The sequence below is a fragment of the Myotis daubentonii genome, chromosome 4 (assembly GCF_963259705.1).
Source record: "Myotis daubentonii chromosome 4, mMyoDau2.1, whole genome shotgun sequence".
In the NCBI taxonomy this organism is placed as follows: Eukaryota; Metazoa; Chordata; class Mammalia; order Chiroptera; family Vespertilionidae; genus Myotis; species Myotis daubentonii.
Genome location: NC_081843.1, coordinates 90,813,082 through 90,874,029, shown reverse-complemented (window position 1 = coordinate 90,874,029; position 60,948 = coordinate 90,813,082). Strand labels below are relative to the sequence as shown.

Sequence of the window (60,948 nt, the reverse complement as noted above, 5' to 3'; positions counted from 1 at the left end):
TCTCCCTTGGGGTAAGGCAACTCTGGATTTAGTACCCATTCTCTGTTCAACTGCCCCATTCAGTGTGAAGTAGGTCATCAGATCTCAGCGGGGCTCATGAACTCCTTGTGCAACCCCCACCCCCCAGCAATGTTGGCAGAGAAGTGTGGAAGACCCAGCCCTGGGAATACAGGCCTTTGGTGCTTGCCGAGAGCTCTCCGTGGTCCTGCAAGTGCCGCTGTGCACAGCGCAGATTCCAAAGACAGGCCTTCCTCATTGCCCATTTTCTCCTGTTCTATTTATAACATCCTAGCTTTCCTTTCCTCACAATCTACATACACTTCATGGTCCATTTCTGTTTTAAAATTTTTAAAATACATAAAACTACAAAGTATAACATAATCACCCAGCTTAAATATTACTTGAAAAAAAGATTTTATATATTTGCAGACATCTATCATCTATCTATCTATCTATCTATCTATCTATCTATCTATCTATCTATCTATCTAATCATCTATCTATCTATACTAGAGGCCTGGTGCACTAAATTTGTGTATGGGAGGCAGGGAGGGGTCCCTCAGCCCAACCTGCACCCTATCAAATCCGGGAGCCCTCAGGGGATGTCCTACTGATGGCTTAGGCCTGCTCCCCATGGTTCTCTGCTGTCTGTGGGGCCCACTTGACTGCTCCTGGGTTGCTGCTGGTGACGGCCAAGCAGGCCCTGTGTCACCACTGCAACATGGCAGGCATCCCACCCTGCACCCGGCTGCTCAGCACCCGAGTATGTGCATGCTGCCTACAGGTCTGCCATCTTTGCCAGGTTAATTTGCATACTTGCTCCTGATTCGTTGTGGGTGCCGTGGAGGGATGGGCAATTTACATATTTGTCTATTATTAGTATAGGTAAAAAGCCAGCGACCATAATGCCTTAATGACCAGAGACCAGAATACTGTGGCCCCTGGCCCAGGCTGACCCTGCCCCTCATTGGGGACCCCCACCCTGATTGGAGACGTGGCCAGCCTGCAAACTGCCTGCGGCCCCTTGCCCATGCTGGCCCCACCCCCAGCCGGGACCCCCCACCCGGGTCTGGGGCCCCCATCAGGGTAGGCCAGCCAACCCCCATCTGTGCACCAGGCCTCTATCCTATATAATAAAAGGGTAATATGCAAATTGACCCTAAAGGCAGAATGACCAGAACAACCACTGGACCATTCACTATGAGGCGCACTGACCACCTCTTGGTTTCTTTCCCCAGCCGGCAGGCTCCGATCACTTGATGGTGAACAGGGAACTGGGGGTGGATGGATGCGGGCAGCGCCAGGCCAAGGCCCTGCACCACTGGTTGCCCCACACGCAGCGGGGGCGGGGCCAGCAAGTGGGCAGGAACACGCTCAGTCCCTTCCTCCGGCCGTCAGGCACCGATCACCCGATGACGGAAGGGGAACTGGGGGTGGGTGGCAGTGGGGGGTGGGACCAGCTGTGGGCAGCTGAGGATGATAGCCTTGATCACAGGCCAGGCCTAGGGACCATACCTGCACACGAATGTCATGCTCTGGGCCTCTAGTTAATAAATAAGGAAAATACAATAAAAGGTAGTTTAGAGTAGAATAACAATAAGAAATCTTTGAGAACATCTAATGAATAACCTACAAGATTAGAATGTCAACATGGACATGTTCTAGTTTGCTAACTCCTCTACGTCTGTTGGCAAACCCTCTTTCTCATTTCTGATCTGTATGAAACACATTTGAAAATCTCAAAAAAGAGAATTTTTTTTAAAAAGTAAAGAAATAATCCCAATGGCTAAAGTAGAAATAACCATGTAGAAAAAGAAGGCTTAAAATAGTAATCTCAAAAAAAAAAGGCATTCCTGTTAAAATGACATGAGAATCCTGACAATCATCTCTGTTATCAAAATTGTTCTTAAATTTCTTGCTAATTTAATCAAACAAAAACAAAAGGAATAGATTCAAATGATGCCCTGGACAGTGTGGATCAGTTGGTTGGGCATTATCCCATGCACCAAAAAGTTGTGGGTTTGATTCCACTGACACGGCACATGCTCAGTTTATCAGCCAATCCCTGGTAGGGGGCATGGAGGAGGCAGCCAATCGATGTTTCATTGTCACATCAATGTTTCTCTCTTTCTCTAAAAATCAATAAAAGGTATTTTAAAAATATTTATAAAAAGATATTTGCAAATGTTATGACTGCAAAGCTGGAGAACCTAAGAATAACAATAACAACAAAAAAGTTGAGAACTTATCAAGTAATTTCAGAAGCATGGCTAGATACGACAAATTAACAAACTAGTTATAAAAAACATTTAGGGACACATTGTCATTCACAATAAGCAAAATATCAATTATCTAAAAATAACCTTAACAGAAATGCATAACATTTATAGGAAGAGTGTTACATGGCCCTATTAATATAAATAAGAATATTGATGTTATGAAATGCTAATGTAGGTGGGAAGTTTTCAGGGCTAAAAATTAACAAAAACGATGAGACTTTTGACAGAAATTTTATTAATCTCCTTAATTAGTATAATTAACAGAAAGACTGAAGATGATTTCCTAAGCTGCAAGGAAATGAAGGGCAAAGCAACATGATAGAACAGGATTTCTTTCCATGTTAGTCATCCATCCAGTGTGTGCCAGGAAAGCAGAAATTCTGATCAGATCTTGAGTTAAGCCAAACTTCTGCACACGTGGACCATTCCAATCAAATAGCAGCACTTAGAAGTAATCCTCACAAGGAGCTTCTCTGGCTCTGAACACATCTTCTGCCCAGCTGCGCCTTCCAAAACACAGGGGCCCGAATCCATCGAGATTGGCTCAGCTAGTGGGGTTTTCCTGAGATCCCAAATATTTATTGCTTATAGTTTCAAGTAATTATTTGGTCTGAAAAGGAGCCAAAGTTCATTTAATGTCTGTGTAATTCTAAACCCCTAAGGGACTCCAAAAGCCCATGGAGAACAGAGTTTCTACATGAAAACTAATGAGGGAGGGAGGCCCTACTTGGTAGGTGAGCGAGGGGAAAGGTGGGGGAGCTGATGGGGTACCAGGGTCTGGAGAGATGGGGGGCAGCAGTGAGTAAACTGACAGGACACCACTTCAGGTGTGTCCTGGAGGACTCCGGAACCTAGCACTGTAAGCAGATCAGAAGTGGATCTCTTTTCCACTTCTCTTTTGGTTTTCACCTCTGCAAATGTGGCAGCAACTGAGGCAGCACTGCCCCAAGGGACAAGGGAGGGGACCTTTACCAGTTCATTAGATTTTCACAGACAGTGAACAGCTTTCTAGTTGGAGATTCCTTTTAAATATCTGGCCCAGTAGTACATTTAAAAATATATATATTTTTTATTGATTTCAGAGATTAAGAGAGAGGGAGAGGGAGAGAGAGAAAGACCAATGATGAGAATCATTGATAGGCTGCCTCTTGCACGCCCCACACTGGGGATTGAGCTCCTAACCTGGCATATACCCTCACTGGGAATCCAAACATAACCTCCTGGTTCACAGGTCTACGCTCAACCACTGAGCCATGCTGGCTGGTAGGTAGTACATCTTTTTGTTCACTGCCATTTATATTAGTGAACCTTCAAATGCATCTTAAACAAGAAATTCTGCTTCAAGATATCATTTTGCAATGTTGAGAGGTACTTTAAAAAAAGTGTCTTCAAAATTTCTAGTTCTAGCCCTGGTCAGTGTGGCTCAGTTGGTTGAGTGTGGCTCCATGCATCAAAAGATCACTGGTTTGATTCCATTGGGGCACATGCCCTGGTTGTGGGCTTGATACCAGGTCAGGGTACGTGTAGGAGGCAGCTGATCAGTTTCTCTTCCATCAATGTTTTTCTATCTCCCTCTCAAAAAAAAAAATAATAAAAGAATTTCTAGATCTATCTGGAACTTAGAAAAAACATCTCAGGCCAGGGAATAATGATGGTTTACGGCGAGTGACCCGAGACGGGAATGTGCAGAAGGTGGCGACTGCCCTGCTGCACCTGCCTACTCCCACCCTCACACCTCCACAAAGTCCTTTTGTGGGGGACAGAGTAGCTTGCTCCTTATAAATATCTCTGCATCCTGCCCTGCCAGCGCAGTCACCTGGTGGGCCAGGCTGGAACAGTGGCAGGTGCCTTTTGTCCAGGCCTCAGCTGGGCCTCAGACATCTCCTTTCTCCATTCCCAAGTTCTCTGCCTGCACAGCACCCAGCAGGGAGAGGCCGTGCATTTCCCTGAGTCCCTGACTATACTGTGGGTACCCAGTGGGATGAGAGGAAGCCAGAAGACAGATCATGCCTCTATGGGAGAAGGGACAACATTGCCTTTGATCTTGTCAGAACTGTTCTATGGGATTGTACAAGGGCTAATGGAAGGTTTTGGTCCATAAAGGTCTTCAAAGATGGTGTGTACATTCTGGTCTTGTGCACATTCAGCTGGACGTAACCAAAAGTCCAAAATCAGAGAAATGGTCAGCAGTCATTACCCAGAGCTCCAGAGTCCTACCCTGGTATGCAGTAGAATACTTCAACCTGCATTTCAGTTTGACTGGTAAGTTATTAGGTAGCTTACAAATTTACTAGGAAAACAATTCCTAGGGTAAATCTTGGAAAAGATGAAGTAGCAGGAAAATGACAAAGAAATAATTCATTTATATAATCCCTAGAGAAACATTATAAAAAAAACATCAAGTTGAAGATAATTCCACTGATAATGGACTTAAATCAAAAATGGAATTAGAGTTTTCCTGGATTTTGGATAATCTTCAAATTTCTCAAGGTACCACCTACAATAAAAAAAAGACATTAAAAAAGGAAATAATTTTGTCTCTTAAACATGTAATAAATGCTAGCAAAAGGAACAATTTTTTTATCCTCAAGGCATACAGTTTTTTTAAAAAAAATATATTTTATTGATTTTTTACAGAGAGGAAGGTAGAGGGATAGAAAGTTAGAAACATCGATGAGAGAGAAACATCGATCAGCTGCCTCCTGCACACCTCCCACTGGGGATGTGCTTGCAACCAAGGTACATGCCCTTGACCGGAATCGAACCTGAGACCTTTCAGTCCGCAGGCCGATGCTCTATCCACGGAGCCAAATCGGCTAGGGCAAGGCATACAGTTTTTAATAGTAATAAAAACTTTGGCAATTCAGATACATAGGTTGATTTTGTCTATATCATGGATAATTAGATATATGTGATTAGAAAGTATGTCACAAGAAGTGACTCATATAACCCACCCTTATATTGGCAAGAAAAACTACTGATTTGTGATAAAGATGCAGATTAGCATATGGAGGAGACATCTTTCCAGACCTAGGAAGCGTGTAGACTGGGGAAGAGAGGAACCCAGTAGGTGTATCTTAATTATTTTCTGGTGACTCTGTTAGTTTTTTCCAATCCCCAGAAGAGAACTACTACTTCATACCCAGAGTCTGTGGAATGGGCACCCAAGCTGGTAACTCTCAAACAGATCTGGGAAAATGCAACATGGGCTCATTCATCATTGAGCCCTGCACTCAGAACAAACAGGTCTTTTCCGTCCTGATATAAATTATGTCAACAAAGGCACATTCATTCATTTTGGGGTAACAGCTAGTTGGGAAGGGTGGAAATTAAGTAGACAGAGTAAAAATTTAAAATAATTTGACACGATGAAGAAATAGAAAAATGGAGTTTCCATGAGCTCAAAAGAATGCTAAACAGATTAAAACTCATGATGGAAAACAATTAGTTATTTGTTAATGTGACAGCAATATATGACAACAGTAAACAAAGTGAGTGAGTGAAGTCCTATGGAATTTAGATTTTGGTGAGGTTTAGCACTGTAACCCACAAATAGAGAATTATGGGAGACTACCATGTTTACTTTCAGATGCTGTTCTGTATACCCAAAAGGACATGTAATGAGAAAAGTCCTGAGGAGCCTAGCAGTGGACCTGTGGATCAACAGCCTGTCCCAGCTCAGTGATGTGCTGCAGACAAGAGTGCCTATGGCAGATATGGCCACAGACAACAGCAGTGCAAAGTGTGTAAAAGTGCATTATACATATATTTACTCATAAATCACTGACATTTTTTAGAGGCCTATGCAACTGTCTGAATGTGTATCCCCCAAAATTCGTACGTTAAAAAACCTAAGGTGATGGTATTTGGAGATGAAGCTTTTGGGAAGTGAGACTAGAGCCACATGATAGGATTAGTGTCCTGATAAAAGCCCCCCCCCACCCCCCCCAAAGCTCCTTGTTCCTTCTGCCATGTGAGGACACAGTCAGAAGGTACTGTCTGTAACCCAGAAGAGGGCCTTTGCTAGAGCCTGACTGTACTGGCACCCTGATCTCAGACTTTCAGCCTCTAGAATTATGAGAAAGAAATGTTTGTTATTTATAAGGCACCCTGTTTATGGCATTTTGTTATAGCAGCCTGAACAGACTAAGACAGCCTGTTTGGGACTTAAAACATGAACCATGGACTAGTTTCTAAGAGCTTCCCCATGAATCAGCAGCGTTGGGCACTGTGTTAGGAGAGGCAGGAGGTGAGCTCCTCTCCTAGAAATGTCCATTGAAGAGGGACACACTAGCCTAAAAAGAACAAGAATGGAAACAAAGGACAGCCTAAAATTAGAAAAAGCAGGCCAATACGCCCACATGCCTGCAGGATGTTAGAGGGCTGTGACAGCCCTGCTGTGAAGTGCTATGCAGCAGGCTAAATTCTACCCACTGTCACAAAGAACCTTTATCAGAGCAGAATTTTCTCACCCAACAAGAAATACGTTAAATGAACTTCATAGAAACCATTCCATAGGAATAAAATATAACTTGTTAAATGATTAGAGAAAAAAATTTCTCCATTATTTCATCACTAGGATCACAAATCCATCTCAAAAAATTATATTTAAAGATTTATGATTAAAGGTATCCTATAGCCCTAGCTGGTTTGGCTCAGTGTATAGAGCATCAGCCTGTGGATGCAAGGGTCCCGGGCTTGATTCTGGTCAAGGGCACATGCCCAGGTTGTAGGCTCAGTGCCCAGTAAGGGGTGTGCAGGATGCAGCCAATCAATGATTCCCTCTCATCATTGATGTTTCTATCTCTCTCTTCCTCTCTGAAATCAATAAAAAAATATTTTAAAAAAAGTATCCTATATAATAAAGAGGTAATATGCAAATTGACCCTCACACCCCCACAAGATGGCTGCCGGCAGTGGAGGTTAGTGAGGTATGACCAAACAACCGAACAGCAGGCTGCGTGGGGCGACCAGGCCGGCAGGGAGGTTAGTAAGGGATGACTAAATGACTGAACAAGCAGGCTGGGTTGGACGACAAGGCTGGTGGGGGGGTGGTGCAGTTGGGGGCAACCAGGCCGGCGGGGGAGGGGGGGCAGTTAGGGGCGACCAGGTTGGCAGAGGGGGGCAGTGGGGGCAACCAGGCCGGCAGGGGGGCAGTATGGGGTGACCAGGCCAGCAGTGGGGGGCAGTTAGGAGCAACCAGGCCAACAGGGAGGGGGCAGTTGGGTGCGACCTGGCCAGCAGCGGGGGGCATTTAGGGGCAACCAGGCTGGCAGGGGGGGCAGTTAGGGGCAATCAGGCCAGTAGACAGGTGAGCGATTAGAAGCCAGCAGTCCAGGATTGTGAGAGGGATGTCCGACTGCCTAAACCAGCAGTCAGACATCCCCCAAGGGGTCCCGGATTGGAGAGGGTGCAGGCTGGACTGAGGGGACCCCCCACCTCTGTGCATGAATTTCGTGCACCAGGCCTCTAGTATGCATAAATATTTTTAAAAGTGTAATAAGCAGCATGATTTCTATTATATTTTTCACTCATATTTCTATCTCTAGATCAAAAAGCTCTCACTCATGTAAACAGACCAGGGTTGGATGCCACTTTTTTTGCATTGATTTTGTGGCTATGGGGCCTGAACTAATGCACCCTTGCCTTCTGGTTGAAAGTGAAATGACCTCCAGCTGAGAACTACCCACTTCATCTAATTCAGGTTATGCTAAATCTGAGGTAATTCTTAAAAGCTATTACTGTTTTTCTGGCTCACAGTTTCATGATCCTACATTTCTCTTATGGAAGTCTTTCTCTAGCAGAGACAAGTCAGTGACAGCTGAATAAACACTTTGCAAGTGCTCACAAGTCATGCTCTTTGTATCGAGTCTGATGAATGGGGCTGTGAGACCAAGGCAGCATTCATCAACATACTGTGTGTCCTTATTTTGTAATCATTACACTATCAGTCAGTGTCTTAAAGACACACTGAATTTACACTGAATTCACTTTTTAAGTGACATTAAACTTAACAAATGGTAAGCCTGTTATTGCAACAGAGCCCCTCCTTAAAGGCTATCCTCCCTGTCTGGGGTCCAAGGTGCAGCTTTGAGACATGACAAGTCTACATCTGTACTCTATCACCTCACAGCTGCAGAAGCGTGGGCGGCCTGTGCTCTGGTCCAGTGCATAAGCATGATTGCCCAAGGCAGATGGAAGGAAGCCATGTGAAAACATGCCTCCTTAAAATTCCTTGAAATGTTGCTCTCAAACCAGAATATCTGTTAGCACTTGGCACAGCTGACCCGTCCGACCTAGCCCTTAATGATCAAGATAATCATTTATGAATTAAATACTTCCATTACAGACAGAAATTTGTTGTAACAAAATGATGCTTTGACGCAGGAATAGCCCTGTGGACTGTTTTCTTTTGGAATCAGTTTAGCTGATGGGCTAATTAGTTGGGTTCACTGGATTACTAGGAAAAAAAATAGCTTTCATTTTGTACTCAGTTTGTAAATCCAACATTTGTAAACATACACTAAACTGAATTGATTCATTGTTCAGCAATTAAATTTGGTTTGCACCAACATTAATTTAAACATCAAACAAATGGCAAAGAGCCCTTTCAATTCATGAATCTTTGTGCAAAGGATACCTCAGAAAATGAAATTATGTATTTTCTATTTCTTTATTATGTTACATATTCCAATGCTAAGAGGGATTCTCCTATTTCATTTTCATTTGAGGAGTAAGCCTGACAACTGGCCTGGCATGCTCTTGTTCAATCCTCCCCTGATCCAGTTTCTTAAAATATCAGCATAATCTTATTTGTTTTTATTATTAGAAACCAGCCAATATTCGCTTCTTAAATCCTAACATAACAAATATCTGGGAGTAGCATCTTCCCCCAGAGGTGATGGTAGTTAGAAAGGTAGAGGAGGTGGAGAGGGACGGGGGAGAGCACAGATTCCCTGTACACAGGACCTCAAGTTGGGCTGAGATTAGCTGGCTGTTGTCATTATTGATGCATGAATTCTAGCTATTTTATTCATTTTCTAGGACTTGGTAATGTATATTTAGTCTAAAGTACTGACATATTATTTCAGTCAAGCCTGTTTAGAGTATGAATCCTTCTGGTTCTAAAGGAAGCATTTGAACATGATGCGGGGAAGGGTGGGGAGGAGTGCATGGAGTCCATAGTCCATCAGGAACCTAGGTGTGAATGGGCTCTGTGGGGGAGGATGCTGTGCCCTGCCTCCAGCTGCAGGCCTTCTGTGCTCTCATTACTGCACAGTCAGCATTCCTCCTTTTAATCAGCGGGTTCCAGGTCAGATCCCAAATGCCCTGCTTGACATTTAACTTGACCATCAAGTCCAGAGTCCAGCAGTGTAAATTCAGAGCCTCAGAACAGGTGGACAAAATGATAATGCTGATGTGTATCCACTGGTTTCTTATAGCTGGATTGGTCTTCAGATATTTGCATGGTTTTGTGCTTTTTAGACACAGCATGGTATAAACTGGGATTTGGCAATTCAAATTAATATTAACATTTCAAAAGTCTAACCTAAAAGCTGGTATAGTAAGGTCAGAGAACAAATTAAACATGTTAATGTTTTAAACTTACTGATGATGCTGTTGTGCTCTCGTGAATAAAACACAAAATGTAAACAGAGCGAAAGCCCCGCCTTGAACAGACCAGGTGGCCAGGCCATAGCCACACCACTCAACCACTTCTCCAAAGTAGTTGGCTGCACTTACGTATTCAAATAAGCCTCCTAGAAGAAAGCACAGACCCAGTGGTGCATTGACTACAAAGTGATGCCTCAGGAAATACTGACTTAAGAGATAACAGTAAATAACTACTTTGGAGAACATAAATTCAACTATGGGAAAATATATCTTATACTGAATTTTAATCAATGAAACACTTCCAACATTACTAGTTTTACTATTTCATATCATAAATTCTGGTAGTAACTATCTACCTGTATCAATACCCGTCGTTTTAGCTGAGAAAAAAATGCTACAGTTTTCATATACTTTAATATATATCACTTCATTAATTAATGGATCAAACTGACAAAAGCTGAGCAAGGACAGAGAATACAGAACAATTAATGAACCAGCTTAATAAAATGGATCTGTATAGAACTCTAGACTAAAAATTGAAGAAAATATTAATTTTCAAGGACAGATTCATTCATTCATTCATTTATTCATTCATTCATTCATTCACTCACTCAGTCACTGGTTTACTCACTCATCAAAACTTTACCGATTCATCAAGTCTACATTATGGCCAGACCCTGGTCTAGACACTTAAAGTGAACTGTGGATAAGATCCCCACCCCCCACATCTGGAACGTTAAACTTCAGTGTACTAAACAAGGAAAGCACAGTTTGGCAGAGGGTGTGGAGTTCTGTGGGGGGCAGAGCAGGGCAAGAGGGCTCAGAAGTTGAGTTGGGGGAAGAGGGAGGTCATGGTAACAGACAGTGGCTGGGAACAGGCCTCCCTGGGTAGGTGAATTTTGATCCCAGACTTCCTGGGAGGGTTGGGCTGCAGTTATTAGGGTGGAAGCCCTCTGGGCAGGAGAAGCAAAGGCTCTGGGGCCAGAGCTGCACACACTGCAGGGCCCCAGTTGAAGTAATTTGAAATGTAGGATTTTTTTGTCATTTGTTCCTTACGTTGCTATTCTCCTTGTATAGTTTCCAGGTATGTAAGTGTGCTTTCCAGGTCCAATGAAGTTTGACTCTTACCTACTTGATTCCTGTTCTAGAAGCTCTATTGATTTCTAACTTATATTTGCTAGTCCTTTTTATAGTGCCTGTGTGTATGTATGTGTGTGTGTGTGTATATATATATCCTATCTAATAAAAGAGAAAAATGGTAATTGGTGTACGACGATACCCTTTTCATTGGCTAATCAGGGCTATATGCAAATTAACTGCCAACTAAGATTGGCAGTTAACTGCCAACAAGATGGCGGTTAATTTGCATATGTAGGCACAATGCAGGGAGGCGAAAGGGAAAGCAGGAAGAAGCCCCCTGCCACTGACAGTGATTGGAAACCCAGGGGGGAGCTAAGAGCTGGGGGGCAGGGCAAAGGCGGCCCCGGGGCCGCCTTTGCCCTGCCCCCCAGCCATGATCAGAGAATCAGGTGCCTTTGCTGCCCTGGCCAGTGATAGCAGGAAGTAGGGGTGGAGCCAGCGATGGGAGCTGGGCACGGTCGAAGCTGGCAGTCCCGGGAGCTAGGGGTCCCTTGCCTGGGCCTAAAGCGAAGCCCACAATCGCGGGGCCGCTGCAGCTGCGGGTCCCCGCTGCCCGAGCCGGATGCCTAGGCCAGAGGTGTTCGGCCTGGGCAGGGGTGGAGCCTGCAACCACGGGGAGCTGGGGGTCCCCTGCCCAGGTCTGACACCTCTGCCGGAGGCCTCAGGCCTGGTCAAGGGGCCGATCCGGTGATTGGTGATCAGAGGGTGATGAGGGTCAACTCCTCTGGCCGAGGCATCAGGCCTGGGCCGGGGGCTGAGCCGGGGATTGGGGGGATATGATGGTCCCCTTGCCCATGCCTGAAGCCTGGGTCAGAGGTGTCAGGCTTGGGCGGGGGGGTGGAGCAAGCGATCAGAGGGAGATGGGGATCCCCTGCCCAGGCATGATTCCTGGGCCAGAGGCCTCAGGCCTGGGCGGGGGCCAGAGCCAGTGATCAGGGGGAGATGGGGGTCCCCTGTCCAAGCCTGACACCTCTGTCAGAGGCGTCAGACCTGGGCAAGGGGCCGATCCTGCGATTGGAGGGTGATGGGGGTCAACGCCTGAGGGCTCCCAGTATGTGAGAGGGTGCAGGCTGGGCTGAGGGACACTCCCCCCCCCCCACCCAGTGCACGAATTTCGTGCACCGGGCCCCTAGTGTGTGTGTGTGTGTGTGTGTATATATATATATATATATATTTGTCATTAACTTAAATCCTTTTTTATTTTTTTAAACATTTAAGTATTCACTGTATAATCTGTTTCTATTAATTCTAAGATCTGAGGTGACTCACGTTTAATTGTGCTGTCACTCTGGGCGCCAGATTTCTTCATTGGCTCTGTAACCTTGGAGTATGGTCTGTGGTCTGTGGGGCTCTCTGAGGCCTGAGCTGACAGCAGGTCCCTTCTGTGTGCCCTGGCCCATGTATGAGGGCACCACCCACCAGGATGACATGGCTTGAGGTTTCTCAGACCCTCCAGGTGGCGCTTATGTGGGCTGCAAAGCAGCATGAGGGGAGCAATGGCCACAGATTCTGATGGGTGTACTTTGGACACTAGGACTCAGGTTTTGGCCTCTGATGATGACTTCCTTCCCTGACACCACATTCATACATTTAAAATGACTTTTTAAAAATTTCATCCAGTGAAAGCAAAGCATGGAGAAAAGAAGTACAAAGCCAATTTGAGGAGAATATGGACTAAGGTAATTTGATATACAGTGGGGCCTTGACTTATGAGTGTCCCGACTAACGAGTTTTTTGAGATACGAGCCGTCTCTCAGCCGATTTTTTGCTTTGAGTTGCTAAAATTTGGGTTACGAGCCAGCTTCAGATACCCCACCACTAGTTGGCGCAGTGAACGTCACAGTGAATGCCACAACATCAGCCCAGCATCATGTGTCTCACTCGTTCACTTTTTGATTTGACATATGAGTAATTTGAGTTACGAGCTCCGTCACAGAACGAATTAAACTCTAAGTCAAGGCCCCACTGTATTTAAATTGTACCAGGAAGTAGTGGAAAATAAGATGAAAAAGGGTAGATAGGTTTTTATTGGTGTTGAGCATCTAGTGGTTTGGTTGACTTTTTCTTATTAATTTAATTAACCCTTTATATGTTATGAGCAATAATAATAGCTCTCAGTTAAACCAAGAAAGTAGATTTTATTATCTCCATTTCATAGGTGAAGAAACTTGAGCTCTCCCCACCTCCCACTGCAAATTTCACCCAACATTTTTAATTGTTTTCAAAGGGAGGGTCAGTCAAGGTTATCTATTATGTAATATTTTTTTAAATGAAGTTTTAGACACCCTTTGTAAACCATAAATTCTTTCTCATATTCTCTCTTTCCAAACAGAGATAACTAGAGTTTTTTTTTGGTTAATAACCATTCAGTTGGCCAGAATTTATCATTTTAATAAAACAATATTCATAGTGACTGCTATGAATAATAGTGATTCACATTAAAAACTACAGCTAATACATATTACACATTAGTTACTAGATCTGACAATATTAGAATAGCAAGGCATCATAGAATAGCAATGCAATTTTAGAATGAATTCTCCACTTTCACTACATACCCCTTGGAATTTTGTATCCAGTCTCCCCTGGCTGCCTGAGATTCCTCAGGATGTGATCAGAGTGAATGTTTATCAGCATGCCTACCAGCCACAAGACAAAACCTGAAGGAAAAAACACACGAAAGTATTACAGTTCATAAACTATAAAATTTATAAACCAAGGCCTGAAAGGAGTGTATCACTATACTTCTTTAATATTATCATCCTATCTAATAAAAGACAAAAGGGGTAATTAACCATAACTCCGCTACGTTTCCCATTGGCTAATCAGCAAGATATGCAAATTAACTGCCAACAAAGATGGCGGTCGGTAGCTACGCAGCTGAAGTGAGCAGGAGGCTTGCTTGCTCCAGTGATGGAGGAAGTCAAGGTTCCCTGCCTGCTGCGACCTGCTCTAAGCTCCGAAAGCAACATCTCCAAAAGCAACAAAATTTCAATTATAGAAACTAAACCCCAGATACCTGCTCTCAGCCAGTGATGGCAACAGAGTTTCAATTATAGAAGGTAAATAAATCCCAGAATAAAGAAAAAGAAAAAAAGGAGAGGCTTGGAGCTTCAGTTGCAGGCCAGCCTGAAAACTGAAGGGCCCTTAGCCCTTCACCCAGACTGGCCAGGCACCCCAGTGGGGACCCCCACTCTGAAGGGGGTGTGACAAGCTGCAAACAGCCATCAGCCCCTCACCCAGGCTGGCCAGGCACCCAAGCGGGACCCCCACCCTGATCCGGGACAACTTTCAGGGCAAACCAGCAGACCCCCATCCATACACCAGGTCTCTATCCTATATAGTAAAAGGGTAATATGCAAACTGACCCTAAGAGCAGAAAGACTGGGAATGACTGGTCACTATGACACACACTGACCACCAGGGGGCAGATGCTCAATGCAGGAGCTGCTCTCTGGTGGTCAGTGCACTCCCACATGGGGGAGCTCTGCTCAGCCACAAGCCAGGCTGATGGCTGCTAGTACAGTGGTGGTGGTGGGAGCCTCTCCTGCCTCCTCAGCAGCGCTAAGGATGTCCGACTGCAGTTTAGGCCTGCTCCCCGCTGGCAAGTGGACATCCCTCGAGGGCTGCCGGGCTGCCAGAGGGATGTCTGATTGCCATCTTAGGCCCAATCCCCCCGGGGAGCGGGCCTAAGCCAGCAAGTGGTCATCCCCTGAGGGATCCCAGACTGCGAGAGGGCACAGGCTGGGCCAGCCATGGGCAAACTACGGCCCGTGGGCTGGATCCGGCCCGTTTGAAATGAATAAAACTAAAAAAAAAAAGACCGTACCCTTTTATGTAATGATGTTTACTTTGAATTTATATTAGTTCACACAAACACTCCATCCATGCTTTTGTTCCGGCCCTCCAGTCCAGTTTAAGAACCCATTGTGGCCCTCGAGTCAAAAAGTTTGCCCACCCCTGGGCTGGGCTGAGGAACCCCCCCCCCCCACCGAGTGCACAGATTTTTGTGCACCGGGCCTCTAGTTATTAGTATAACATATCAGCCATAATTGATAGTAAAAATCATAATATTGTCCTTTATTTAGAAAGATAATTACTGTTCTCAGGTATGCTCAATAGGGCTGTTTTTCTAATAAGATTAATTATCTGATCTAGTCAAAATACTTTGTCATGATGGCCACAATCCATGTTTTTAGAATGACTGGCAGGATTAGAAGTATTACTGATGGTTATAACAGCTGTGTGAGGCATGGCTTCCCCCTCCATTTGGCAGAGGAGAAGACTGATATCTCAGGGTGTGCCTCATCATGATGCACACGGGTCCCCGGAGGGGTGCTGGTTTCCAGGAGCTAATCTCTGGTCCTTCTCTTTTCCTTCTTTATAACCTCATTTGAACATTTTCATACATATACATGGCTTCCAACACTGCTGATTTCCTGCTCACTTTATCAGTCAGTATTCCTAGGTCTGCTCACCTGCCTCAGCTCCCAACAAAATCTTCCACTGCCACTGCATGCACGTGGACACTCCATAGCTTCCAGAATGCTTTCCCTCCCATTCTTAAAAGTCTTCAGAGAGCTATCCTCACTTTTACAGGAGACTTATTAGCATCACATCAATTAATGCCAACAAGAAAATGCAAAATGCCAAAGTAGTGTTTTATGAAAGAAATAACTTGATTTGATTAAAAAAAAAGAGTTAACTTGATTGTTCTGAGATACTTCAAAAATGTGAAAGGCAGATGTGGCTTTTATGGTGTCATTTCATTCAGTATGAAAAAAATATGTATGCTTGAAGTAACATTATGAATTACTCATCAGTCATCCTGATGGTATTAGTTTTTTGCAATTAGAACAGGGACTTTAAAGCACTCTGGTCTGTGGTAAGGGTCTCAAATTGTCCTGATTTCGCCACTGTAGGCTGCTTTCTTCCAAGCATGTTAAACTTGTGGCCCACCAACTACAAGTTTGACATGCTTGTAACAGTTCCTACCAGATTTTGTAATATAAGTCACTTATGGAATCCGTGAATTTATAGCTGATTCACATTTTTTTTTTTTCATTTCAGTATGTCACTGCTAGGTGATGTGGTCCCCAATTTGAGGTCCCAGAAAGTATCATGTTCTCAAAATTCCATCCTTACTTTATTCTTCTTCTAAGAGACAAGCTCCCTTTATTGTCTAGGTTAGGGTTCATCTAAGCTAAATATTTAATTCCATTTCTGGGGATCTTAAAAATTTTTGTATAAATTCTTTTAGATCAACAACTTTTACTGTTCTGGAAAATCTTCCGTTAGAATATTATCATTATTATTTGCTTATCTTTTCATGGTAAGTATCGTAAATGTAATCAATTAATTATTCATGTAATTTCTTGTTAGTCTGTTATAAAACCGACCTCTGTGAAATAAATATAATGCAAAAAGAGTAACTTAGTTTGTTTTCCTATTGTTTTTTTTTCTTTTCATTTTCGATTCCTTCTCTTCAATTGTAAAGAAGCCAAGAGATCTGTGTACAATTTATTGGTGTCTTAAATTTTACAATGGCTTCCAAGGCATCTGCAGGTGATGTGGTCTGTCTGCATAGCTCCTTTAAATGACATCCACAGACCAAAATGATTCTTTTGTTTTGTTATTATTCATTGAAATTATTCAAATACTTCATCTAAGGAATGATTCCTGTGAGAATCACAAATAAGCATTAAAATCCTTATCTTTTAGATTAAAAACAAAAACCCTTTCCTCTTGCCCCTCCCTTGCTACTTTTGGGAAACCAGTGTGGTGAGCAGGTTTAATCCCCTGCTGTGCTACTTACTCAATTTAGATGGTGGGCCATCTGCTTATCCCACCGATTATCCCTTTCTTCTGTGAAAGGACCCAATTTCTACTCTTCTATAGTGTACAAACCATATTGTAATTTAGTGTTTTCTGGAGGCACGGATTTGTGGAGTTAGAAAAGGATCCTGAAACACTTTTTCATCCATTCTTCCTTTGAAAGATAAAGAGGCAACTCCCTCCTATTAAGAATTCAGGTATGACTAGGGCACTGCCCTGGGAATAAAATTTTAATTCACAGAAAAACCATGACTGAAAAATGTAAAAGTACTTTGTCAACAATAAAGTACATCAAATGTTAGTTTTCTCTATCATTACAAATTTATATAGGGAAAAAGCCAAATGACAGGAAAGGTAACTTTATGGAGCTTTAGGATAAAGGACTGTGGGGAAGCTTGAAAATTTGAGGTTTAATTTCATATCTCTTAGGAGGGGCTATAGGGGCAAGTTACATCTGAATGTGTTAGAAGTAACTGTAGGAGGTGCTCGGCTGTCTTAGATAAGATGGACAATTAGTGCCTAAGTTTCCTCAGTGTTCTGGCTGCTCAAGCTGCTGAACCTTATTGCTATATTTAGTTTTGCCTTAAAGAACAGATATTTGTGCCCTGGCCGGTATGGCTCAGGAGGCTGGAATGTTGTCTGATTTGTGCACCAAACAGTGTCGGGTTCAATTCTGGGTCAGGGCACATACCCAGGTTGTGGGTTTGATTCATGGGAGGCAGCCAATCTCTCACATCAATGTTTCTATCTCTCTTTCCTTTCCTTGATCAAAAAAGCACAGGTATTTGCACTTTCAGTGTCTGAGTGGGCACAGGTGCTGTACACCTGCATCATCTTCTGGCTTCTGGGACACTAGGATAGCCTGATTCTGCTCCCAGCACCCCACCGCCGGGCAGCTAGGTCATGAACCATTTCAGACTTTTTGCTCTCTCAAGAAGTGTGGGCTTTCTCACTGCAAACAACTGGAACATGAACACTGAAGTGATGACTGACATGGTGGAGTGCATCACTAAGGTCACTCACCTGTTAGGAATCGGGGGTCAGTGACCCAGTCAACAGCATACACTGCATATTCGCTTAAGTATCTGCTTTGTAAGTAGCCATTAAAGGTACAGAATATGAATGCAATTACACATGAGTACAATGGTGTAGGCTTCCCTCCTCGGATCAGAAATGGGAAAATCAAGGACCTGAGAAAACAAGAAACAGAAACAAGTTAAAAAGAACAATATAGTATTTCTACAATTCTATTTTAAGTGTCTTGGGGTTTCAATCTCACTTCCTTGTACAAAAATTATTCTCATAACACATACTGATTTACTCTATCTGTTAAAGGCACAACCTATAGATAAAAAATTAACCGTCTTTCAATAATGTACACCACAGTGCACAAACTCAGGATTCTCATTATAGAGAAAGTGAAACCAATACAGAGTTACAGAAAACCAAGGGTTTCAAGAGGCTCTCAAAACCTCCACTATCTGAAAACCCATAGCTCTTTCTAGTCTGAGCATTTTATCACCCATCACCATCACCATCACAAATGGCTCGCTGTCATTTACTAAGCACCATCAGCTATAAGGCCTCCCAGCTACCTGCATAGCAGAGACTTTATACACATTCCACAGAAGATGAGATCAAGTCTTGGAGTGATTAAATAATCTGTTCCAGATCACAGGGCTAGTGACTGGCCAAGGGTGTCAATCTGGGTAATTCAAAGATCGTGTTTTTCTGTTATACCATGCTGGCTTAGGTGCATTCTAAGTTTAAAGAGAGAGAGAGAGAGAATAAGGACAAGAAATTACAAACTTATGAAGAAAAGAGGATGCATGTTTCAAAATTATAGATGAATGAAGTGTTAAAGAAGCGACTCTGAGGAAATATTCTGCAAAGGGGGTAGTGTTTCCCTCCAGGACGTGAGAATCATGTACAGGGCGGCTAACATTTGATAGTTCTCCCAATTCAGTTTCCAGTGCAGGGCTGAATTCTGAATGCAGCAAACACTGGCTGGCACCTTGTAAAGGTGAAACCCAAACCTCTGTTTTTCCCTCACACCCCTTTCCTCCTCTGTCACTCATGTCCTGTGCTGCGTAGTAACCTGAGTCTAGATTTGGTGTCAGCACTACCACCTGTTTTTAGACAGCCTGTGAGCTAAGAATGACTTTTACATTTTTAAGTAGTAGGGAGAAAAATCAAAAGAATATTTTATGACACATGAAATTCAAGTTTCAGTGTCCATAAATAAAGTGGTATTAGAACAGGCCTGGTCACCTGTTTACATACTTTCTGTGGCTGCTCTGCAGTTACACTCGCAGACTTGAGTGGCTGTGATAGAGCCTGTTTCAATCCTCTGCATGGCTGCTTGGTGCACTGTAAATTACTATGACACAGTGTTTCGAGTGCTACGGGTATCCTTGTTTGACACATTTATTTTAGTATCAGTGATATCCTTGCCAAGACAAGTGAAGTGTTCATGCTTTGAAGGCACAGTGGAATGCGGATATTACTAGAGGTAGCGAAGCAATCTTTGTTATGCAATGACATGCCAGTTTTGCCAAAAGCATAGAGGTTGGCACTACCAGACTACACGCTCATCAGAGTATCCCCAACTCACAGGAAAGATCAGAAAAACGAAGAAAATTTAAAACAGAATCTCATCACAGACTTTCTTTACAAAAGAAATGAAAATGAGGCCACAACCACAGGAAGTTCAAGTTAGGCAAGCAAGTGAAGCCATGCCCCCATGGGGAATTAATCAGCTACAGCTGCAGCAGCAGCCAAAGGAACGTGCCAGACAATACAAACTTGCAGGACTAGCCTTTCCTTGAGAGCAGCTGCTTGAGGAGTCAGGACACCAGGAGCAATGCCAATAGTCAGTTAAAAAACAAGGCACAAGATCGAGTGAGCGGTCTTCCTTGGCTCTTGTTGGGTCCATCGATGTCACTGATACTGCTCAGTTGTTTCTTTTTTTTTAAATTTTTTAAATTAAATCTTCAGTTGTTTATTTAAGGAATCAATGCCAAGGTTGACCTGACTGAGGAACAAGGCTCTTAAAATAGTCTGCGTGGAACAATTGGAAATAAGAGTATTTCCAAAGAAGTTGAGAAAACACGAATTCTATACAACCCAAAGTAGAATATACTGTTACAGCTGATGATAGTAAAAATTTGTGGAACAGAAAAATGGACCCATTACAAATTTATAAAACTTGTGAAGATGTGTTTAATGCTACTCCCTGTATCATCAGGTACTTTCCAGAACAATCTATGTCATGTGATTGAACCAATAGGGTCAACAGAGAATTTTACATTCTCTTCAGGGTTTTTACAGAAAAATTGCCCTCACTATTATTGAGTTTTGAAGGGCTTTGGAAATTAGCTTTTGCTGCAGATCTGATAATGTTTCTTAGTGAATTCAACGCTAAACTATAAGACAAACAATCACTTAAGTGCAAAACTTACACTGTGTTAAAGGCATTTCAATGCTACTTGACATTGTTTGAATGGCAAGTCATGTCAAACTGCTTTATATACTTTTTATGCTGTTAAATTAAAAGAAGAGTGATGTCTCCATTCTTACAGAAACTTGCAGTGGATATAATTTCTAGAATCAAACTAGCTTTTTGAACCTTGATTTCTATATTTCAAAAATCATTTAATTGTGTAATTGAGGAGTTGTCACCTAATATTCAATTGGAAAATACTCATCTACAAAGTAATGACACACTAAAAGGCAAATACCGAGAAAATCTAATAGAATTTGATAAATGGCTCTCAAGGAATGAACATGCTCAATTAAAATCATAAACTCATGGACTGATATAAATATTTGGCAATGCCTCTGTGGAAAGACATTCTCTAAGATAAAATTTCACTGCAGATCAGCACTAAGAGGTGAACACTTACAACAGACTTTGGGAATAGGAAATACCAACGCTGAAGCCCAAGGATGTGAAATGTCATCACCCACCAAAGGAATAATTCCATCCTTCTCATTACAGCTGCATGACAAAAACTGCACTGAGATATTGTTATATTTTAAATTGTGTCAATAAAATTTCTGTGAAAATTTGTTTTCTCTGTTATAAATGCCTATACAATATCCCCTATTTTGTCTGTTGGCCCACAAAGTTTCAATATACACTATTTGGCCCCTTTCTAAAAAAAAGTTGTCAATCCTTAGTCTAGATCAGGGGTCCTCAAACTTTTTAAACAGGGGGCCAGTTCACTGTCCCTCAGACCATTGGAGGGCCGGACTATAGTTTTAAAAAACAACAACTATGAACAAGTTCCTATGCACACTGCATATACCTTATTTTGAAGTAAAAAAACCAAAACAGGAACAAATACAATATTTGTATTTGCATGTGGCCTGTGGGCCGTAGTTTGAGAACCCCTGGTCTAGATTAACACATTGCGGACCAATAGTTTTATTGCTAGCTTTACCCAGTGGCCAGATAAGTTTCTATTGAATGAGTACAAAAAACGTTTTACATAAATATTAAAGGCATGCTTTAAAATTAAATAACCATTGCATTTTGAAGTTATTTATTACATGTTTTTACAAGCTAATATCCTTTTAAAATATGATCTTTGTAAAACACTGTATAATATGAAGCGAGAATTCTCATGATCTGTCCACAATGTGTTAAAACAGTTATAGTCTGAAAACATCACTTAGACTTCCTTAGAAAAATGTTCTTGCTCAAGACCCCGCACTTGGCTTTCATGCAGATGCTGCAGTCTGGGACATTTGTGCTTGAGGTGGAGACCATGCTTCTATGTCCTCAGTTATGCAGAGTCACACTGACTTCTGCCTCAGCATGTGCCCTGGGGAACTTGGAAAAGACATTCATGAAGGACCCTGGTAGAAGAATTACTTCTCTTTGGTCTCATGTGAATGTCAGAAAAGTGGCCATGGCCCAAAATGGCCTTAAAAAGAAACACACACACACACATACAAGAATGACACAGGTCTATTCTATTGCTCTCTAATTTCTGCCCTTGAAGAGAACAGCAGTGACCCTAATGCCACAGCCAACGTCAGGAGAAGAGGCAGGCTCGGGCAATGATGCCTATGCCTTCAGAACTCCAGGAGGGAGAGAAGGTCCTCCTCTCCATCCTGTCCTTCCCCCAGCCTGAGCATCCTCACCTGGACCGAGTACTCCTGGCTCTGAAGACACAAGAGCCCGGTCTTTAGTAGCCAGACTTCTAGATGCAGACGCCTTCCAGAAGGGAACACTCTGCTTCCTCTCAGCAGTTTTCAGACTTTCTCCTTTTATGTTATTCCTTTAGTTTTACTTTTCTTTGGAAACCCATGCAGTTGTTGTCAGAAAGTTTTCCTCTGACTTAGACCAATTAGGAGCCAGAATGGGTGGAGAGAGTGGCTTCCAGGCATGGCTTTTATCTGACCTTTTATCTAGTTAGACAGCAGCAGTTCAAGGATCCAAGTGGCCCTGGGCAGTTTCTCACAGTGAAGAGTCACTTAGGGACTGGAGTCAGGCTGAGATAGTAAAAAAAGGCAGCACACCTGCTACCAGAGGTTCTCAACTTGTGGGTCGCGACCCCTTTGGCGGTCGAACGACCCTTTCACAGGGGTCGCCTCAGACCATCCTGCATATCAGATATTTACATTACGATTCATAACAGTAGCAACATTACAGTTATGAAGTAGCAACAAAAATAATTTTATGGTTGGGTCACAACATGAGGAACTGTATTTAAAGGGCCAGAAGGTGGAGAACCATTGTTAGACTGACATAACTTAACACCTGTCAAGACCCAGGGTCCAAGGTCCATAGTGCCTGTTACAGCAGGTCTGGGTATTCAAAAACCTTTTCTCATCTAAGAACTGCAGGGAATGAGCATTCCTCCTCTTTGAGAAAAGGAATTAAGTCAGACTGAAGTTGAAAATCCTTTACAATGGAAATTATCTTTAAGAGTAACTATGAAGTACTTGGACTTAAAGGTAGTTTATTTAGGTAATGTGTTATATAAATCCATTTTCTGTTGATAATGAGCTGAAGGCTCACAATAGCCAGGTTCCATGGAGCTACAAAGCATTTCAATTTTCTCACTCATCAGGCTGGCTGTGGACAGAAATCAGCATTTGTTCTCCATCATGTTACAATTTTTTCATTTTACTTTCTGTTCCATGTAAGCAGACTCCCTTTCACCAAATTGTTTTAATTACTTGTGGAAATTTGCACATTTTTGTGTCTGCAAGGCAACAAGGAATGTGGGGCACATCTGATGATGGGGATCTGCTGAGCACAGACCTAGGGTGTCTGTCAGGAAGAAGAGACCCTGTGGGTATATGAAAGTCTGCAATCTGGGGGCCATTCAATACTCTCCCCCTGTGGATCCCAACCTGTCATAGCAAAATAGTGACACCACATGCTTGAGTGGGACTTTCTTGTTGTCATGGATTAAAATGTTCCCACAGATGACCTTTGCCACCTATCAGGAAAGAGATCAGGTCCCTGGCACATTCCTTCCCACAGCTGTTCCCTCTTCCCATTCCAGACAAGACTTTCCTTCCCTCCCTGGCTCTTCAGCCAAAAAGATCTCCCAGATTCTCTACAATCTGTCTTCCATTCCTTAACCCCTTGAGTGCTGGGGAGCGCGATTGTGCTCCTCCTGTCTTTCGCCAAAAGTGCCAGGGAGCGCTATCAAAGCTTTGAAATGGCATCCAGTTCTAAGTCTGCTTTTATTAGTGATGATGATATTGCTAAACATGTCAATGTAGTAAAGGTTTCCTTAAGTTTTTGAATATGTAACTTCATTTACTTGCGATTCATAATTTTTTTCCTAAACCTCTGCAAAATCAGCAAAAATGCCTTGGCAATTTTAGCATAGTTCTTAGGATATTGGTTGGCACTCAAAGGGTTAAGGGCCAATCTTGTCTCTATATCCCCAATAATGTGTACAGTGACGGATACACAGCTCAATCCTCAGTAAATATTTGCCAGATGAAGAAAAATGTCCAAGTTTCCCCTCTCCTGTAAGCAAATACCCTTCCCCATTTACCTTAGGGAACCCCTCCATCTGGCTTCAGTTCTCCCCACCCCCTCGAGAGGCTAAAACTCACCTAGAACAGGGCCTAGCCTCCCTCCTCAGAGCTCACACTGGGCCCCCACAGAGAGCTGCCCTCTGTAAGTTGCTACCACTTGGGCATGGTCAGTCTCTCTCTGGAGCACATCCCGATTAATGCTTCTCTTGCCATCAGCCAGACTCTGGCTTCATTCATACAATCTCCTCTCTTATTTAGGCCAGTATCACTTGCATTGCTCTGTGCAAATGAGGAACTCCATTAAGTGTTTCCGAGCTCGGCTGCATGGCTTGTAACAAGTGCTAAATGCAGCTGGTGCTTCTGTTCTCTTCCAAGTACTCACTGACTTAGGTCAGATGACTGTTTAATAAATTAGTTGCTTGGGTAGAATGGAAAATGTTTATCTTTTCTATTTGGAAAAATTCAATGTCCCGAAAGCACACAGGCTATGTGTAAAGTGACATTGTACAACTTAGATTAGGGAGGCGGCTGAATTAGGGAAGGGGATTTCAGAACTATACCTGACCTGGCAAATCCTCAGGGCAGAGTTTCTAGAGCTACTGGTCTAGGCACCAGGGGTTGCAGTCCCAGCAATCTCTAGTCCGATGGCCTTACATAAAATTCTAGAAACGATGTCGGCCTTTTGGGAGGCTGCATTCATTACTTTCCTAAAGTGAGCATAGAATGTATTAAACATCATAACTTAAGTTCAAAAGCTTAGCCAGGCTTTCAAACAAAGCTCTGTAAAGTGCGCTCTTCTTTTCCAATGCCATGTCTTCAAAAATTTTTTATTGGCACTCAAAGCTGGCAGCAGCATACATGAAAGACACACAGAAATATATGCATGGATCTGCCCACTTGCATGACCATCTAAAATGGTATTATTTATTATGTATTCAGCATTCAGATTTGGCAACACTATGAAAGCATTTTATGGAGTTGCCTTTGTTTAATGCCAATCCCACAGGTTGGCATCATCACTGTGTGTGTTTCATAGATGGGGAAACTCACTGGAAAGCAATTTCGTAATTCATCTCGGGTCCCAAATGAAGGGAATTAGGTAACACCTGGCAAACTGACTCCAGAGACTTCTTTTAGCCACTAGAGAAACGGACATATGGACAAACACAGGTCTGGTATATGTATGGCAAAGTATATATAGACACGAGAGTTCTACTGATATTCAAATTGCATCCACAAATTTGGTAATGTTCAACCACATTATCAAAAAATCCAGCAGTCTGATAGAAACTTTGTTTAATGAAATACTCTTGGAGTGTTGGGGTACAGCACTCAGACAGGCTTTGTTGAATATGAACTCTGCCTGCATAAAAGCAGATGACAACACATTGCACCAGGCAGGACTCCTGTGTCCTTATAACCATACAGAAGAGAAGTTCCTAGGTAGACACACACAGAGACACAAGCATGCTTACTTCTCCTACCTCTATGCAGTGGGTGTTGTAAGGTAGGACTCCAAATCAGAGAGGTTCAATAACCTGCCCACATTCACAGAATAAGGGAGCCCAGCTTTCTTGATGTAGAAAACACTATTTTTAACTGTGCAGCCTTCTGAAGTCTGAATCAAAATTTTTAAATTTTGATTTCCAGCTTTTGTTCTGCCTTTTGGTTTCGCTGTGTAAAAGCCAAAGCCTAAGAGCTGGAGAGCCCAGCTTATCAGAAGAACCTGAAGATCTCTCAGACACAGCCATTAAAATTCTTCACAAAAACCAAGATTTGGAAGTCCTCTATCTGTGTCTAAAGTCATTTCTTGGAAAGCTACTCCCTCTATCCTTGGTCCTGTGCATAATGTGGAGGTGAAAGTCTCAGAAGGGACCAATTTCTGCCCGAGTACTATACAGGGGATTTACAAAGTCCTTCAGGAAAGCAGCTTTCCAGGCAATCACCTACCTAGGAGAAAACAGCCCCACTGACAAGGATACCAAATGGAAAAGGCAGAAAAGGAGCCAGAAACGTTGCTGGGGGTGGGGGGGGGGGGCGGGGGGAGAGGAGGGGGTCACCTTTGGCCAGACGCTCTGGTCTTCAATAAAGCCCAGGATTATTGTATAGCTAACACTTTTCTAGGTTGAAATTTTACAAACAAGTGTTAATGTAAGACACATTCAAACCTGTCAAGAATTTTTGTGAGTTTATTTGAACCCAACGGATTGTGATAATGTTCCAGCTTTATACATGACCATCAAAGGAGGAGATGTAAGTGGGTTACGTGAAATCCACTGGTCATGGATTAGGGAGGCGCGTGAAAGGGGATTGGACAAGTGAAATGACAGACACATGCTTCTTTCACACAGGTGGGTTACAGGACAGTGAAGCCAAGAATTAACTGGATAACAACAATGAGGAACTTCGTGGTCTCTGTCCCTCCCGGTGCATTAGCTGTGCCCAGCAGGGTCTCGATAAAGGGAAGTGACCTGGACACTCCAAAGGCATGTCATGATAGATGCAAAAAGACAGTACGCTAGTTAAGGTTAAAGTTGGTCTTTGTCGGGGAAGATACCAGCCTAGGGCTGCTTTTAAAGTTTTAATTTCAGGCCATCCTCTGTGGTTACTGTAGGTCTCTGAGTTTGCAGGACCTCCACCTAGGCCTTCCCTGAGCTGGTCAGGTTAGCACGTGGCCCCTTTTCATCCACACAAGTCTCTTCTAATGCCCCCCGCCCCCTTAAAGTCCTTTCTAATGTTTCACCCACTTTTCCAGACTAATATTTCTAAGCTAACTCCCTGTGCCAGGCACAGAAGTGGGGCCAAGAGGTGTAGGGAGAGGACACCGGGCACTGGGGAGTGGGGGTCCCTCAGGGAGGGGTTTGCAGGGGGAGGGAGGGTGCCTGGGGGCTGGTGGGAGCCCAGTGTGTTGGCGCCAAGGACGATGGGGGAGGAGGGGCAGGTAAGAATGGAGGGGACTGTCTCAGAGGGAGCCTGGGGCACACACAAGGAAAGAGCAGCAAACAAGGGTGTGTGTGTGTGTGTGTGTGTGTATGTGTGTGTGCAGAAACAGGCGGAGGGAGCCGGCTGGGGGGCCCGGGACAGGGGGAGGAAGGCGGGCCAGGGGCGCAGGAACAAAGGAGAGCCGGGCGCAAGCAGAGGGAACCGGGTCGGGGGCGCAGGGAAGGGCGCGGGACCGCGGGCCGTTACCGTTGTACGTAGTGGACGAGGAACATGGCCAGGAGGACGCGGTTGGGCCAGTGGCGGAGGCGCTCGGCAGCCGTGCAGAAGCACACGAAGAGCGGCACGACCAACGAGGGCAGCTCCTGCACCAACCAGGCGGTAGGCGCCGCCAGCCGCCAGGCCGAGCGCTGGGACGCGTAGCGCCCATAGGGCGAGCCCACCAGCGTGAGCAGCACGAAGGCCACGAAGCCAAAGGCGCACTCAAAGTAGGCGAGCGCGTCGAGCAGGAACCGCTCCGCCAGCTCCATCACGGAGGACGGCAGGCTCGCTCCATTGCTGGGCGACCGTGGCGGGCCACATATAGGCGGTGGCAGGGCGGTGAGTGGTTGGGAGGCGCGGTTACCTGAGGCTGGGGTGGGCCGCCGCGCCCGGGACGCAAGCCGCTCTTCCCGGGCAGGTTTGAGGCGGCGGGGTGCGCCCCTGGGGCCAGTCCCACCAGTCACCCGCGCGCGGGGTGCGCCGGGGGCGGGACGGGAGGCGGGCCTGCAGGCCTTCCCGCCCCGCCCACGCGACGGAACCCCGCCTCCGGGGCGCCGCGCTCTCGCCGCTCTACGCATGCGCGACCTCGGGCTGTCCGCGGAGCTGCCTGAGGCAACGCGGAGAACCTTAGCGCCCGACTCAGAGACTCTCTGGGGCTGCTCTCTTTTGCCACTGTCACACTCAGGCTGACAACGGATCCCTTCGCTCGTTGTTTTCTGGGAGTAGGGGTCGCAGTGCTTATCACTTGCGTCTTGAAGTTTCCTGCAGGCCCGGGAGAGGCGGAGCGCACCTGCGGGGGGCCTTGAGCTGCAACCCGGAAGTACGCGCTGCCGACGGTGGCGGGTCGGTGGGTGCGGGCAGCGTGCGCGACCGCGTGGGCCATGGGGCGGCGGGCGCGGTGCAGGCGGCTCCAGCAGCAGCAGCAGCAACGGCGGCCCGAGGGAACGGAGGACGGCGCCGAGGGCGCCGGAAAGCACCATGACGCGGTAGGAGCCGGGGCCAGGCGGGCCGCGCCCACGTGGGCCTCCCAGACCCCGAGACCTGTGGGGCGGCTCCCCGAAGCCTGAGTAATTCCCCCTTTTTTTTTCCCTCAGGGCTGGGAAGGCGGGTACCCCGAGATCGTCAAGGAGAACAAGCTCTTCGAGCACTACTACCAGGAGCTCAAGATCGTACCAGAGGGCGAGTGGGACCAGTTCATGGAAGCGCTCAGGGAGCCCCTCCCGGCCACCTTAAGAATTACTGGTTACAAGAGGTAAAAGGGGCCGTGCATTTATTTCTTCAAGGGTTGGGATGCCTAAGGTTGAATTTTAAAAACGGGTGTTTTCCTGAGAAGAGTTAAAGGGCTGGATAACCGCTGCAAGTCAGCGGTGTGGATCCTAGAGTCTTGAAGCGTGGAGGAGGGAGCGCAGGGTCCAGCGGGGTCGGTCAAGGAGGCCAGGAGGCCTGTGCGGTGGGAGGCTGGAATAGGAAATGAAAAAGCGAACTGAGAAAGGGTGGACCCCTGGGGGTTCGTGAGCCAAGGACGCTTACCCTTTGGAACTCATGAAAATTTCTGACATTATCGAGTTTGGATAAAGCTTCTGTCTCTCTCATCCATCCATCCACCTATCCACCTATCTATCTATCTATCTATCTATCTATCTATCTATCTATCCATCCTAGAGGACCAGTGCACGAAATTTGTGAATTTCTGAATAAGGGGCATTAGTACCCACACATATATCAACCGTGCATATATCCATGCATAAATCTACACATATAACCATGTATACATATGTGATGCTCAACTTGGAAATAAACCTTAACAGAGAATTTTAAAAAACAAGCTGATAGGTTTCCATGGGTACTAGTTATCATATGTTATTTTGGTGACAACTACTTTAATGTGGAACAAGACTTTGTGAATCAACAAATATAACACATTTTTAAATGTATGGAGAAATACTCTTGATGCCTCAGCATGATGTTAGATAAATGAATTTGTCAGAAAATTACCAATATATACTGTGTACCAATATTATTTATTTGCCTTCTTCTAAAGTCATATGGATATTGTATTATGAAAGCCAGATAAACCAAACCTCTGTCTTTAAGTTACCTCATTCTCTAGGGCTTTCTCTGTAAATAGCAAATTTTAAATGAATAGTCTCAGTCCCAACCCTTAAATAGAAAAACACAAACAAAAATCTAAAGAAGTGGTTTGTTTAAGTCCTTGTGCATTATGAAGGGAGTTTGTTCTTTTGCAAGCTACATTCGGAGCCACACAGAAGTAGGAAACTGGGATAGTGTTGCATTCTGGTTTTATGTATAGCTAAAATCATTGTATAGCCCAGGGGTGGGCAAACTTTTTGACTCGAGGGCCACAATGGGTTCTTAAACTGGACCGGAGGGCCGGAACAAAAGCATGGATGGAGTGTTTGTGTGAACTAATAAAAATTCAAAGTAAACATCATTACATAAAAGGGTACGGTCTTTTTTTTTTTTTTTTTAGTTTTATTCATTTCAAACAGGCCGGATCCAGCCCGCGGGCCGTAGTTTGCCCACGGCTGGTATAGCCTCAACTAGTATCTCAACTGTAGGTGTTTTGTCAATAATGATACCAAGACAGACTGAGTTGCGGTTTTGTAAATAAACTATTGTCCTGAAAAAAAAAAAAGAATTTGTGCACTAGGGCAGAGAGCAATTCCTCAGCCCAGCATGCGCCCTCTCACAGTCCAGGAGCCCTCGAGGGATGTCTGACTGCCAGCTTAGGCCCGCTCCTGGGGGACATCCTTAGTGCTGCTGTGGAGGCGGGAGAGGCTCCTGATACCGCAGCTGTGCTTGCCAGCTGTGAGCCTGGCTCAGGGCTTCTGGCTGAGCCACGCCCCCTGTAGGAGTGCACTGACCACCAGGGGGCAGCTCCTGTATTGAGCAACTGCCCCTGGTGGTCAGTGCATAGCGACCAGTCATTCCGCTGTTCAGTTGCTTTGCATATTAGCCTTTTATTATATAGGATACATAGGGTGTCGTTCCCCCCCAAAGGTGTATATGCACATGTTGAAAATGAAATTATTTTAATAAACACTGCTTTTATGATTACTCAAAGTGTATACATTTTTTGTAGTTAATCTCCTTCCAAGATGAGTTGCAAGCAAAAATGGAACTGTAGGATTATTTAGGAGGGAAGGAATGCAGTAGTAGTATATTTAGTTTGTCATCCTTTAGTGATTAAACAGTGAGTATTGTTTAGCTTTGAAGGAATAAAGAGGCAGCGATAAAAGAATGTCTTCTCTCCATGCAAAGGTGGTTTTAGCCTTTCAGGTTGGTTTGAAACTTGCTTTTTTTTTTTTTTTTTTTTTTTAATAGCCATGCAAAAGAGATTCTACATTGCTTAAAGAACAAGTATTTTAAGGAATTGGAGGACCTGGAAGTGGATGGTCAGAAAGTTGAAGTTCCACAACCCCTGAGTTGGTAGGTACAATAAGGCTCCATGCTGTTGCATGTGTGTCTTTGTCACTTGAATATATGTCTTGGTAATACATTTGCTCTTAGCACAAAAGAACTTGAACATACGTCTGAGATATCCTCATGTTTTTCACCCAATGCTTTTTATCATTATTACTTTACACTGGTGTGCATGTTTTCATGTATGATTTGCAGCTGTCTGTATTTGAGTCATTGAGTTCAGTTAATTTTTTTCCAGTCAATCCAACCCTTTTGCTTTTGTGACATTACCACTTCTACCATTTCCATTTAAGCTCCTTGTTTTCTCATGTCAAACTGTTGCTGAGTGTTTACTTTCAGAAAAATGACAGCCTTAACCTGGCAAAGGTGCACAAGACTGCTCCAGCTGACTGTCTTACTGTCTCTGGTGCCCCGGCATGCTCCTGATCTTTGTGCTAATTTTTTTTTTTTTTTTTTGCCCTATTCTGTAGGTTACTTATTTCTCATGGCCCATGTCAAGCCTGAGCTGTCTGAAGACATCTCTTTGTCGACAGCATAGTCTGTCTTGTAAAATGCCTGGCATCAAGTCCTGGGGAGTCATTAAATTGTTATAGTTCCACATTTCATATTATCCACTTTGAGGTGTTGAAGATTCTTACAAAATAAGTGTGTGTGTGTGTGTGTGTGTGTGTGTGTGTGTATTTAGATATTTAAATAATTGCTGTAAAACCGTGAATTTAACCAGCATTTTCTGATAACTTTTGGAGGTTTTGACTATTCAAGTGTATGATATTATCTTTCTTTTTTACATATCCTTTAGTGATTGTAAACCAGGGTCAGGTTTTCATTAATCATGGGCTGTAGATTTGCTTGCTTTTCTTTCTTTCATTGGCCATTTGGATTTTTAGTGTCCATATCACAGATGTGTGCAGGGTACACATTTTGAATGAATGACAAATGCCAATGCTAAAATCAGTATTCAGCTGAAGTTCTCTGTGGTTGAAGAATAGAAGTGAATCACTGTCTAATAATGGCCAGTCATTCTCTTCATGTTATTGATTGTTTTAATTTTCTGAACACAACTGAAGCATGTGAACAACATATTATATGATTTGGGTTTCCAATACTTAGGTTTTGTTTGTTTTTCCTCATTATCAGTGATAACTGCATGGCAGTTTTATTGTATTAACATTTACTCAATTAAATTCACTTTTCAGGTGTGGACTACCCATACATCTCTCAGCAAGCAAGTAAAGCAGACACTTTCCAAGATGCCTGATGGTTTTCTGTATTGCTCAAAATGCAGAAATATATAATACTAGAGGCCCAGTGCATGAAAATTTGTGCACTGTGGTGGGGGTGGGGCGGGGTCCCTCAGCCACAGGGAACAGGCCTAAGCCGCAGTCTGACCTCCCTCTGCGGAGGTGACCAGGGTGATCAGGGGAAGGCGCCGCCCCCATCACCCTGCTGCTGCTGCCTGAGCCCATGGCTGCCTGAGCCCTGGGCCTCACAGCCGCTATGGCTTTGTCCAGATGGACATCCAGAAGACATCTGCTCTAATTAGCATATTACCCTTTTATTAGTATAGATTCTTCTTAACCTTTTGGTATATAATGAAATAAAATTTAGGAAAGTTTGTGGGAACTCTGTTTCCTGGATTTTTTTTTTCCCTTTACTACTCATAGACTCAGAAATATAGTAAATAAAATTGTAATCAAATGCTTGTCAAACATTCTGATACTTGCTCTACCACATTTTGATTGTGTGATCTATACTTCTTTAAATTTAAGAAATTTGTTATGTGTTTTTTATTTTTCTGATGACCTTTATGCCATTGTTAACCATACATAGTGAAGAACAGAGGATTCTGCACTTTTTTTTTATCAGATCCCAAACATTTATCATCATGGTTTTACTGTGATGTCAGTGTGTGTCTCCTGTGACCCCCTAGGCCAGGGGTGGGCAAACTTTTTGACTCGAGGGCCACAATGGGTTCTTAAACTGGACCGGAGGGCCAGAACAAAAGCATGGATGGAGTGTTTGTATGAACTAACATAAATTCAAAGTAAACATGATTACATAAAAGGGTACGGTCTTTTTTTTTTTTTTTTTTTTTTTTTTTTTAGTTCATTTCAAACAGGCCGGATCCGGCCCGCAGGCCGTAGTTTGCCCACGGCTGCCCTAGGCTCTTCTGTTTCTGCCTGGGCTATGGTACTTTTAGAACCATGCTCCTGTGTCCCAGGGGACATCATGCAGTGTTGGCTGACTGTACTGGAGTGGATCCTGGATGAGCAAGCAGAACAAAATTGTGTGTCTCGTTGGCTATATGACCTGGATAAGCAAGAAGTCATTAAGAGAGCACTTTAATATATACAGTCCATAAACATTTTACTTCCTTTTTGGTCAGGTATCCTGAAGAACTTGCCTGGCACACAAATTTGAGTCGAAAAATTTTGAGAAAGTCTCCACAATTGGAAAAGTTTCACCAGTTTCTGGTTAGCGAAACCGAATCTGTGAGTAGAGTTCTTTAGACTTGTTGGTTTCCTTAAAGTTTTAAATGCATATTAGTGTCATATTTTTAGCCCTATTTGTCAATGGGAGTGATCAAGTAGGTAAAGTATGCAGGAAAGACACCTGCAACGGTATTTTTCACCTGTAATCTGATTATGAAGCTGTTACCTTGTTTGGTTAAACTAACCATGAACTTTGATAGGGAATATTATCACAGTTGTCAGCTTGATTGTGTCTTGCTACTCCTGGGTTTGGGTAGCTGCAAAATTGGGGTGTGCACAGGACTGTGCTGGATAGCATGCCATTTAGGAGACAACCACTTACTCCACTCTCCTCCTTAGGTGTGTCTGCCAGGTGCTTATAACAAGAAAGTAGTATGTTTTTATGGCTGTTACTTATTTTACTACAAGTGAGACTTTTAAACTCACTTTTTATCACTCCTGTTTTTTCTGGTCCTGTCTATACTCCATCTTTGCCATAACAAGCGTACCCATATACAAAAAAATACCTAAGCCTTAGCTGGTTTGGCTCAGTGGAAAGAGTGTTGGCCTGTGGACCGAAGGGTCCTGGGTTTGATTCTGATCAAGGGCACGTACCTTGGTTGCAGGCTCCTTCCCGGCCTGGGTCCTGGTCAGGGCTCATGCAGGAGGCAACCAATTGATGTGTTTCTGTCACATCCATATTTCTCTTTGTCTTTCCCTCTCTTTCCCACTCTCTCTAAAATCAATGAAAAAATATCCTCAGGTGAGAGTTTAAAAAAATAATAATACCTAAATAGGACAACTTCGGTTCTCCTAAAATGTCACCATCTTCACCGTCTTGGTTTCTTTGCCATCCCAGATTCCTGATTACAGTGAATATTTACCATCATGGTTATTCAACTTTTCACCTTTAACATCAAATTTTTCCCAAGAAAATAGCTATTTTCTGACACAGTACGTATTAAATGCCCATAAAGTTTGGATATTGTAAGCTTTTCCATTCCCTTTTTTTCCTTTTGGTATTCTTAACATGTTAAGCGCCCAGTCAGTCACCGGTGACTGACACTATACTTTCCGTCGGAAGACAAAATAGGGCGGGCGATTAACGTGTTAATACTCTAGTATTTTCAATCAGGAGTTCCCCCTTCCTATTTTCTAATCTAGTCAAGGAAACCTCTCTTTTGTCAACAGATAATGTTATTTCTTTTTCCCTCTTCTATATCCTCTTAACAGTTAATATGATCCCCAGGTTTTTTCCCCTGAAGTCACAATAAATTTAGAAACCCTCCACCTCACCCGGTTCTAACTTCTAGTTGACCCACAGTTGTTTCCTATCATTGTGGCTTTTTGCTCATTTAGGTAACCTGGTAAACTGGGCTCCTGTTTGCCTGGCTTTCCACCCCACTTCCCTATAGTTAGGAATATACTGGACTGAGTACTGCCTCATTCCTGATTCTGTACTTGAGGGGCCAGTACTAGGAAGGGTTCTCTGACTCTGCTTTGATTGAGATGCAAGGTCAGATAAAGATTAAGCTGGTTAGAGAGGAAGTTACAACAGAGCAGAGGGCTTGTGGGGAGTGGAGTGGTACCCAGTTGAGTAGGTTGTAAAAAGCCAGATTTGGGAATCTGAGAGGTGGAGGAGATGGGAGTTTTGTGTCAGATATACGTATCATAGGGAAATGGTCCAGTTTTTATCAGAAGTCAGCAGGATGAGGTACTCTTAGTTATTTAAAGCTGGCTGTGAGACCTCTTCAGGATGTGTTTATGAATCCGGCCTAATTGCCAGGATGTCTATAGTCAAGGGCCCGCAGTTCCCACCCCCACTTTAATGCTTGGAGTCAGTGTGCCTTAGTCAAATTAAGATTCAGTCTTCACAGACTCATTGCTGGTCCAAAATCCATATGGTGAAAATTAGCAGGTCTGAATGAATGTTCAAGTCTGTATTTAGATTCAAACAGGCTGATGGGTAAGTATAAGAGCAGTGATAGCTATACAAAAGGCCCTTGTTGTAATGGAGCAGAAGCTTCCTGGTAGCTGATGTTTTATAGCTTTCTCCCCTGTTTTTATATTGATTTCAGAGAGAGTAAGGGAGAAGGGAAGATAGAAACATCAATGATGAAGAGAATAATTGATCCTGCATGCCCCCTACTGGGGATTAGCCCTCAACCCGGCCATGTGCTCTGAGCAGGAATCAAACCATGATCTGGTCCATGGTTGGACTCTGAGCCACACCAGCCGGGCTCCTCCCCCTTTTTAAGCATTCATTCTTAAGGTTGTTAAAATAGAGTTGTGATTGAGGCAAGTGCTGGACTTCATCAAGAAAATTTTGTCTGATTCTGAACTGTTGTACATCTTAACAGATGCTGGCCCCCTAGCGAAGATCTTTAGAACAGACGATTTAGTGAGGAATTTTAAATCATTTATCTTGGGGAAGGAAAGAGAGGAACAATGGTTGATGCTTTCACCTTTCTGAGAGACAGTTCTCAGGAGTAGAAAGCAGACATGGACTGTTCCTGAAAAGGGACTGACATATAGAAGTTACAGTTTTAGCTGAGAGGGAAAAACTTGTAACAGTGACTTTGTCCTGTGCCTCCTTTGACTGCTCCTCTTGCTGAAGGTATTTCATTGGCATTGTCTGCCTTTGAGACATGTTCATCCAACTTCCAGATCTTCTCAAGGTAGGAAGTGAGGACTACATAAGCTTAAAATTCCCTTTGTTTTAATGAAATTTCAAAATGCAGTGTTTTTTTAAAGGTAAGTTTTGGTAAATGGTCATCCTTACTTGACCTTTAGGTAGCAACCATGTATCCACTAGTATGAAAATCTGTCCTACCTCTTCAAGGTTTGTGTGATAGTACTAACTCTTGTTCTATGTATGATTGATTCTATGGTCTTTTTCTGTTGCATTTAAAATTTTGAATTTCCAATATTGAAATTTTCTGCCCTTTTTAATGTCATTGCTGACTTTTTAAACATTTTATTTTCTAAGGGAAATATCAGTCGTCAAGAAGCTGTTAGTATGATTCCGCCACTGCTGCTTAATGCTCACCCTCACCATAAGGTATTGTGTATTATATAGAAAATCGTGGTGGGCAGGCTGCTGTCTGTGTTTGTACCGCTCTGTTGTTGAGACCTTTTTTTCTTAATATAATGAGGTTTTTTTCCCCTTTAGATAAATAGAAAGTCATAAATTTTTCTTCAGGTATTTCACATTTTTGTCTTATTTGATTTTTATAAATTATTTAACTATTTTCTTCCTTAAAAAATTTTTTTTAATATATATTTTTTTATTGATTTCAGAGAATGGAAGGGAGAGGGAGAAAGAAATAGAAATATCAATGAGAGAAAAACATTGATCCATTGATTGGCTGCTTCCTCCACATTCCCTACTGGGATCGAGCTGTGACCTCCAGGTGCACAGGACAACGCTCAATCCGCTGAGCCCACTGGCCAGGCAAAATTTTTTTCTTAATTTGTTTATTTACTATACAGATTATCTTTAGTGGTCTTGATTGACTAAATCAGATTAAAAGTCATATTGAACATGTGTTGAGACGTTGTTACGTACACTCTTTGCCTGAATTCATTTTATTATCCACACATCCCTGTGGGGGTAGATGCTACCACTATCCCCATTTTTCCAGATGAGGAAAAGGAGATAAAGAAAAGTTGAAGTAACTGGCCCAAGGTCACAGGACTAGTCAGTCGTTGGTTGCGCTGAGATTTGAGGCCAAGTAGCTCTCTTCTTAGCAATGTGTTATAGTGCTTCTTGCATTTAGTATGTTGACTCATTTATCCTTAATTGTATTGCTTTTATTGGCTTGTTTTGTAGTGCTGTCTGTTACCGTCCCCTCTGGAGAGTATCTTTGTCACTGTGACTTGAAGGCATTCTATATTACGAGATCCCTATCAGTTAAATATATCACATTGTAGATTCATTCTATAAAGAAATATATTTCGGTATTGGAATAGAAATAAAAATACTAGAGTGACTCAGATTGTTTTAAATTAAATGTAGAATGTTTGATTTCTTAAAATAAAAGTCTCAAGTATTTCCTTGCTTTTTAATAGATCTTAGATATGTGTGCAGCACCTGGATCAAAGACTACACAGTTAATTGAAATGCTGCATGCTGACATGAATGTCCCTTTTCCAGGTATGCATTGGACTGGGGGTTTGGAGGTAGCTATGCTACTTTGGTGGGATGTAGACAGGGAAAAATTAGAACATTGCCTGAAGCCTCCCTGAAAGTAGGCCTGGACTATGTTAAGAGCTGCTGTCTGACTCCCCAGGTTCAAATCCTACCACCATTTACGAGGTGAGTTCGGTGATATTACTAGGCATCACTTATGAAATGAGCCATCAGTCCTGAACTTGGGGTGTGTGACACAAGATTACAAAGTGCTCAGAAAATGGTAGCTATTTCTGTAGTATCAGTGATGCTCCTTTATAGAGATTTTATAAAGATGCGAAAATACTGTGTATAGTGCTAGTTAGTCTCCTAATATTTTTATGTACCTTTATCTCCTACTTCCTTTAAGAGGGAGCATTATTGATTATAAAATGTTACTAGACATATTTGCCTTTTTGCTGGAGATGAGAGAGGAGCCAGAGGGAGAGAAGGTGGCACCCAAGAAACATTCTACCCGGTACTTAGCCGTGGTACAGCTCAGACTCTCCCAGGGAACAGCTTTTAAATGTTCAGGAGTGTGAGACCCCACCCCAAGAATCTGATCCAGAGTCTACAGTGGTGCTTCAGCACACACGCAGTATTTAAACACTTGTCAGGTGATTCTGTTGGTTTGTACACCTTTCTCTCATCCTCCTAATTAATTGTTACTAATAGAAAAAGACATTTTTGGCACAATAACTGGTACAAAGTGAGAAATTAGTTGAACAAATGAATTTTGAAGTTTTGAAATTTTAAGGGATTATGAAATCCATGCTGAGCCGCTGGGTTTCTGTTTTTGGACCACTTCTGTAGTCCTAGCCAATGTTTTACACTCGGGACTCAAGTTTGGTGGATCCTCACCTCTCACATGCCAGCCTACAAGTTATGTATTTCAGGAAATTACTTGTGCTGCATATCACCCAACACTAAATTTTATATTCCCAGAGGGATTTGTCATTGCAAATGATGTGGACAACAAGCGCTGCTATCTGCTTGTTCATCAGGCCAAAAGGTTGAGCAGTCCCTGCATCATGGTGGTCAACCACGATGCGTCCAGCATACCAAGACTCATGATAGACGTGAACGGAAAGAAAGAGGTTCTCTTCTACGATCGCATCCTATGTGACGTCCCATGCAGGTATTTATATTGTCAAGAGTCCAGAAAGCCCAGGATCCGTTAAGGAAATAAATCACTTAAAGACTAAAGTGAAACTGCACATGAACAGTTGTCTGTATGATTCTTGTGGTAGCTGGTATGAAGAAAGGCATCGTGACCTAAATTAGAAGACAGACACAGAGTTTTAGTAATAATGGAGACTGAGCACGTGGGACACAGTTTAAAAAAAAGGGTGGTTTTGATATTCTAAAAGAGAGAAAATACCTGAGAGGAAAAAGGCATCATAAACTCATGCATTTCAGGATGTAGTCACTTGGAGTGATTTGTTGATCTGAGTGTATATGCTTGTACTTCAGTGAGGATGTAAAACAGTCAATAAATAAAAACACATTGGGTTTTTATTTGTGACTTTTATATTGTTTAGCACAATGAAATTGGGAGTTCAAACTTTTGATAAACTGATTTTACCTGTTACCTGTTCACATTTCTTCACATTTTACATGTAAATTTTAGGTTTTTAGAGTTTACCTTTACTAAAGTTTTATGCCATAACTGAATGAGTTTTTCCAAAAAGAAATGAGTGAAACTAAAGATGGCTGTTAAGTTCTCTGAGGCAGTGACATAGGCAATGATCACAAGGGTTTAATAGCTTTTGAACACATGGTTTGATGAGGCTAGAGTTCAAAAACTGCCACAAAACTTTGTTAGCACTAAGTAGTGTTTAACTGTAATGCATCAGCATTAACTTCACCTTGTTCAAACAAGTGGCAGATTTACTGCCAGTAACAGAACTGAGTTTGAAAATTATAGCTGGTAGCACCGAATATGGCTGAGTTTTTAAATACCTGGAAAAATTTCCCTTTAAAGTAAAATTTAAAATTGGTCATGAAATGAATTTTTTTCTAGGTTGCAATTTTCTAATTTTCCTCTGGATCAGATGTTTTCCTAACCGTGTTCATTTGATTGGGAGCCTAACTCATTTCTTAATAACAATATTGTGAGAGTAAAATGACCTTATGAGCATTAAGTTGTGAGCTGAAAAAAATTCCTAAAATTACAGATTTTTAACCCATTGCAGTACAAGTGAGGGATGTCATATGAAAGCCATCATATCTCAAGACATTTCCATCCTGCAGACTCTGCACCTCAAGGACATGTGACTAGGCCATCAAGGAAAATTAAACTTTACAGAGAAAGCAACAGATGCAGGAATTACCTTAGAAAAACTGGGTAGATAAAATTAGACATGTTCAGAGAGATTAATGAATCAAGTCTATTACAAAATTTATGTGGAAATAGTTTCCATTTAATAAAGGTGGAGAATCAAAAATGTTTAAATGATATATAGAAAAATCTTGGTCAAGAAATTAACTTGGTTTAATTGAATCTGCTATGGAAAGTTCTTTATGAATCTGAGTTTATCATTGTTTGTGTAATCCAAATTTCTAAGTAGCAGGATCAAAATAAGCTCATATGTATTCCTGGCTCTGTCTGTCTTAGGACTGAAAATAGTTTTGCTAGGACTGTATTTCTCCTAAATGGAAGTAAATTACTATCTCTTTAAGTGTTCAAAGAGGTTTCATTTTCAAATCTTTTATTTCCTTATTGAATTGAAAACTGAAGTATAATGAAAGATTTTAATATACTAGAGTAACCCCAAAACAGAAATGGAAAGTTGATTGTAGTTTGCAAGGATTTAGGTTGTTTTCTAATTGGTATTTATAATAATAATAATGCCTGTTTTATAATTTAGCTTGAATGTGACATATTTGTTAAACTCTAATCATCTACCTGTAGTGAGTTTTAAGTTCTCAAATATCTTTCCAGTGGAGATGGCACAATGAGAAAAAACATTGACGTCTGGAAAAAGTGGACCACCTTAAATAGCTTGCAGCTGCATGGGTAAGTAAACTTTATAGCTGGCAGCATTGTTTGACAAATCAGTTGGTCAAAATTTATTGTTTACTCACCTAATTGGGCTTCCAGATCTTTGACCCCAAGTAAGCATCAGAGTGTTAATGATGTAACTCACTCCATGGGAATTTGCTTGTATATCAGAAATAGTTGCTTTTAAAATCTTTAAGAGTAGTAAACTAAGGATTGTACACATTTATTAAAAACACATAAGAATTTTTTATAACATTTCGAATTTTTTTAAATGAAATGACTATTTACTTACTGTCTTATCAGTTGTTTTCCTGTTTTCTATTCTTTTTATGTTTAATTATTTTGTTTAACATTTTTATTTCAGATATTTATTGTCCCTAAAATTTTTTTGAGAATTCTTAAAAGGGAAAAGAATCTCATACCTTAAAAATAACTTCTGTCATGTCTAGTGTATTACAGTTTTCTGTGCCTATGGATTTTTTAAGTTCCTGTTTAGAACAGTTTTGATTTTTTTTTCATTTAATATTAAAATTATACATTCTTAAATGTACAACAGTGGATGGTCTAAGTATGTTAAGGAATGTTCATCATTAATAACTTCAACACCAGATTTTGTTTCTGTTAAATAAATACCACTGTTTTATGAAACAGGCGTTAAAATTAGAATGTACTGAAGGCTACAAGTTGTTCATAGTAAGGAAAATCAAATATTTGTACAACTATGGAGGCTTTTTAATAGTGAAATTCATCTAATATGTTGAATTTAGTCATTAATCACTTTATGCTTTGCTTGTCAACATGCTGGGGAAAGTCCACAAACCAGTGTTTATATAAATAGGTGCTTTTTTATATTTACACTAGAGGCCCGGCGCACCAAATTTGTGCACGGGTAGGGTCCCTAGGCCTGGCCTGCGATGAGGGCCAATATTCCCCAGCTGCAGGCTGCTGCCCAGCGCCTCCCTTGCCCGGCTGCCAGCTGGGGCCTTCCTTCATTCCACGTCGCCCCATGGTGGTCAGAGCACATCATAGCAAGCGATCAGTCTCCCTGTCAAACTCCCTGGGGACAATCAATTCACTTAGAATTTAAGGGTTTTTTTTCTTAAATTGAAGTTATTTATTTTACTTATAGTACTTTGTATTTTATTGTAAGTCTGTCATAAAAACTTATAATAAATACGTGACATAAAGGGTGCCCATAAAGAATGTGCTGTCGGCTGTGTTTGGTCTCGGTGACTTAGTGTATCTAACCCTTAGCTTACAGCTGCGGATTGCTACACGGGGTGCTGAACAGCTAGTGGAAGGTGGCAGGATGGTGTATTCTACATGTTCACTGAACCCCATTGAAGATGAAGCAGTCATAGCATCTTTACTAGAAAAAAGTGAAGGTAAGCACGCTGTATTAATACAAGTGTAGACTTTTCAAAACTATTGCTATGGTGTAGCGATTTTCAGTCCGTGTGCCGCAGAATTTTCATAATTACTTTATGTGTACCATGAGATGAAAAGGGTTGAAAATTGCTGCTATACTATAGACTTCTGTAGTCCTTTTCCTGGGGCATTTTAACTATATTTAAGTATACAGTTCAGTAGTGTTAAGTACATTCATATTGTGGTGTAGCCAGTTTCCAGAGTTCTTCCTCTTATAAAAATGAAATTCTGAATTCATTAAACAACTCCCCATTATCCTCTCCCCTTTGTTGTAGTCTCTCTGTCTCTGAGTTGGAACAGACTAGGTATCTCATGAGTGGAATCATACAGTATTTGTCTTTTTGGGACTTGCCTACTTAGCATACCACCCTCAAGGTTTATCTGTGTTGTAGCATGTGTCAGTCTCCTTCCCTTTTTCCAGCTGAATGATATTCCGTTGTATGTATACCATCCATGGACGCTTGGGTTGCTTCCTCATTATAATGCTGCTATGACCATGGTGGACAATAAATTTGAGGCTCTGCTTTTGGTTTTTTGGGGTGTAATAATACCCAGAAGTGGAATTACTGGGTCGTGATAATTCTGTTTCAGGACCCACCCCCATACTGTTTTCCATAGTGACTGCACCATTTTACAGGTCCACCAGCAGTACACAGGGTTCTTGTCTATATCCTCGCCAGCACTTGTTGTTTTCTGTGTTTTTGATAGTATCTGTTCTAATGGGTGTGAGGTCTTATAGCACTGTTTTATGAAATGTTCTGAAACAGCAATTTCCATAACATTTTGATGTAAAATATTATTTCTCCTTTTGTTTTCAATAAAATGATAACCTTTCCTGTCATATTCTTCTTAAAGCAAATAATGAGAAATTTCAAATAGAAGGAAATTGCAAATTTCATTCCAGAATAGAATACTATCAAATTTACAACATGCATTTTTGTGAAGTAAGTTAAGACAAGAGTGCATTTCCTGTGGTGGTATCTATAACAGTCGGGGCTTCCAGTTAAGTTTTCAGAGGCTGGTTGATCTATGTGTAGTGAGCCCTCTTGTCCTTCGGCCTGCATTTACTGTGTTTTGTTTTTGCTGAACTTATGTTGGTCTACAGAAAGATGTGATATCTGAGTGATTTTTTTTACATGGTCATAATCTCCACAGTTTTGTTGGTGCTTTATCGCAGAAGGCATATGAAGAGAAAGACTGTGGGTCATGTAATTTTATAGTAAACTAGATGCCCAGTGCATGAATCGTGCACCATTGGGGTCCCTCAGCCTGGCCTGTGGGGATTGGGCCAAAACCAGCTCTCTGACATCTCCCAAGGGGTCCGGATTGCGAGAGGGCAGTTCTCGTGAGATGCACCCCAGAATTGGGCTCCCTCCTCTCTGGTTCCGGGTGTGTCACTGAGAACCGCAGCTGTCAAGTCACCGCAGCTTGGCAGCTCCTGCATTGAGCGTCTGCCCACTGGTGATCAGGGCATGTCATTGCTACCGGTTGAATGGTCTGCCAGTTGCTTAGGCTTTTATATATATAGAATAGTTGAACTGGGCATCCTACTCAGTGATTAGGCACATGGGTTTCCAGTCTAGATCTTGATCTCTCAGCCACCATTATACATGTGATTGTTTCAGGCTTGTAGACTCTTTTCAGTCCTCAGTGACAGGCGTCCTGTGTAGACATGGCTTCATGGGAGCATATAGACCTTTGCTGAGCTTAGTACTTGGCAATTGCTGTGACTGGACTTGAAAGCACTCAGAGACTTAGCTGGAGGAGGGGCAGTCCATAGAACATTCAGCTACAAACACTGAGCCAGCATTGGCAGCTTCTGACCCAAATGCTGGCAGGAGGGCATACTGAGCAGTGGACAATGTTTGAAGAAACCAGTTTCTGGAAACCTCCACTATTAGTATTCACTTTTTAAAGTAAGATTGTTCAGATATACTAGTGGAAGTCAATACAATGTTTTGGTCAAAGGTGTCTGTCTCACTGTTAGATGCCCGTTGGGGATTCTCTTGCTTTGTTGTATATAATTCTTGTCTGAATTTTCATAGCTTATGTGGGTCTTTGTTGGTGTTTGCTATTCTGTGAGACTGTCAAATCAGTGTGTGTGGCCTGTGAGTGGTAGTTCATGTGAAAGGTTTCCTTCCCATCTCACAGCTTCTTGTAATACTGCTACTGTAGACATGGTGTTTTTAAAATTAGACTGTTGTCCTGATGGGCAGTTTTAGAAAACTTAATTTGGACTTAAAACTGAATGTTTAAAAATTGCCACAGTTCACTTTAAAATGTTACTTTTTTGGTTCTGAGATGTTTGTTAGCCATAAAGGCATAAAGGAGAGATCCAAATCATCTGACTGCCATGGTCTAAAAACCAAGAGTGGAACCTTAGCTGGATTCTAGCCTGGTGATGCCTTTAAGGTGATTTTGGCCATGGAATCAGTCAACCTTGAATGCGTCCTGCAGCTCTTCTCTAGTTCAAGAGCTTTATTGAGCTCCAACTGACATACCATAACATTCACTGGTTTCAGCTGTACAATTCTATGATCTTTAGTAAATTTACTAAATTGTTGCATAGCCCTCACCACAGCCCGATTTTACTAGTAGTTCATTCCCATCGCCCCAAGCAGAGCCGTCCTGCCCATTTGCAGTCACACCCTGTTCCCATTAGGAACCACGAATGTACGTTCTGTCAGTTTTGCCCCACCCAGACATTTTCTAAATAGAGAATCATGCAGTATGTGATCTGCATCTCATTCACTGGGCGTCATGTGGAAAAAATTTATTTTATTTTACTTTTTGATACATAGGTGCTTTGGAGCTTGCTGATGTGTCTTCTGAATTGCCAGGACTGAAATGGATGCCTGGCCTCACACAATGGAAGGTAATGTTTCTGTGAGGACTCTGGCTCAACAGAGCAGGTACAACCTAGCCATGGTCTCTATAAGTACAGCTTTGCTTTCTTTTATTGGCTGAGATTTAAGCTTTGTTTGTAATATGCAAGAATTCATTTTTCAGTTTTAAGCGAAACAATATGAGCCTTGTGTTTTTTCTTTTTTAAATTCCACATGGAAAATGCTTTATAAAATAATTGTCCTGTTTTATGGAATAAAAAATTATTTCCTTTTTTTTTAAATCTTCACCCAAGGATAGGATATTTTTTCCATTGATTTTCAGAGAAAGTTGAAGTGAGGGAGAAATAAAGAGAGGAACATTAATATGAGAGAGACATTGATTGGTTGCCTGATGCATGCACACCTGTGGGCGAGGATCAAACCTGCATCCCAGGAACTTGCCCTTGACTGGGAATTGAACCCGAGATCCTTCAGTGCGCAGGTTGACATTCTAACCACTGAGAAAAACAGGCCTGGGCTATTTATAGCCTTCCTAGCTTTAGAGAGAGATGAAAATAACCATTTATCATTTTTGAGAGCATGTACACTGGCCCCTCTTTATTAGGGAATGCTAGTGATTTAGAATCTTCCCCTCTCATTTTTCAGGTAATGACGAAAGATGGGCAGTGGTTTGCAGAGTGGGATGAGGTTCCTCACAGCAGACATACCCAGATTCGGCCGACCATGTTCCCACCAAAGGACCCAGAGAAGTTGCAGGCGATGCATCTAGAGCGGTGGTGAGTTTGTGGGGCTCTCAGAGTTTGGGGACATTGGGGAGGTTGGGCCCTCCGGCATTCCTGTGAGGCCTGGGCTACGCCTATGGCTGGCCTCAGGTATATAAACTTTTCAACACCTGAGAACTCCATACCTGTTAGCTGCTGGCATTGAGCCTTTGTGAATAATGAAGGTAGTTAGAACCTAATGGTAATACATTAGATACTGCATTAATTTTCTGCATATTACACATTGGCCATTCCTTGAGTGAGGGCTGTGTGAAATATTAAGACATGACTTCTCTATCACAGGTCATCTTTATAGTACTTGTCTTAATATTTAATACTAAATGAACGTATTTTGGATCAGTTAAAAAGTGAGAATTGTGTTTTGGTTTTTTTTAGTCTTAGAATATTACCACATCATCAAAATACTGGAGGGTTCTTTGTGGCAGTATTAGTGAAGAAGTCTTCAATGCCATGGAATAAACGTCCACCAAAGGTAAATGTCTTCCAAAATACCACAGCATACCATGTGATCTCTTTGTGCAATCAAGGCAGGAGCTGACAGGGGTCAGTTGGAATGTGTTTTGTGGGGTGGAGGGTGGCTGGGCCCGATGGTGTGTGGAGGGATTCATTTAAATGTTGAGTTTTCCAAACAAAAAGCAATTTCTTATAAGGGATATGTAAGTGGAAAAGGCAGACTTTGGGAAGTGCATTTCTTCTGCACCTTAAATCTAAATATTTTTAAGATTCTTTTACTGATTTTTTTTTTTTAAGGACGAGAGAGAGAGAGAGAGAGAGAGAGAGAGAGAGAGAGAGAGAGATATTGAGGCTGTCTCCTGTATGTCCCCCCCACTGGGGATTGAGCCTGCAACCCAGGCGTGTGCCCTGACTAGGAATTGAATCAGCAAACCTTTCAGTGTGCAGGACGCCCCCCAACCAACTGAGCCACACTAGCCAGGGCTTAAATCTAATTCTTTAATAAAAATTGAAAACATGTAAAGACTACTCTGTGGCTCAAAATCAGAGTATCCCCCCACCCTACCCCCAAACCAAACTGGCTCTGAGCTCTAATTCCCTACTGTAGGTTGGTTCCGTTTAGCCCAGTTCAGTTTGATGGAACTCTGCTAATCTCAAGCCTGTCTTCACCTTGGCTGTGAATAATTACAGTTTGTCCAGGCCTAGCTGAAAAGGAATGGATTGGCCCTGACCTGTAGCAACAGATCTAAATTGCCTCCTGGGTCATTGTACGGGCGACTGTGAAGCAGAGTGGCTGAGAAAGGACTGCTTTTCGAGATTTGACATAAAGTTGTGGTTTAACATGTACTCTCCTCCTTGTCAGCTTGGCATTATTTTGTTAGTTTGTATGTCAGCCTTCATAGAACTTAGCCTGGAGTCACAGTCTGAAGGTCTGCATTTCTTTCAGATCCATGCTTAAAAATTAGGATAAATAATGCTTAGATTGTGGAGAAATAGCAAGTAAACAGTTTTCTGGGGTATGGCTAATCCAGATTAATATAGGAGTGAGTAGACAGCCTCAAACTGGCCCAGGATTGGAACTGGCACTTTGGGGCAGTCACCATGGCATTGGTGTTAGGCTAGAGAGCGTTTCCCTTAGAGAGTGAAGGTCTCTGTGCCGTGGTCTTAACTCTAATCGGTCCCTAACTCCCTGGTCGAGAGAAGAGCTGGCCGATCAAAGCACTGCTAACAGAAACGGAGCCCCAGCCACATGTGTAGTTTCGGTTTTCTCGCAGCCTCTTTTCCCAAGAAAAGTGAAATTAAAAGTTTTCTTGTTTACCCCGGTATATTTAAGATGTTATTTTCATGTAATCAAAATAAGTTATTAATGAGTTATTTTTATATGCTTTTATACTAAGTTTCTAAAAAAAGTATAGATATTACACTCTAAGATACACCTTTACACTAGTCACCCCTGCAGGGGTCAGTCACCAGCACATGGCTGGTGACTACTGTACCACACACAGGTTGAAGGTCTGTTCACATAAACATACTTTATTTTTTTTTATTTTTTTTAAAAATATATTTTATTGATTTTTTACAGAGAGGAAGGGAGAGAGATAGAGAGTTAGAAACATCGATGAGAGAGAAACATCGATCAGCCGCCTCCTGCACATCTCCTACTGGGGATGTGCCCGCAACCCAGGTACATGCCCTTGACCAGAATCGAACCTGGGACCTTTCAGTCAGCAGGCCGACGCTCTATCCACTGAGCCAAACCGGTTTTGGCAACATACTTTAGATTCACTTGGATTTGTTCACGTTTTGTTTTATAATCAACTATATAAATGGGTTTTGAAGTATTTGTTAGTCTGCCTCCTCTGCTGTGGCTTCACACTTTTTAGAACAACTTAGGGTCATTTAAATATTCTCCTCTTTTCTATCATATTAGTTTCTTACTTACTTTGTTGTGTAAATAAATTTTGGTTGTCTGTGCTACTGGGGATTTTCTGAGATTCTTTGTATTCAGGATGCTGGGATCTAGTGGAAGTGAAGCCGTGTAGACATTAATCCAGAGTTTGAGTCAGGGAAAGCCACACTGGCACAGTGCTGCTGGTATTCCGGGGAGGGCGAGATTAGATCGCTGGGATGGAGCAGAGAAAGCTTCCTGGAGAAAAGGGCATTAGTGATGGGCTCTGAAAAAGAGGCAGCATTTCAAGAAGCGGAGATGGGGATAGAAAGGATGTGGGCCACTGCTGGCCTTGCCAAGCCGTTTCAGGTGGTGGTTTTGTTTTTTGCCTTTTTCTACATCTAAATAAACTATTCTCTGGGAGGCAGTGTTGTATAATGTTAATAGCTTTAGAATCTCACCAGCTAGTCCACTTTACAGCTTTGTGAATTGGGGAACTTTTCTGTGCTTAGGTGTCTAATTTGTAAGCTCACTTCATAGGAACTAGGAATTACTTTTACCAATCTTGGGACTTACTAGAAAGGACATGTAGTTTTAAATAATTTTTCATTTAAGACTTTATATAAAAAGTATATGAACATTTAACATAAGTAAAACATTTTGCTCCTTCTCAAAACCACATTTATAGCTTTGCCCCCGCTCAGACAGTTATTATTCAACAGGTATTTCCTTGGTCCCTGGAGGTACATTCTTCTGATTTTCACCGGAGTTTCTCCAGGTGCCCTGAAACAGTATCACTATCCTTTCCTACGTTGTGATTATTCCCATACTTGTCTTTTCCGCCCTGCCTACATTTAGGGATTGCGTTGACTCCTTTGCATCTCTCAGTGTGCCTTATACAGAGTGGATGCCAGCAGCATTTTAAATGAAGACAAGCTGGGATTATCTGCCAGCTGTTTATGCTTTTTGTGGGGTTATGGTAAAGTGATTTTAACCTCAAAGAAACAATGTCCATGAGTTCTGTTTATAATAGCAAGATGTTATATTTTCTATAAAATGTTATAGGAAAATAGTTAAGATTGATTTTGTGAGCTCCATTTTATTAATTTTTTGTAGCAGTGCAAAGTGGATTTGAGTGTAAATAGACTTACTATTCCCTCTGACAGCTGCAGGGGGAGTCTGCGAAGCCAAGAGACCCTGTGCAGTCCAGCCCTGCAGGTCCCACGGGAGAGAAGGCTGTGGGCCCCTCGGAGCTGGAAAGGAAACTGGACACTGGAATTGGTGATGCAGAAATAATACAAAGGACTGAGGATTTAGAGAATAATGGAAATAAGAAAGATGGCGTGTGTGGGTAAGAAACATGGTTCTGTCTTGAGCCTAACATTCTAGTGTCTTCCCAGCCATGTAGATTGACTGGGATCCCAGAGCCTTTCCTGTGGTGGTTTTTCAGCAGGCAGTGTGAGAATATTTTGGCTGGCAAAGTACTCAGTTCAGTGTTAAGGACCTTTTGGTGTGGGTGCTGCTGTCTGTTGTCTGGGGGAAGAGATTTAAGGCCTGAGGAGGCATGTGTATAAAGCCCCGTGATGCACAGAGCTGGGGGTGAGGGTTGAGGGCAGGGAAGAGTGTGCTGTTTCAGATTTCAGATGACTGATTTCATCCCACTTCCTTTAGTCCCCCTCCATCGAAGAAAATGAAGTTATTTGGATTTAAAGAAGATCCATTTGTGTTTATTCCTGAAGACGACCCATTATTTCCACCAATCCAGTAAGGATTAATTCAACCTTTTTAATTCTTTAAAGAAATTTACTGTGGGGTTACAAATGCATAACTGGTAATATTTAACCATAGTTTTATTTTTATCTAGTTCTGTATAATAGCTGTATTTTTACTTTCTAATTGCATGTTACAGCTGGATGAAACTTTAGGGTGTGTTTACTGAACCCTTCAATTTAAAGTGAGCAGTAATCAGAGAAAATAGACTGCCCAAAGGTAAAGACAGTGGAGAGATGGAAGAACTCTGGACTCAGATCCTGAATGTAAATTACTCAGTTGAGTTACGAAATCAGTGGCCAAGGCTGCCTTACTCAGTTCCAATTTAGGAGATGAGGAATACTGGGGCTGGGTAGGGCCTTAATTGGGAATCTCCAGGCAGAACAGAGAAAAAAGATGCTTAGGATAACAGTCTCAGGTTATCTCTTCCTTATTCATTAAGTTTTTGTATATATTTACCAGAGTGGTCACTTACGTTGTCTTGTTGGGGAGAATAGAGGGTGCTTAAAGACCGTCTATTAAATTTTTAATTACATTCATCAGCACCTCTGCTTTATTTGTAGGAAATTTTATGCTCTGGATCCTTCATTCCCAAGGATGAATTTGTTAACTCGAACTACAGAAGGGAAGAAAAGACAACTCTACATGGTTTCCAAGGAGCTGAGAAACGTGCTGCTGAACAATAGTGAGAGGATGAAGGTACAGGTCACAGATGGGGACTGATGCATAATTGAGGACTCCTGCTCAGGTTTCCTTGGGAGGAGCAGATCCTGGCACTGGCTCTCCCATGTCCAGTATGGGCCGAGGTCCCCAGAGCCCTTAGCAGGCCCAGGCTGCGTGGCCTGCGTCCCTTCTGCCCCACTGTCCGTCTCACTGTTTGTGTCATGGGAGGTAGGTGTCATGGGTTTGGGGGGTCTGGCTGCTGCTGCTGTGGTATGGTGTTGTCATTTCCATTTTCTACAGAGTGTTTCTATTTTTAGTTCCCTGTTTTCATTTGCTTTACTGTTTTCCTAAGTTGTTTTTTCCTTTGCCTATTTATTTAAGGTGTTGTGTGAAGGTCCATGACGTCAAAGTAGTTTATAACCTTGACTAGGACTTGGTGTCCACAGGGGTTCCCAGGGGGACAGGATCCTTGCTCCTGACAGCCCATAGAATGTGCTGACATAGTCTTGCATTTTTAAAGTTTCCTGGTCTTCAGAGGTTCTTTATTTCTCTTTTCCTTCTTTCATAAGGTACTTACAGTTCTGCCTCCTCAGGGTAGAAGGGATTATTTTAATTGATTATCCTGACTTTTATTTATGTGTGTTTCATCATATTTTTTAACTTATAGGTTATTAATACTGGGATAAAAGTCTGGTGTCGAAATAGCAGTGGAGAAGAGTTTGATTGTGCTTTCCGGTTAGCACAGGAGGTAATTTGGGGAACAGATTTGGACAGCACTAGCCATGAATAAATGGGAAGCAGTTGGGCACAAATAGGAGCTTCTAAGCCAGCCCGACAGGTCTGGATGGCTCAGAGCTGGGCTGGCACTACCAGCCATTTGAGTCTCTTGCGCTTTCTGAGGCTGGGTTTCCTGCTCTGGGAGGGTGTTTGCTTACAGATTATTACAGGTTCTGGGCAGGTGAGGCCTGGACATAGTCCTTGGAAAGGCCCTGAGGACAGTGGGTGCTCACTTTATGAGGTAGAGGGTGATTGATTGTTTCCATTCATAAAGTGACCTCTCTTTTCCCCACAGGGAATCTATACATTATATCCATTTATTAATTCAAGAATTATCACTGTATCATTGGAAGATGTTAAAATTCTATTAACCCAGGAAAATCCATTTCTTAGAAAACTTAGCAGTGAGACATACATCCAAGCCAAGGACCTGGGTAAGCAGTTTGACTTGCATGGAGGCCTCACTAGTCCTTACAAAGACAGTACAGCTGTGGGTATTTCCTCTTGTTGGCTCTTTCTCAGTCTTAATATTCAATGCATTGTGGCTGTCTTTTACTGACTGTCAGTTTCCAGAGGGCTTTGTGGAAACATAATTGGCCTCTTAGTGTATTGAGAGTCAAGGGCATCCCTAGGGTTGCCCTACTTCCCCAGACCCTGGGAGACCCTGCATCTCCCAGCTTCCATTGATGGTGTGCAGTTATTAGGGCCTGGCCAGCCCACCAGCCGGAGCTCCATGTCACCTGCCCACCAGGAAAGGTACCCGTGTGGAAGCCAAGAATGCGTTTTTATCAATCCCATTAAAGCAGAATATGCAGTCGTTTTTTTAAAAAATATATTTTTACTGATTTCAGAGAGGAAGGAAGAGGGAGAGAGAGTTAGAAACATCAACGATGAGAGAAAATCATTGATCAGCTGCCTCTTGCACGCCCCACACTGGGGATCGAGCCCGCAACGGGGGCATGTGCCCTTGACTGGAATCGAACCTGGGACCCTTCAGTCCGCAGGCCAACACTCTATCCAATGAGCCAAACCGGCTAGGGCAGAATATGCAGTCTTGCTATGGCATTGCTAGCTAGCCAAAATAGATTCTCACCAAAACAGATTTTTGTTGGTTTTATATTTCATAAACCTCCACTTAGATCACTTGAGTGATGTTTTTACTTAAGAATAAAAATAATTCTATTCTTATTAATTTGTAGTTGAATTTATTGGGGTGATATTGGTGAATAAAATTATATAGGTTTCAGGTATACAATTCTATACATCTGTGTATTGTGTGTTCATCATCCCCAAGTCAAGTTTCCTTCCATCACTATTTATTGGCCCCTTTACCCTCTTCTACCTCCCCCCACACTCCTTCCTGTGGTAATCACCATACTGTTGTTGTCTATGAGCTGGTTTTTTTGGGGGGCGGGCAGGGGATTCTTAATCCCTTCACCTTCCCTCTTGTTAACTTTTATCTGTTCAATATTTCTGGCTCAATTTGATGAAAACTGAATAAATCGGTTATTGAGGTCATATAATCGTTTGTTTTACATTTAAAACTGGAGGCCTAAAGAACATAGCCCATGTGTTGAGTCTGCATCCTCTTGTCTCCTCAGGCATAACCTCAATTTAGAGGAGAGATTATTTTAAAGGATAAAGGAGCCATTTGTACTTTTTAAATCCTGTAGATGATTACAGTATAATTTTTGATATTTTTTATGTGTTTCATGCTGTTTCTGGAAGTTGGAGCTGTTATCTAACCTTGAACTTTGAGAATTAATCAGTAGTTAGTCCCACCTCCCTGCATCTGAGACTTGCTGAGTAGCTTCACCTAAATCCGGGATGGTCTGGCTTGGTCCTCTCTCACATTGTCCTGACGGCCCTACTTGGTGCTTAGTTGGCTGATGCCTTCATGTTTTTAGAAGAAAAGTCCCTTCTTCATTAAGATCCTGGGGACCCCAGAGTGTAGATTATTTCTTGTTCTCTTTTCACATAAACAGAGGTGTCCACTGACTAGGAAGCTTGGCCAATGCTTGTCTGTTTCTCTTCCAGCCAAGGGGAGTGTCGTCTTGAAGTACGAGCCGGATCCTACGTAAGTTAGGATATTCTTGCCATCGGGCTTTGGTGTTATTGTTGGGGGACTGTGGGTGTGCTTAGAAGCCTTTTATGAATGTTCCTGAAGACAATATAGGGAAAATTTAGTACTAAAATACTACATTCTTGAAAATATTTTTTATAGAATGTTCAGCTCAGGCCAAACATATTTTTATTTAGATAATAAAATGCATAGTGTGTGTTCTGTGTGCTTTAGAAACCTAATCCTAATTCCTGTCTTAAACAGAATAAGTGGAAAGATTGAACAGGTAAGAGAGATTGCGTTCTGCCTTCTCTTCGTTGGTTCAGTGCCTGGATTACCTGTTAAGCATCAGTGCTGTTCTAGGGTGGGGCATGAGGGTCGGGTCCTCTGTGGCTTACAGGGGTCCAGCCCTGCTTTCATGTAACCACCGGCACCTGACAAATGCTTGGAGGAGTAGATTGTCAGCCCTTTCCAGGAACGGGACAGAGCTCGGGTGGCTTCCCAGAGCACCCCAGCTAGTGAAAAACAACTGACCAATTTGAGGGTGTTGATATTCAGGGTATGAAGGAGGAAGCTGATCTTTGAGAAAATCCATAGGATCACAGACTGAAATGCCTTCCCAGTGGTTTAGTGGTATAATTTTTGGAGAGACTGCATATTGAACCTCTTTAGAGGCAGTGATGAAAGACTTAATACTTACACGAAGCCACTTTGTTTGTAGGAAACCAGATACCCTGCAATGTCCCATTGTGTTGTGTGGATGGCGGGGAAAGGCCTCAATGCGAACTTTTGTGCCCAAGAATGAAAGGCTGCATTATCTCAGGATGATGGGGCTGGAGGTATTGGCAGAAAAGAGGAAAGAGGGGACTGCTCTGACGGACGAGAGTGCAGCCACCTCTGGACCTCTTGAAGATGACGAGGTGAGTGCCGACCAGAGAGCAGAACAGGCTGCCAGTCCAGACGCCACCAGCACAGGCAGTGACTCGGCTGGGGGCGCCACTGTGCCCCGGTGAGGAGACTGCGGGGCCTCCACCTTGGTGTCTACCACCAAATCCAGAATTTCTGACCTGCAAAGTACATATTTTTAAAGACTGGAAACTGATGGAATGATGGAAGCATCTATGAATGATCTCAGTACTGCTTTCATATGGAGTTTACTAAAAAGTATTTTTTTTAGTTTGTTAGAAGTTGCTCATTTTACTTCGGCAAAGCTGGGTCCAGTGTACCTGTTGCAGGTAGTAAGAGTTTCACAGTAAAGTCTTAACTTCCATCGAGAAATATAACTGCTCTTACAGAAATTTTCAGGTTCCCTTTGTTATGCCTATATTGCTCCTAAGTCCAGTATTTCTTTTAATTATTTATAGAAAGAATCTATATCTCCTGATGAGTTATTGGAAAACTGCATTATGAGCTTTATAATAATTATGTTAAGTTGCATCATAGCAGTGCGACATTAACATGCAGTGAGGTAAATATCTGAGGTCTCAGATGACTTCTGTGCCTTTGTAATAATGGATAAAATAAACCTTGGGGTAAAAGCTGTATCGTGAATTGTGATACTCATGAGGGTTTTATGTGCTTTTATTGATGGACTGCTTTGCACTTTTAGTTTTTAAATGGTGTTTTGGGATCCTTGGAACATTAAAATAAAGAGTTAATGAGAAATGTGTATGTGTGTATGGCTTGTTTTAATCTTCATGAAGCAGAAGGAACAAACTTGAAGGACTTCCCTGTGGTTTGTCTTTTATCCTCTAGAGGGCAGTATTAGTGCTGCAGCTACAGTGAGACAGATCTGGGTAGATCAAGGTTCACTTGTAGCAATTTGAGAAGTTTGCCCAGAACTGAATGGGATCCTTCGGGCACTGTGGTTAGAGAGCCTGTAGGCGATGTTATTCAGGCTGCATGACTATTTCAGTTTATCACTTACTACATTCCTGCTGTGTGTCAGGCAGGGTTCCGGGGGCTGGGACACGGCTGATGATGACAGATAGTTTCAGACTTTCAAAACAGAATAGTAGTATGGTGAACCTTTATGTCCCTTTCACCTAGCTGTCACATTTATTAACACAATCTTGCTTCATTAATACCTCTCATTTCCCCATCCATTCTACTTACTTATACTATTTTAGAGTAAATTGCAGTAGATAATGACCTTTTTAAAAAAATAATCTCACTGCCCGACCAGCATGGCTCAGTGGTTGAGTATCAACCTATGAACCAGGAGGTCAGGGTTCGATTCCCGGTCAGGGCACATGCCTGGGTTGCAGGCTCGATCCCCAGTGTGGAGCGTGCAGGAGGCAGCCTATCAATGATTCTTATCATTAATGTTTCTATCTCCCTCTCCCTTCCTCTCTGAAATCAATAAAAATATATGAAAAAAAATAACTTCACTAACTTTACACCTAAAATAGTAACAATTCCTTAATATTAAATAGCTTATATGAAATGTCTATATACTGAAAATTATAAGACATGGAAGAGAGATATTGAAGACAAATATATGGGAAGATATTCCCTGTTCATAGATTGGAAGAATTAATATTGTTAAAATGCTACCCAATGTGATCTACAGATTTAATGCAATATTTATAAACATTCCAATGGTAGTTTTCACAGAAATAGATAAAACAATTTTAAAATTTGAAACCCCAGACTTGTAATAGCCAAAGTAACCTTGAAAAATAAAGCTAGAGGCATCCTATTTACTGATTTCAAATTATATTTTTGGAAAGCTATAGTAAATCAGTATGCTATTGGCATCAAAACAGATCAATAGTACAGAATAGGGAGCCCAGGAATGCATCCATGCCCATATGGCCAATTTTCAACAAAGAAGCCAAGAATATACAATGGGTAAAGAGCCTTTTCAATTGTGCTAGGAAAACTGGACAGCCACATGCAGAAGAATGAAACAATCTCTTACACCATACATAAAATCTCAAAATGGCCAAGACTTTGGTGTAAGACAAGCATGCGGCCCACAACGAATATTTTTGCAGCCCAGCCAATATACCAGTATGTAAGAAACGTTTTAATAAAAATTTTGTAACTTAATTTTTACAATATCCTGTTATACATAATTACTAATAACAAACTACAACGTTCGCTAATGACTGATTACTATAATCGTGTTGTGCATTCATTTCCTTTACGCGCCTACATGCAGGCACCCATTTTTCTACACTAATACTAGCAGCAAATATTTTAACAGCCAATTGCCATGTCATTAGTCTTGGACTAACTTGTTTGGTGTGTGCAACAGGAAATATTTCGCTTTCAGAGAACAAGAAAAGTATGTTGATTTGCGTTACGCTTATTGTGCAGTTATTCAGTATCTGGTAAGTTAATGTTCAGGAAAAAATATTAATTTTTATTAAAATGTTCTATTATTTTATGTTAACAATTACTTATTTCAGCCCTTTGTATTCAGCATGTTTCTAGTGAAATAAATCTACGTTTCTATGAAAATTGAAGCTTTTGGTTTTTTGTGGCTCATATAAACTTAAACCTTGTTTATTTGGCCCGTGTTAGCCTTTGAGTTTGACATGCTTGGTGTAAGACCTGGTTGATAATCAAAACTAGAGTTCAGACATTTGGTGTATGTGCTTGGCTGAGGAGCCACTGGGGCGAAACTACCATCTGTGGGATTATGACTGAACGCCTCTAAGTCAGCAGCGTCACGGTGTCTCCGTTGGCCTCGGATAGCCAGGTCCAGTGCGGAGAGCCCCTCGTCCTGGGAAATGGGGTGCGGCTGGAAAGGGGGCCGCCCCCTCGCCTTGCACCCAACGCACATTTGTGGGAAACCTGGTGCTAAAACCATTCGTAGACCTGCTTCTAGGTCGGGGTTTCCTACATAGTAGAGCAGCTCCCCCGCTGCGATCTATTGAGTCAGCCCTTAACACAAGGGTTTGTAAAAAAAAAAAAAAAAACCCAAAAATAAACTGGAAGGAAACAGTGGGTAAGGTTCTTGATATTAGTCTTGGCAATGATTTTTTTCTTTTTGGATTTAACATCCTCTCCCCCACAAAAACAGCAAAATCAAAAATAAGTGGAACTACATCAAGTTAAGCTGCTTTTAGCAAAGGAAACCAACAAAATGTCAAGGCAGCCTATGAAAAGGGAAAGAATATTTGTAAATATTTTTCATGTCTGAAAAGCCAAAATATACAAGGAACTCATACAATATGGGGAATAAAAAAAAAACAGCAACCAAATTAAAAAATGGGCAAAGCACCTGAAAAGACATTTTTCCAAAGAAGACATACACGGTTAGCCAATAGATAACATGAAAAAATACTCAAAGTCTAATCAGGGAAATGCAAATCAAAACCACAGTGAGATACCACCTCACACCTGTCAGAATAGCTATACATAAAAGAGCCAGGGGCTGTCACATCTGAAACAACTGGATGACCGAACAGGCTGCGTGGGGCGACCAGGCTGACGGGGGTTAGTGAGGGACAACCAAATGACTGAGCAGCAGGCTGTGTGGGGTGACTAGGCTGACATAGGAGGGTAGTGAGGGGTGACCAGGCTGGCAGGGGGCGCAGTTGGCAGCAGCCAGGCCAGCAGGGGGGGCAGTTGGGGCAACCAGGTTGGCAGGGGAGCATTTGGGGGTGACTAGGCTGCCAGGAGGGCCAGTGAGGGGTGACCAGGCTGGCAGAAGGGGGCAGTTGGGGGCAACCAGGCTGGCAGGGGGGCAGTGAGGGGCAACCAGGCTGGCGGGGGAGGGGGGGAGGGGAGTTGGGGGCAACCAGGCCAGCAAGGGGGGGGCAGTAAGGGGCAACCATGCTGGTGGGGGTGCGGTAAGGGGCAACCATGATGGCGGGGGGTGGGCAGTTAGGGGTGACCAGGCCGGTAGAGGGGGCAGTTGGGGGTGATCAGGCAGGCAGGCAGGTGAGCAGTTAGGAGCCAGTGGTCCTGGATTGTGAGGGATGTCCGACTGCCGGTTTAGGCCCAATCCCCAGGACATCCCCCAAGGGGTTCCGGTTTGGACAGGGTGCAGGCTGGGCTGAGGGGACCTCTCATGCATGAATTTCGTGCACTGGGCCTCTAGTCATTAATAAATCAGACAAGTATTGGTTAGGATGTGGAGAAAAGGGAACCCTCCTGCACTGCTGGTGTGATTGTAAATCAGTGCTGCATGGAGGGACCTTGAGGGTGTTACACTAAGTGAAATAAGCCAGACAGAGACATCCTTGGGTCCCAATTTGACACATAAGCAAATCAAGGCCTAGATAATAACAGACATCTAACAGGGCAATATCTGGCATTGCACATGATATTTAATTAAGTGATTTATTTATATTGACTCATCAGTCAGGATCTGATCAGGAGAAACCACACAATAATTTGAACAGGGATAATTTAATAGAATTACTAATTCAAGTAGGGCTGGGATAACAAGGGATTGGCTAATAAAAAGTAGACAATGCTGAAGAACGTAGGCAGGCCAGATGGAAAACAGTTATGACCCCCAGGGCTGCGATAGAGCACCCCATACGCTGGGATGTGTTGGGGTGAGTGTGAACACAACTCAGTGAATGGCAGAGATGTTACTGTGGTTGTGCATAGACTGAACTTGCTGGAAATCCAGTCTGTAGGGTGCTGGGGGGATCTTTCATGGAGAGGTATCTCAGCAGAGGCACCCTGCTACGAGAGCATTAAGGAGGCACCGGTTGTGACTGGCCACAGCACCAGGAAGCTGCATATAGTGGAGTAGCCCAGGGAATGAGGGCACCAGAACAAAGAAAAACCACATCTTCCTACAATGACTCTAGTGCCGTCTACCAATGAAGCATAACATGGTGCCAGTTGGCAAAAGATAGTCCAGGGGCCCAGATCCATTTTGGCAGAGAGGGTAACGAGGGATGAATCTTTATTTTTTTTTTTTTTAATATATTTTATTCTTGGTGTGGTTTTTTACAGAGAGGAAGGGAGAGGGATAGAGAGTCAGAAACATCAATGAGAGAGAAACATCAATCAGCCGCTTCCTGCATACCCCCTACTGGGGATGTGCCCTTAACCAAGGTACATGCCCTTGACTGGAATGAATCTGGGACCCTTCAGTCCGCAGGCCGAAGCTCTATCCACTGAGCAAAACCGGTCAGGGCTCGAGGGATGAATCTTGGCTCCCAGAATGTTTGGTGCAGCCAGACCTTGGTGTCAGGAGACTGTAAATGGATAACTGATGTGACTCATTTAATGCAAAATCCTAATGGGGGTCGGGGTCATTACTACCTCTACTTAAAGATAACAAAAGAGCCCTAGCTGGTTTGTCTTAGTACTTAGAGCATTGACCGGAAGATTGAAGGGTCTCAGGTTCGAGAGCATGTACCTTGGTTGCAGGCTCGATAGGTCCTAACCTGGTTGGGGTGTGTGCAGGAGGCAACCAATTGGTGTTTCTCAAATTGATGTTTCTCTCTCTGTCTCTCCCCCTCCCTTCCACTCTCTCTAAAAATCAATGGAAAAAAGTATCTTTCGGTGGGAATTAACAGCAGCAAAAAAAGATAAGAAAATTGAAGCAGCATTGAGCAACTAACCAGACCTCAGAGAGTAAGTGACAAAGCCAGGATTCCAATTTTAAAAGGTCTTGACCAGCAGGACCAGAGCCAAGAGTTCAGTGTTAAGGGGTCTCTGTCCCAGGACACCTCCCTCCAATGGACAGTTGCATTGCAACAGCTGCTTTTTAGTGATTTCATTTTCATGATTGTAGCAGCTTTTCAAAATTTCTGGAAATGAGTGAACCTCCAGAGGAACAAATGTGATATTTGTGTGTATGTTTTCTTGCTTCTTTTAAAATTAAGGCTATTGAAAGCTTTTAAGCTTTTTTGTCAAGTGTACATTTAGGAACTTTTCTCAATGCAAGGATAATGAGGAGGGCCTCCCTGGGTTGAGATAGGGATTGAATCCATGCATCTAATGTCACACCCTCTCAATCCCTCGTTAAACTACAGTAACGATGTTTTAACAACAAACAGAGGGGAGGGGAGTATAGAAGAAATGGGATTTTGAAAGCTGTAAGGCAAATGGACAGATGGTAATAATAGAACCAGGAGAACAAAACCCTAAGCCAGTGGTGAGGACAGTCGAGAAGCACACTCCATTGTGCTCCACAGAATTCCTAAAAGGCGCAGACCTGGTGAGTCAGGATTGATTGCGGTGGTTTGAGAAGCAGCTGAATCCTAGGTCTCCCTCATCTGAGCTCCCAGACTGGGGGTGGTGAGCCCAGTGGAGGGCCTGGGTGCCACACAGGGGTTAACTTGTCTCAGGTGGGTCAGGACTGTCCACACCCTGCCCTTCTCTTGGCTCCCAGAATGTTTGGGGCAGCCAGATCTTGGTGTCCGGAGGAGTTGACTGGAAGACGCTTCTCTGGGGGACTGTCCAGCTCCAGAGAAAAGCTCTAAATAAAGCTAGTGGTTTGCTCAGGGCTGGCCCCCGCTGGGTTTCTCTCCCGCCTCCCACGGATAGCACTGGAAGGAGGGCACTCCCTGTGCAGCCTGGTGGGGGCCTAGTTTAGAAAGCATATTTTCTTAGATTATGATTATGAATTTTACATGTGGAAGATGACATTAAAAACGTTTTCAAAAACATTAATTGCAGAAAATTAAGCTCATGGGAATCTTGGCAGGTGGAGGTATGTCGAAGACCCTCTTTCCGGCCTGGGCCACCCCATCCCCACCCCCACCCACACAAGAAGTGGACCCACAGCTCTAGGAGGTGAGTGTGGGCGTGATGCTGAGATTCGTGGGAAGGGTTTTACAAGGTCTGGAGAACACCGGGAGCTGGAGGACAGGAAGGCCAGCTGGGGTCTTGCAAGCAGACCGGGTGGGTCTCAGATGGCCCTGAGCCCGCTGACCACCTCTCTTGCTTTGTCCCCTGGAAGGACCGATTGGGGTGTGTGCACCCAGGGCAACCACCGGTGTGGCTTTGAACCCAAGTCTCTGGGGACAAACAGTGTACCATCTCCTGGAGCTGCAGAGGCACCTGCACCTCATAGGTGAATGTGCGTGGACCCTGGCTGAGGCCTCTCTGCCGGGATCCTGGCCCTGTTCCCATGGATCTCGGATCCCGCAGCTGCGGGCTTGGCTTTCTTTGACTGGCCACTCA

At 42.8% G+C, this 60,948-nt stretch overlaps 2 protein-coding genes across 2 annotated transcripts; one reads left to right on the top strand and one right to left on the bottom strand.

Moving 5' to 3' along the window:
• Positions 1 to 2,494: 2,494 nt before the first annotated feature.
• SRD5A1 (steroid 5 alpha-reductase 1) lies at positions 2,495 to 27,963 on the bottom strand. Its single transcript, XM_059695092.1, has 6 exons — positions 27,826 to 27,963; positions 27,445 to 27,650; positions 17,892 to 18,058; positions 13,592 to 13,693; positions 9,889 to 10,039; positions 2,495 to 4,776 (listed from the first exon to the last, which is right to left on the bottom strand). The coding sequence occupies exons 1-6, from the start codon at positions 27,961 to 27,963 to the stop codon at positions 4,710 to 4,712; spliced, it is 831 nt and encodes a 276-aa protein (XP_059551075.1). The 3' UTR covers positions 2,495 to 4,709.
• On the top strand, positions 27,907 to 54,508 carry NSUN2 (NOP2/Sun RNA methyltransferase 2). Its single transcript, XM_059694670.1, has 19 exons — positions 27,907 to 28,066; positions 28,175 to 28,332; positions 30,426 to 30,530; positions 32,911 to 33,016; positions 35,985 to 36,056; positions 37,067 to 37,151; positions 38,112 to 38,304; positions 40,111 to 40,185; positions 41,425 to 41,555; positions 44,400 to 44,473; positions 45,090 to 45,220; positions 45,602 to 45,698; positions 48,734 to 48,918; positions 49,239 to 49,331; positions 49,901 to 50,036; positions 50,668 to 50,748; positions 51,073 to 51,211; positions 52,815 to 52,854; positions 53,561 to 54,508. The coding sequence occupies exons 1-19, from the start codon at positions 27,962 to 27,964 to the stop codon at positions 53,850 to 53,852; spliced, it is 2,298 nt and encodes a 765-aa protein (XP_059550653.1). The 5' UTR covers positions 27,907 to 27,961; the 3' UTR covers positions 53,853 to 54,508.
• Positions 54,509 to 60,948: the final 6,440 nt, after the last annotated feature.

Excerpts from the sequence above, each read along its gene's own strand:
- NSUN2 (XM_059694670.1), top strand. The coding sequence starts at position 27,962 with ATGGGGCGGCGGGCGCGGTGCAGGCGGCTCCAGCAGCAGCAGCAGCAA. Across the intron at positions 30,531-32,910 it reads GTTCCACAACCCCTGAGTTG|GTATCCTGAAGAACTTGCCT; the intron begins GTAGGTACAATA and ends CTTTTTGGTCAG. Across the intron at positions 36,057-37,066 it reads ATGCTCACCCTCACCATAAG|ATCTTAGATATGTGTGCAGC; the intron begins GTATTGTGTATT and ends GCTTTTTAATAG.
- SRD5A1 (XM_059695092.1), bottom strand. The coding sequence starts at position 27,963 with ATGGCCCACGCGGTCGCGCACGCTGCCCGCACCCACCGACCCGCCACC. Across the intron at positions 18,059-27,444 it reads GCGGCCCACCCCAGCCTCAG|GTCCTTGATTTTCCCATTTC; the intron begins GTAACCGCGCCT and ends TTGTTTTCTCAG. Across the intron at positions 10,040-13,591 it reads TGGATACAAAATTCCAAGGG|GAGGCTTATTTGAATACGTA; the intron begins GTATGTAGTGAA and ends GCTTTCTTCTAG.